The 66,899-nt window shown below is 44.6% G+C and overlaps 1 protein-coding gene across 1 annotated transcript; it reads left to right on the plus strand.

Moving 5' to 3' along the window:
- The first annotated feature begins 22,194 nt into the window (after positions 1 to 22,194).
- Positions 22,195 to 60,708, plus strand: LOC126298751 (uncharacterized). Its single transcript, XM_049990196.1, has 3 exons — positions 22,195 to 22,364; positions 43,679 to 44,275; positions 60,418 to 60,708. The coding sequence occupies exons 2-3, from the start codon at positions 43,688 to 43,690 to the stop codon at positions 60,472 to 60,474; spliced, it is 645 nt and encodes a 214-aa protein (XP_049846153.1). The 5' UTR covers positions 22,195 to 22,364; positions 43,679 to 43,687; the 3' UTR covers positions 60,475 to 60,708.
- Positions 60,709 to 66,899: the final 6,191 nt, after the last annotated feature.

Genomic DNA, 66,899 nt, shown 5'->3' on the forward strand with positions numbered 1-66,899 from the left:
TATGTCTGTAGCTGCCGTTTGTCCTGCACAATCGTCCAAGCTGGGGCATGTACCTCTCAACTGGATTTCCAGCCAGGTGGTAAACTGAGGTCCTCATATGTTTCACAGCTCTCTCCTCCATGAAGTTCTCCCATGCCTTGAAGGCGAATTGGGGCCCATTGACAGAGAGCACTGCTTTCGGCTTACCAATTTCATTGCAGTAGGACTCCAGTTTTTTAATTATGGTCCCACCAGTGGCCTTTTTATCCCATACATCTTTACGTGTTTGAAGAATACATCAACTGCCAGCAGAATGTACTTTTGCCCACCCCTACTAGTTGGCAACGGGCCGAACACGTCAACTGCTAGGAGCTCTTTAGCGTTTTTGGGCGAGATGTTTTGCATCTCCCCTTGACCGGTAATGGTGTTGTGTTTTACTCGCTGGCACCTGTCACAAGCGTCTAGCTGCTTTCTCACCCTACAGTCCATGTTATTGAACACCACATTGTCTTCCAGTACCCCTATACATTTTTATGCCCCATAGTGCCCAAGGCTCAGATGCACATAATTTATTAGTGACTGGACATGTTCCTCAGTCCAGCACAGTCGCCAGTTCTCTTTACTTTCCCTTCTTCTCTTCACTGTTCCCCTCACTTTCAATTGGCAAGCGTGAGAGAGCATTGGCAATCACATTTTCAATGCCCCTGACTTACTCTTTCTGGTACTACAACCTTTCTAAGAACATTGTTTAGTCAGCATCCTACTTGCAAACGATATACTGCAGTGTTCCATCTTTCTGTCAACCAACTTCTTATGAAACAGAGCAGCACCTACCCCATAGTGTGAGCTGCCAGTGGCAAGGTAAAATGGGAGTGACATTTCTGGGTAGTAGAGTAGACTGCTGTTACTTAAACTATCCTTGATTTTATTAAAGTCCCTATCACAGTCAGCTGTCCACACCCATGATGCATTTTTCTTTAACAATCGTGATACGTTCGGTGAATTAAGGCTTAAATCATCTACAAACTTTCAGTAGAACCCTACCATTCAGAGGTATGATTTTAATTGCTTGTGATTTATTGGGTTGGCACACTGCACCATTGCCTTTATCTTTTCTTCACCCTCTATAGGCAATACAAGTCCTAAAAAATTTATTTGTGCCTTCACAAACTCACACCTTTTCAATTTTAGAGTCATCCCTCCATTTATCAAAGCTGTAAACACATCTTGCAACAAACCATAGTGTTCTCTCCAAGTTGATGTAGCAATCTACATCTACATCCATACTCCGCAAGCCAACTGACGGTGTGTGGCGCAGGTTACCTTGAGTACCTCTATCGGTTCTCCCTTCTATTTCAGTCTCGTATTGTTCGTGGAAAGAAGGATTCTCGGTATGCCTCTGTGTGGGCTCTAATCTCTCTGATTTTATCCTCATGATCTCTTCGCAGAGATATACGTGGGAGCTAGCAATATACTGCTTGACTCATCGGTCCGTGCGGTTCTAGGTGCTTCAGTCTGGAACCGCGTGACCGCTACAGTCGCAAGTTCGAATCCTGCCTAGGGCATGGATGTGTGTGATGTCCTTAGGTTAGTTAGGTATAAGTAGTTATAAGTTCTAGGGGACTGATGGCCACAGATGTTAAGTCCCATAGTGATCAGAGCCATTTTTGAGTCCTCGGTGAAGGCATGTTCTCGAAACTTCAACGAAAGCCCGTGCCGATCTACTGAGCGTCTCTTCTGCAGAGTCTTCCACTGGAGTTCATCTATCGTCTCCCTAACGCTTTCGCGATTACTAAATGATCCTGCAACGAAGCGCGCTGCTCTCCGTTGAATCTTCTCTATCTCTTCTATCAACCCTATCTAGTACGGATCCCACACTGCTGAGCAGTATTCAAGCAGTGGGCGAACAAGCGTACTGTAACCTACTTCCTTTGTTTTCGGATTGCATTTTCTCAGGATTCTTCCAATGAATCTCAGTTTGGCATCTGCTTTACCGACTATCAACTTTATATGATCATTCCATTTTAAATCACTAATAATGTGTACTCCCAGATAATTTATGGAATTAACTGCTTCCAGTTGCTGACCTGCTATATTGTAGCTAAATGATAAGGGACCTTTCTTTCTGTGTATTCGCAGCACATTGCACTTGTCTACATTAAGATTCAATTGTCATTCCATGCACCATGCGTCAATTCGCTGCAGATCCTCCTGCATTTCAGTACAATTTTCCATTGTTACAGCCTCTCGATACACCACAGCATCATCTGCAAAAAGCCTCAGTGAACTTCCGATGTCATCCACCAGGTTATTTATGTATATTGTGAATAGCAACGGTCCTACGATACTCCCCTGCGGCACACCTGAAATCACTCTTACTTCGGAAGACTTCTCTCATTGAGAATGACGTGCTGCGTTCTGTTATCTAGGAACTCTTCAATCCAATCACACAATAGGTCTGATAGTCCATATGCTCTTACTTTGGTCATTAAACGACTGTGGGGAACCGTATCTAACGCTTTGCGGAAGTCAAGAAACACGGCATCTACCTGTGAACCCGTGTCTATGGCCCTCTGAGTCTCGTGGACAAATAGCGCGAGCTGGGTTTCACACGATCGTCTTTTTCGAAACCCATGCTGATTCCTGCAGAGGAGATTTCTAGTTTCCAGAAAAGTCATTACACTCGAACATAATACGTGTTCCAAAATTCTACAACTGACGTTAGAGATGTAGGTCTATAGTTCTGCACATCTGTTCGACGTCCCTTTTTAAAAACGGGGATGACCTGTGCCCTTTTCCAATCCATTGGAACGCTACGCTCTTCTAGAGACCTACGGTACACCTCTGCAAGAAGGGGGGACAACGTCAGTGTAAACTGTCAGTCTTCTCATGAGCTCACTTTCCAGCATGTAACTGAGAGTTCTTACAAATACAGCTACAGACAAGCGTAGTCGAAAAGGGACTACTTTGTATTGATAGGCCCTGTCTTCAAACAGGAAGGAGGTATGCTTTCTGCTTTCCACTGTTAAAGGCACCTGCCAAAACCCATCCGTAAAATCCATAGTTGTTAATAGTTTTACATTTTTGAACCTTAAAATCAATTCATCCTTGTTCTCAAGGTGGTCAGTTTTAATTACAATTATTTTGTTCAACGTCCTATCATCGAGAACCAAGTACACTGATTTGTCCTTCTTCTTGACAACTACTACTGGGTTGCAGTCTTCACTTCTGCGCTGTTACACAATTCCCCATTGTAACATACGTTGTAGTTCTCTAATTGCCTCCCTCTCTGCCAGTGATATAGAGTGTGGCCTGACCTTAGTGGGTTCATATGGATTTACCCTGAGTGAATACCCAAAATCAGTAACCTTCCCTGGTTTCTCAGGAAACACATCTTTGCTTTTACTCAATAATTGATATAATTCTCCCATCTCATCCTCAGAAATCACCTTTGTATCATTTACTTTACTCCTTATCTCTTTCTCAACCTCCATCTTATCTATTAAGCACTGTGCTACATGCAAACTAGCCACCAGTTCCTCATCATTGAGTGAATTTTTGAATTTAACCCAGTTTTTGCCCCTCAAGAGTATTCAGTTCCACCATCTAGTCCTAACGACCTACATATGCCTCATATTTACTCAGGAAATCAATCCCCAACACCAGATTTATTCCTTAAATTTGGGACCACCAAAAATTAGTGACTAAATACTTCACCTCCAATGTTTATATCTATAACTACCTCCTTTCTCACTGGTTTACTGAAAATTCCTGTAGCATTTTTAATTCTCACCCTGAGACTTGAAATTCCAGTGTTTCCTTGTTCTTAATATGATCGCAAAAGCTCTCTGCCACCCCAGATACACAACTTCCAGTATCCACCAAACCAATTTCACTGATTCCTCCCACACCAACTGTTATTATCGCGTGCACCTTTTCAGTAACATCATGCTTCAATTCTGTTTTGGTCAACAAGTCCTCCTCTGTCTCACGTATGCAATCTTTAGTCATGGTGCACCACACCTGCTCTTCACTAAAAGATTCAATATCCTTATCCCCTGAAGATATTAAATCAGACGCCTCTATAATTCCAGAGTTTCCTACACTCACACCCCCTCTCCCCCAGCTTTCTAGTAACTCTCTATTTTTCTTCCTGTCATATCTCTGGTATCAAGTATTGTTACAACTATGCAAAATTAACCCAGTATTAAGCATCATTGTCACGCTCATCTTTCCCCAGTCATTTAGTATTTAGCTTATCATGTAGGGCTTTCTGTTGTTCACCTCAACTTCCTCACTAATTGTACCACTATTCACAGTATTATTATCACCTATACCACCTTTTTCCATCATAAGTACACATTCTCAATCCAATGATTTAACATCTTTATCCCCACTATTTATTTCCTTGTAAGCGTGTTTGAACACCTCACTTTCCCTACATAAATCCCTGATTTGCCTGACATAATCAGGCTTGCTAATCTGCCAATCCTCAGGTACCCACTTCTCAAACCATTTTCCCCTATCTATCCAATCATCAGAATCAAAATCACTCTCTGCCTTATTCTCCCATGCTTCCTTGAAAAAGTGTGTCTGCCCAGGTTCTTCACTCATACCATTAGCAACAGACACAATCTTACTTGAATTAAGAGAATCCCTCACAGTTTCATCCACAATATCAACTCCTGCAGCTCCATTCTACATTAAAAACTACACCCACAACTACTGCTCTTTCATAGGAATATAGCCTGCTCACTGGTACATTCCATATCATTTCCGGAGTGAGTGCCTCCATATACATTAACAACACATTCTGCAGCCTTGTGCCACATATCAACATCATTACCCATGATAACAGGATCTAGTGCGTGCTCACCATTTAATACATTCACATTGCTGGTGCACATACCTTCCTGTATATCTCCAACAACTTTTAATCAGGCACGTGGCCTCCACATAATTTATACCTCTTACCACCTGTGAAAGTTCCATTGCAGTCAACACATTGCCATTTCTGCCGTCATTCACATACACATTCTCAGCATCACAGCACATATTTTCTCCCACAGGTTCCACAGCTGATACATGCTCATTCGTTAACATAATTGCCAAGCCAATACTATTTGAACCATTATCCCCCACATTTGATCCCCTTTATTTAACAGACCCCAAACATTTATGTCTCCCTCCTGATTCCTACATTACCTATTATTTTTACTTCTAAAGGCCCTCCTCTTATGCTGATTAAACTGGACTCCAAAAATTTCATCATTACTCATAATTGCTTCCATTCCACAAATCCTTTCTTCCATCACTTGTTTATTTTTATCACGATCAACAAACCCCCTCTTAGTTTGCCCATAATTCTAATTTCATGCTTTCTCTTTCCTTGTTCCACTGTTTTTGCTTTCATTAAAATTTCTCCCATTATTTTGCGTAAAACTATTACAAGATCCACCATTATTTCTCCCACAATTATTTTCCCATCTCATGGACCTATTTCCTGCATGGTTTATTGTCCCAAATTGGACAATGTTTGGAACAGATCTCAGTTTAAAGAATTTTGTCCCTGTGGTCCCCTTGTATTAATATCTCCTCTCCCATCTATCTGTACCCGCATTGGCCTTTGATCACTCCTGTTTCCATTTCCCCATGCACCTCTCTTACCTGACATTATCATTAAATCTTTCCCTATTATCCTTCCAACTTTCATTTTGAATTCTATCTCTGTTTTCTCTCCAGTTACTATTCTGATTTCCTTCCCTGCTTGAATTATGGTGGTTATTACTCCAACTCACATTACTGCTCCTCTCTCCATTATTCCTCTGATTATTCCCTGAATTATTACCCCCTGAGTTTGGCTTATAGCACATTGCCTAGTCCATCCTCTCAATAAACTCCAAGAAATTATTTTATAGAATCTATTGGACAATGTATCAGTTCCCACTGTTCATTTTCAGGTAACCTTCTCATTAGAGTAGAAATCTCAGTCAGAATTCCCAATGGCCTATCCAAATGTACCAACCTTCTTAATTCCACCTGACAAAATTCTCTCACAGTTTGTCTACCTCCTCTGTAAACAGGACCATTCAAAAAATCATTCTGTAATCTGTGTTGTTTTGCTTGGCTCCAGTACCTATTTAGAAACACCTGTTCAAATGTACTATATGATTTAAATTGTTCACTACATTGACTTGCCCATGTCCGAGCAGAACAACCTTTTTACCAGTTTAATTTTGCTGTTGTCACTCATACCATCAATAAAACAATCTTTGCATGCTGTCAGAAAATCCACAAAATGGTATGCTTTCCCCTGAAAATGTCTTACTACTGGATACTTGTACCAAAGGCCACCCCATACTCCCATTAGCCCCATATAATTCTACATTACTTAATCTACTGTTAACTTTGTCAATTTCTGCATTACTCTTTATAGTAACAGCAGCCACATTTAGAATTTCCTTTCTTAAGTCGCTAGTTGTCCCTGCTAGTTGACCTAATAATAAAGTCGTGGTTTTATCACAATAAGCCACAATCTTCTCATTCACATCAGTCAGAGCTTGCCTCGTCATGTCATTCTTTGTGTCACAGAACTGCCTGCCTGAATTAATTCTACCCCTTAATTCAACAGCAATTTCATCAATCTTAGCATTCAAATTTCCTACTACCTCCTCAAATTTTCTGGTAAATCTCCCAATTAATCATTTAATTCTCTGATTTTTGCCCCTAAAGAACATTCCATACCCCCCCCCCCCCCCCCATATCAGTTTTTAATTTAGTCTTGGAATCTCCCATATCAGTTTTTAATTCAGTTCTGAATTCCTCCATTTCGCTCATTAATGATCTAAGCTTAGCCACTACACTAGCTTCTGCTTCTTCTCCCCGTCCGTGTGGGCTCTGAGGCTCGCTCCTCCTCCCTGTAGACTAAACATCACTAGCTGACTTCTTTATCACCATCTCGCTAAATTAATAGCTAAACTTGCTGTGAGATAGAAATCTGAGAAATTAATTAGCCTGCTGCCAGCACTTAGTTTTGTTGAGATTGCTCCTGCGTGACGACTGCTGCCTGATGCTGTCGGCTACCGTGCGGTAAGGTGAAGTGCGGTGTGGCGTGGAACGGCTTGCAGGTTGGCAGCGGAAGCGTCCCGAGCTCCAGAGTGCGGCGGCGAAGTCGGCCCGACAATGTTCTGGCGGCCAGCGCCGCTTCAACTCCGGTTTTGGTGGTCGACGTCAGACTCAACTTACTACACGGCGATCGGCAACGCGTTTCTCCCAATCTCCTTCACTTTCAAACACAATCTTGCACTGCCTACCGAGCCTGTTCAGTTAAGACAACCCCGGACGACGAACCCCATATTACGACGGTACTGGGCACTACACACTGTAAAAATTCGCTAAAAATAATTATATGATTGGTGTTGGCGTTGTTCACCGATTTTTGATAAAAACGTTAGCTTAGACTGAATAGCTAGCTCGGAACCCCACGTGTTTGGCTCGAAAATATATAGATTTGTTACACTCAACAAAGCTTAATGGAGCGGCCCTAGAGAGGTGTGTGGTCTCAGTGTTTCGCCACGTTTTTCGTCATAGGATGCCAGCTCACACCTGTCGTAAACTCAATTTCCAATTGGAAATGAAATATTAAAAAAAAACAATGCAGGCAGGTATTGTGGTGAAATTTAAAATAATGAGACACGTTGATTTATAATTTGAACAAATAGTTTATTTCTATTTTTCCACAAATAGTCTTCAATATATTGACTAAAATGCAGTCGGAGGGGCTTTTACATAAGCGCAGCCATTAATAACTGATGCTACAACACTTCACTATAAAATTCATATGTCGCGATCACAGCTGCCGCTAGTTTCGTCCATTAAATTTATTTATTATCAAAAACACAATTTCTCTCAGCCGAATCCCATAGTCCGACCTCCATTCAAAAATGGTACATATTCTGCTAAATCGGCTGTGATTTGTCGATGCCCCGGCCGGTGTGGCCGAGCGGTTCTAGGCGCTTCAGTCTGGAAGCGCGCGACCGCTACGGTCGTAGGTTCGAATCCTGCCTCGGGCACGGATGTGTGTGACGTCCTTAGGTTAGTTAGGTATAAGTAGATCTGAGTCTAGGGGACTGATGACCTCAGATGGTAAGTACCATAGCTCTTAGAGCCATTTGAACCATTTAAAATGTAGAGTTAACAATGTGAGCTTTGTTACTTATATGTAACTGCCAGCTGTTGGCGGTAGTAGATTCGATAAATGTATCACAGGATGTGTTCACTCATAAATATAACTAATGCTAGACACATACACACATACACAAGTTCTAGGCGATTGATGACCTCAGCTGTGAAGCCCCATAGTGCTCAGGGCCATTTGAACCATTTGAACCAGTTGTCGATGCAGCTCTAATAGTCGCATCTGTAAACACTGTTCATAATAATCGCCCAAAGCATTGCTGAGATCATAGCTTTTGAACTGTCATAAATTTACAATTTTTAAGACAATAATAACTTTTAAACTATTATATATATTTGTGGCTCGCCTAGATAATTTAGCTTTACATATTTTTCTGTCCATGAATGTCAAATCGCAGCTCCGTGTCACTCTTAGTTACGTTTTTATCAATTCTTCTCTGGCGTATAAATTCCTCCAAGCGCGCAAACACGTCCATACATTCTACTGCCAAGCTTCCGTTCGGGTTTTTCCAAGGCCGCGTAATCGCAAACCACTCGCCACGGCCCCGTGGCAGCCGCCATCCACGCACTCTGCGGCGCAAAACTGCCACTCGAATCTCGCCCCACTGCTTGTATGCTCACACAGTCTTTCTCTTTGACTGTGTGAAGTAAGTCTAGGTGGCACAAAGGGCACAAAGAAGTATGATTGTACTGGTGACGAGGAGGTGAGACTGTCGGTGTGAATGGAATAACAAGGTTTTCGATGTGAAGAAATAGCACATTAGCTGCGTTAAAAACACTTTATAACGCAACTAGTGTGCTATCTCTTCACATCGGCATTCTTCAAAAACAGTGGCTGAAAATGATAAACAAAAATCTAAATGTAAGATTGGTCTTTGCGGTGGGCAGGGACGTGTGAGGGACAATGCTGATTTAATCGGTGCTCGGCGCTACAGCAACGTTTGACTTCACCACGCAATTTTGACATTACAACTGCTTGGCTTCTGGCGTTTACAGAAATGAAGGAACAGATAAGTCGACATGAAATGTTTCGAACAAATCCGGTATGTCCCAGGACCGAACGACGGATCTTTTGGACACCTTTTATTGTGCCACTTACATGCAGTTACCATAGTTCAGCCGGCCGTGGTGGCCGTGCGGTTCTAGGCGCTACAGTCTGGAACCGCGCGACCGCTACGGTACTACGGTACCCACCGACAGGTACTGTATTTCCAGCACATCTCACAACTGCTTCTTGTGTCATGGGAGACTGGATAGACATTTTAGAAATGGATACAACTCCAGCAAATGCTACGTGTTGTGTTGGCAGACCCAATCATATAATGCAACTTATTGATATTCTGTTGTATTGCCATTATTTGTTGAACAATATTCTTCTTGTCTGCTGTCATACACTCCTCCATTATCATGCCTTTCCCTCTTTCATACAAAAAGCTGTTAATTAATTTCTCTAGTGGATGTTTACAACAAGTATACTTGTCAAAGTCCTCTGTGCTCAAGGCAATCGTCTCATCAGTTGAGTACATGAGACCTAGACACAAAGAAAGTGGACGAATGATGATGCTCATGCAATCGAATTATAAAAAGTAAAACTGCTCGAAGGATGGAGGTCTGAGCTTGCAAGCTATTGGTCGAAATCAGTGCCCCACTGCGATTAGCAGTCAGCAACGATATTTAGTTAAGGGAAGTCTTGAGGAATAAGAAACGAGCTAGAGTACATCGTAACTATTATAAAATGTAACCGGAATTTATTTTTGTAAGTTACAGAGAATTCTGTAGAGATGTAAAGCATTGTTTTTAATGAACATTTCAACTAAAGCAAAATATGTGTTCAACGGAGATCACAATTAGTTTTTCTGTTGTTAGTTTTTAAAGGAAGTATTAGTATAGCAGAGAATCCTAAAAGTCATGAACTTAATGGTTTTAATAGTAATACAGGTAAGAACAAAATAATGTATAAATAAATAAAACACATGATTTTATATCTTTATCTGAATTAGAAGATATCAAAAGATTTGTGACAAGTATCAGTTTTGAATTGCATATGGAATGGAATAAAACAGAGAGCTTGAGAACTTCGAGGAAGTGTATGGTGAAAGAACTTAATCGAAAGAAACGAATGGAATTAGGACATAGAAATATATTTTTTCACCCAAATGACTGAGTGAATGTGAAACCAAGTGGAGCTAAGTAAAGTGAATGTGTTATTCTGCAGAATGTACATTATCAGAATGACTTTGCCATGGATACCACGAAAAAGTGAGGTAACCATGGCCACAGTGTCTAACTGCACATCCTCCATAAGATAATGATGAGTCTTCAGTGGCTTGAAAACTAATTAATGATACAGAAAATAAACCACACCAAAAAATCAAAAAAATGCATTTGGTTGCATATCATGTCCCAATAAATCACCAAAGTAATGAGTAATAGAAGACACTATATACCACGGAAGGAAGTCAGTGGGTGGAAACTGACGCCCAATGTCTGGAATGGAGGTCCTTGGAGATTTTTAGAACATAAATTGTTTACACATTAACAGCCGCTGACAACTCTGTGGCAAAAATGTTTGTGGGCTGAACTGTTACTTTTGGTGCGCAAGAAAACGAAGTTAATCATGATTGATTTCTTATACACACTTTTTTCCCTAAAGACAAAATTAACATTGAAAGAAGGTAGAAAATGAGTAGCATGAAACACTCGACATATGGTTTTATATTGCATGCCTTTTACTACAGACCACTAGCACACGCAGTTATAGAATACACAGCCAACACAGAATTTCCTTGTCACACTGTCATGGCCTTCAGTGTTGGCAGCTTATGCAGACTATGGATCTTGGAACTCGGAGAGAAGTCATGTTTATTGTCTCCTTATCGACTGGCTCAGATGAGCAGCTGTGACAGCCGGGTAGTTTGTCAAAAACTACACTGCTTATTTCTTACAGCCGATTCGACGTTGTACTGGATAAACTTTGGGTGGTAGGGACGATAACCTTATAACAACGTCGATACTGGGTTGTAGTATCTTGTGCAATTAGCCCACTGATGCAGGAAATCTCTAATCGGACAGTCCCATCATCTGGAAAAGATAGGGAGAATAACAATCGATGACTTAAGCACTCTCCACGGTAGTTTTAGACAGTTGTTTAAGAAGAGAATGGCAGTCAGTATGGGCCAGCGAGAAGTATGGGTCATCTGATTTATCTCAGTTTTGCCGTTAGACGGCGACCGCGTGCAGAGCTGAGCTTTGAATAAAGAATAGATATCACTCCACTACTTGCTAGACCTTGATTGATTTAGCTGTTGAGTCTATGTCACAAATAAATGTTGTTTGTCTTTTAATGCCAAACATGGTGGATGGTGTACTTTTCAGCATCAGTTTATATTGTTGAAGGTACGAAGTAATATTATTACACTAGTAGACTATTAATATCTAAGTAGCCTAATGTAGATTATATTGCAATAACGAAATCCAGCTCACTCAAGCCCGTTTGTGTTTCCGCCATTTTTTGGTCTAAAGTGTCAGTCGGGTAGTACGGGCCATACCACCAAAGTCAGGTTGTGCAAGCCACCCAGGCAAATCTTTTCTTCTCCTTATTTGTAGGGGGGAGGGGGGAGGGGGTCACAAGGCCAAAGTTCAAGAAGAAACGTGCTCGTGAGGGTCGACGGGAGTGGTCTGAGACTGCAATGAAGCAATCAGTCTCAAATGTTTTGGAGGGCGAAATGACGGAAAGGTCTGCTGCTGATCATATTCTGATCCTAGAACTACACCGCAAAGGAGATTAAAACCATTATAGGAAATATGCAGACATCTATGACACCTGATATGGGGTTTTTCAAGTCAAGAATGATTGCGGGGGCTTTTTCGAACAAAACTTGATATAGTGTGAAAGATCTGAGGACTGGGCACATGAACCTTTTGGCTGTCATTGAGGATTCATTGTATCACAACGAAAACAATTTTTTTCACTTTTAACATTGAAAATTAGTCAGGTATTGTTTAGCTAACTTGCATCACGTGAAAAAAACCGAAGTATTATTTTCTACAGTAAAATTTACGTTTCTGCTGCAAGTTTTACTTCAGTTTTTTTATTATATTATACTTCTAATGCACCCGACTTTGGTATGGCCCGTACTACCTGACTGACACTTCATACCAAAAAATGGCGAAACACAAACTGGCTTGAGAGAGTTGGATTTCGTTATTACAATACAATTAACATTAGGCTACTTAGATATTAATAGTCTACTAGTGTAATAATATTGCTTCGTACCTTCAACAGTATAAACCAATGCTGAAAATTACACTGTCCACCACGTTCGTCATTAAAAGACAAATAACATTTATTTGTGACACAGACTAGAGGGGCGGCTTCTGAGGTAGTGCTGTTGTGCCGTGCCATCACTTGTATAAAAAAGAAAAAAAGAGAAATCTATGTTAACTGTGCAGAAAACATTGTTTCGGAGAATGTATTTTCTGATTTGAAGAAGCGTGATTCGCCGTGCGTGCTCTTGCGTTAGTTTCCTGAAGCTTGGAGCCAACTGCAGATTGACACCGTATATCCTCGTAAGCGCTGTGTGAAAGGTTCGGCCATTGGTTTCTACATGCTTCTTATGGCAGAGGTGGAGCCACAACTAGTCTGACTCAAAGCTCTACGTTCCTTCAGCCAAAGAGCAGTAAAGCGCGGGGCCTAGAGAAGCACTATCTGCCATCTAGCGATCATATTAGAATACATCAGGGCGCAGGTTTCTTGTAATTCAGTTTTAAAGTGTTTCTGCAAGTTAATGCTAGTGCATTCCTAAACGCTAATTAATGCTTAATTAAATCGAATAAAGAAATAATACGCTTAAGTAGCATGAGTAATAGCTACATTTAATTTGAATACAATTATGCCCTTAGATCTTGAAACTAAGACGCATTATTTCAATTCTGTTATATCTCACAGCAGCAGGGCTATTGTTACAGAAAAAAAGACCTTAAGTATTCACCACATATCGAGCATCTGTTTTCCAAACAAAGGTGTAGGTAGTATTTCTCTTTACACTCGTGTCGTTCGTGTCATACAGTTCTGTACAAACATGTTGCGGTTATTGCGAGGTCAGGTAATTGACTGTAAAAAGCTGTCTGCACAATGTTATCTATAAGGGAAAATTCAGTTGACTGTGAAAACAGAAAACGTGAAGAAATTAAATGAGTTATTAAAAACGCTATTTAGCGACAGGACTCTCAGATAAAAAACACTAGGTAGTGCACTCCCAAATCTGATTCTGTAGCAGCAAACAAAAAATCGATGCCGTAAGTTCAATCTAGAAATTTACCAAAAGAAGAAATGGATTTGTGGTTGCGAAGGAAGCAATGCTTTTTTTTTGTTTCTTGGTGTGTTATTTGGGAGACATGTTCATTGGTGTAAGACAGGAATAACTGATTTTGGGCATATATGGTCTACAATGAAAGTACATGAAATGTCAAAGTGGTACATGAATTAAGTGCTTGGTCTTTAATTTGTAGGAAAAACCAACATTCAACAGAAGTTAGATTCGCAGTATAGACAAACAAGTAACAGCCACAACAAACGTGTAAGAAGGAATAGATATGTATTGAACTTAACTGTACACTGTATTAGGTTCTGTGGTGCTTTGCAACTGGCTCTCAGGGGCCACGATGAATCTGATGCCTCTCAAAATAAGGGGGTTTTTCGCTACCTAATTCAGTTCAGCGCGGAACTGGATTAAGATCTTCAAATTCATTTCATCCAAGCATTTTTATGACTGTTCAGAACGAACTGCTGCAATGCACATTACAAGTATACCATGATAAAGTTCGTAAAGAAATAAAACGTGCCCATTATGTTGCAATAATCGCGGATGAAAAGCACAGATGTGTTTTGCGATTTTCAGTTGGTTCTTTTCTTGCGTTATACTGTTGAGGGAAAACCTGTGAAAGATTTTGGAACTTGCTCAATACAGATAGTAAGAATGCTCACACTATAGCTGAGAGTGTTCTAAAAGAAATTGAACCATAAATTGGCGATGACTGAGCAAAACTAATAGCTCAGAGTTGCGATGGTGCAAACGTTAAGAGTGGCAAGTCGAACGGGGTTCAGAAATCAACTAAAGACAAATATCCAAATGCAAACTGCATCCCTTGTTATGTGCATCAGTTCAGCCTTAAGTCTAAGGCAACCTCTGTTAATTACAAAGCCCGCATCTTTTTTGCATACCATTCAGGTAATTCTTCTTTCTTTTCTAACTCGCCACAGAGGTCAAAAGTGTTGCATAGCATTATTCAAAAAAGCTTGCCCCGCGTGTGTGACTGGATGGAATTACCATTCGCGAGTAGTAAAAGATGTTTTTGAAACCAGGGAAAAATCTTATTACTGTTATAGCAGTCACTGAAACAAGTGAGAGCGTAAAACTACCTTCTACTATTGAAAAAGCTGGTTCATACAAACAAAGACTGCAAGATACCGAATTCATTTTCTGGCTATCATTTTTCTGTAAGATAATACCTCATGCAGACGTACTTTTAATCGGCTTCAGAAGAAGATAACTGAACCGACCACGGCAACGCAAGACAACGAGAACGTTAAAGCGGTATTGCCAAACATCAGGGATGACATTGACTCCATCCTTAACGAGATTATTTTCGAAAATGACTAAACGATGCCTGCCAAGAAGCCATGGATTCTTGATGGGCATAAAAAAAAGAGATGCTTTGGAAGAGTACGATGCCGTCCCTTCAGAAATAAAATTACATTTTCAGTTCACTGGACACCTCATTGCTGCCAACTTATTTGATGTAAATCAGTTTGACAAATACATCACAGATTTTCCAGACAAATACCTTGAAATTAAAGACACATATACATTTCTGGAAAAAAGAAAGTTGGGGTGAGTTTCAAGTCTTCTATACTAGATCTGAGTTGAGAGTAGTTTCTGGAGCAATTCTGTTTCTTTCGCTGATTGTAGAGGATGCAGTTTGTGACACATTCGACGAGACTATTAAAGTTTTGAAACTGCTAATCACGACGCCTATCTCGACATCAGGAGCTGAGTGGTGCTTTTCAATGCTCAAGAGAATTAAAACATTCCTACCAAACACCAAGAAAGAGGAATAACTGAGTGCCCTGTGAAAAGTCATTCGTGTGCAAAATAGGAACATTTAAATCCGAGATGACGGATTTATTTGCCAACAACAAGGAGCGAGGAATCGATTTACAATACCATTCACACTAATTATTTTTTAATTATTATTTATTTCCCAAAGTCATGGAGTTGCTGCTTTTGGTGAGTACAATGCTTTTAGTTTTAAATGTTGATAATTTGATTAAATTTGCTTCGCAAAATCCTGATTACAAGTTCGAACAATTTATATGTGCTCTATTATTTCGCTTAGGGGCACTCATGTTATAAGGGACACTTTTCTGGCAGTCGGCCGCGATCGTAAAACAAACGAGGAATTCTGGCTGTCGTGGGGAGAACAGCAGAGTGGGGGGACAAGTCACGTCTCACAGGGCTGGCAGCCTAAGTCTGTGTTCTGTGCTCCTGGGAAGACAGAGCAGATGTAATAATGAGCATATGGATCCCTGAATATTGTGAATGCCATATTCGAACCCTGTGACTGAACAAGATTGCTCTATTCACTAATTTCAAAATAGGAAAAAGAAACAACTAGCAACCATAGCTCAAAGTAAAGGGGAGCACATAAATCATTTAGTAACGGCTAGAGCCAGGGTTGCCAAACGTACGAGGTTCCTCGTACAAATAGAGATTTGTGGTCTTCTGTACGAGGTACGAGGACACGGTCAGGCTTGTACAGTTATGTACGATATTCTGACATAGGAAATTTTATAACACGATTTTTAATTGGGGTTAACAATTTATGGCGTAAATCGGTCTTTACGCTTTGGTTACATTGGGTGTGCTATACGAAAAGTAGACGCACTGGGTACGCTCGCGAATTTTTTTTCACTTTAATGTACCTTTTAAAGTTTTCCTAGCTCCCTTAGTTTTCCCCAGTGCTCCTCAGTAGAGTTCGGAACGTTTCGTGGTTTTATGCACTGCTGCACCTTCAAATAAAAGTTTCATGCTGTTATACTTAATTTACAAACAACGACAAAAGTGTTGTACTAATTTTGGCTTAAGGGGCCCGTACTAGCCGCTCTTCTCTATTAATAGTAACGAAAAATGCTAATGTATTTGTAATGAAATACCATAACAGGCTTCTGTAACTGAAACAACTTTTCGTTAGCAGACGGAGAACGTTGAATATCGCAATCCTACGTTCTGTGTTCACGTGTAGGTCTGTTTGGACGCAGTTACATGTACAGTACTAAACTGCATATCTTCCATACTGAAGTAGAACGTCATAACGTTATATGGTGGTGGTTGCAGCTGTACAGACCGACAGTCTAATATGGCCTACCATTCGTCCAGTAATAGCCTATCACAGAACACAGTCCAAGGTCAGACACCTCCATCACCTCTCTTTGAGTAAAGCCACATTATTCATGAGTCGTGATTCATCGTCAAGAGGCTACTCGCGAACTTGTCATTGCTGTTGTGTCATATGGGAGTTCGACGTCATCTAAGAGTGAGTCACAATACGGGGTTGTTGAGCACTTTGCACGACGATGAATAAGAGGCCCAGGAGAACCCGACAGGCGTGAGGAAAGTGGACTTTGATGTGCAACAATACTAGTCACGCCAATAAACTCATAAAGAAACAGCTGAGAAATTACTTGTTAATCGTGATTTAGTTGAGTTTCACGGTTTAGGGTATGTGGTTCAGGATCGGCTTCTGGAAGCCAGACAAAAAGAAAAACATGAATAGCCAGTACTCTCTCCCCTACTTCCGTCTTCCATCTATTGTCCACGTGAAACAACGCCCAGTCCAAGTAATTAATAAGCAAAGTCTTATGTAGATTTGAGAAGAGCGAAAATGAGAATAAACTTTCAAGTTTACTTAGCTTGTCATACTGAGATGGCTCCAGTTCTTCTTGTCTAGGGGTCTGATTCTTGAAGCTGAAAATCTAACATCAGGTCCTCACGGTTGGTTTGAAGTAAATAAATTGGAAGGTGGTTGTTGGAGAATTTTTTACGTAAATGCAGGGTGAGTCAGGAGGAAAGGTACATGCTTTGAGAGGTGATAGTATTACTGATTCTGAACAAAAAACTTCATTTGGACGTCTGCCCTATTCCGAATGGTTTCCGAGATATAACGCATTTAATAGCACTTTTGTACGTTTTTCGTGAATAACTCGAAAACCGCACCCTCCAGCGAAAACGTGTTGCAGTACAAAATTAAACTATATTAAATTTACTACAAAAAAGGCCTTATTCATTTTTTTCTCTAGAACTAAGAGTTTGAGCGAAGAGAGCGCGAGAAGTTGAAAAACTCGCTCGACGCGCTTGCGCTGTAGCTTACGTAGTTTTTGTTGGCCAATTTGAGGTAGTTTCCCAACTTGATGGACCACAAGTGTCCCGTGTCAAACTGTTCGTCTCAAGTTGCTACCTCAATATGTTATCTCAAATTGGCCTACAAAAACTACGTAAGCTACACCGCACGCGCGTCGAGCGACTTTTTCACTTCTTGCGCTCTCTTCGCACGAACCATTAGTTCTAGAAAAAAAAATGAAGAGGAAATTTTTTGTAGGAAATTTAATATAGTTTAATTTTGTACTGCGACACGTTTCCGTTTGAGAGTGCGGTTTTCTAGTTATTCAAGAAAAACGTACAAAAGTGATACTAAATGTATTCTATCTCGGAAAACATTAGGAATAGGTCATACGTCCATATGGAGTTTTCTGTTCAGAATCACTAATACGAGCATCCCTCAAAGCATGTACCTCTCCTCCTGACTCACCCTGTATATTTTCCACTGATTTTCTCGCATTTTAGTAAATCATACAGTACTTCGATTTTTCACATTAACAAAGCCGAAATTACATTGTTTGCACCTATCATACAACAATAAGTCCGATCACATCAGAGGCAAGCTTACGACTCTCACACTCTGCAGAAATATCAATATTCCAAAGGGTTTACAATTTTTCTCAATAAATGAATTCCTGCTAGTTTTTTTTACATTATTCATTTAGATTATTATTTCATAAATGAATCCAGAAATAAACATAGTAAACAGTACAGGATTGCGTAATTAATAATAGAAATTTTAAGTGTGCAAATAATTCGTAATTTCAAATGTTTCTAAAAAAATAATTTTAACTGTACATTCAGAACTGGTGCTTATCTATTATAACATCGAAACTAAAATATTTTGTAAAGTAATTCATTTTCATATGTTGTAGCTTGAAATATAGCGTACTGTGTGTGAAATTATATGAAAGTTTTCAGAAAAGCAACTGAGATGATATTCACCTGTCCAAAATTCCAAAAATAATACTGGTATCGACAAGTACTGTTGAGGAAAAGAAATGCCACAGGAGGATGTCCCGTTACAAGCCATCAAGGAGAGGCCCGGGATGATAATTTACTCTGTCTATTAGCGTTTGCTGAGAATGGTATATTCCTGAGCAAATAATGGTGAAGTATAAATATAAAGGCAACAACTCTCCCATTTAGACCCGTAATATACCTGCAAGTCATCCCGCGCAGGCCGCATGTCTCTGGTAGTTTGGGGCTGGGTGTGTACCCGTAGACCTGGAATGCCTCATTTGATAGATGGACGACCTTATGTACCCGTATTAAGGGTAATATTATGATCCAGTCTGTGTGTCAACTGTATCCCAAGGAACTGATGTGTTTCCATCAGAATTAGTCGCCAGTAAACATGTCAGCAATAGAGGTGGCTTGCAGAACAGGATGAGATCTTGGCTAGCTTCTTGCACCAGACCTCTGCCTTACTGAATAAGTGTGGGCAGACACGAAATGAACTATATAACAAAACTGATCCGGCCGTGCTTCAAGAAATCCTTTGGAATGTCACCCAACGTGCATGGGAGAGAGTAGCAGACAAGTGAGACAGACGTTTATTACCTAAGGCACAGGCACACCCCTGCCCCCTCCACCTTGAACCATGTACCTTGCCGAGGTGGGGTGGCTTGCATGCCCCAGCGATATAGATAGACGTACTACAGCTGTAATCACAACGGAGGGATGTCTATCTAGAGATCACACTAGCCTGTGGTAGCTCAAGAGAGACAGCCGCCCTTGTAGTAGTTGCATGGGGAACAGTCTGCATGACTGGCTGATGTAGCCTTGTAAAATTAGCAGACATGGCCGCTGCTGGTACAGTGAACGGCTGAAAGCATGGGAAAACTAAAGTCGTTTTTTTCTCTGAAGGCATGCAGTTCTTCTGTATGGGTTAGTGATGACGGAATCCTCCTCGGTAAAATATTCCGGGGGTAAAATAGTCCCCCACTAGGGAACTACTCAGGAGAGTGTCGTTATCAAGAAAAGCAAAACTGTCAGTCTACTGGTAGGAGCGAAGGAGATTATATCCAATATTCGGGTGGGTAGATCAGTGGATTTAAAAAAGGAAATGGACAAGTTGAAGTTACATATAGTGGGAATTATTAAATTGCGGTACCAGGAAGAAAAGGACTTCTGGTCAGGTCAGTACAGGGTTACCAACACAAAAAATAGGTTCAATGCTGGATACGGCGTAAGAAAGTATAATAGGAACAGCATAGTGAATACATGATCGTAGCCAAGACTGCACGGAGGATAGTTTAATCATTGCTAACACTTGGTTTAAGAATCGCGAAAGAACTTTTTTTTTTTTTTTTTTTTTTTTTACGTGGAACAGACCTAGGGACACTGGAAGATTTTAGATTGATGATATAATTGTAAGACAGATATTTGGAAATCAGATTCTGAACTGTAAAACATTTCCAGGGACAGATGTGCACTCTGACCATAATTTATGGGTTATAAACTATAGATTAAAATCGAAAAAATTATGAAGAAGGGACCAGGATAAGTTGAAAGAACCACGCACGGAGGCTTTCCGGTAGTCGTTCTTCCCGCGAACCATACGCGACTGGAACAGGAAATGGAGGTAAGGACAGTGGCACGAAAAGTGCCCTCCGCCACACGCCGTTGGGTGGCTTGCGGAGTATAAATGTAGATGTAGATGTAGAAAGAACCAGAGGTTCTTCAGAGTTACAAGAGGAAGCAATAGGCAACGTTGGACTGACACAGGAGAAAGAAATGTAATAGAAGATAATGGGTAGGTTTGTGAGATAAAATAATGAAGTCAGCAGAAGATCACATCTGCCACTGAAATACAATGTCTTGTGGAAACTTTCGATAACATAGAAGATATTGAATTTAATTGACGAAAGGATTAAATATTAAAAACGCAGCAAATGAAGGGAATGAAAGGGAATACAGACGTATAAAAGATGAGATTGAAGGAAAGTGCAAAATAGCTAAGCAGGAATTGCTCGAGGACTAATGCAAGGCTGTAGAAGCATGCATAACTAGGGAAAGGATGATGGTGCCTTAGAAAAATTTAGGAGATCTTTGAACATAAGAGAATTTTATGACTATTACGAGCTCATTTGGGAAAGTAGGAAAGCTCAAAGGTAGAAGGAATGTATAGAAAGACTATACAAGTGAAATGAGCTCGAAGGCAGCAAAAGAAGAGGAAGCAGATGAAGATGAGATCAGAGATAGGATACTATGAGAAGAATTTAACAGAGGACTGAAAGTCCTAAGTAGACACAAGGCCCCTGAATTAAATGGTATTCCATCAGAATTACTGAGATCCTTGAGACAGTCAGCCATGACAACTTACTTCCACATGGTGTGCTAGATATGTGACACAGCCGAAATCCATTCAGATTTCTGGAAAAATGTAACAGTTCCAATTCCAGTTAAGAAAAGTGCTGACAAGGGTTAATACTACCGAACTGTCAGTTTAATAAGTACTACTTGCAAAATACTGAGACAAATTGCTTTCAGAACAATTAAAAAACTAAGATGGTGGTGGTGGTTAGTGTTTAACGTCCCGTCGACAACGAGGTCATTAGAGACGGAGCGCAAGCTCGGGTTAGGGAAGGAAACCGGCAGTGCCCTTTAAAAGGAACCATCCCGGCATTTGCCTGAAACGATTTAGGGAAATCACGAAAAACCTAAATCAGGATGGCCGGAGACGGGATTGAACCGTCGTCCTCCCGAATGCGAGTCCAGTGTGCTAACCACTGTGCCACCTCGCTCAGTGAAAAAAAAAAAAAAAAAAAAAAAAAAAAAAAAAAAAAAAAAAAAAAAAAAGAGAGAGAGAGAGAGAGAGAGAGAGAGAGAGAGAGAGAGAGAGAGAGAGAGAGAGAGAGAGAGAGAAGCCGACACCGGAGAATATCATTCTGCGTTTCGGAGAAATGTAGGAACAAGCGAGGCAATACTGTCCCTACGACGTACCCTAGAATATAAGTTAAGAAAAAGGCAGATCTGTGTTTATATCATCTGTAGATTTAGAGAAAGCTTTTGAAAACATTGACTGGAATATACTCTTTGACATTTTGGAAAGAACGTTGTTGGAGCCAACGTCTGCTCAGCGTGTTGACCAGGCCTAAATTATTTATTTCCAATTAGGAACCCCATAAAACGCAACAACGTCTGAAAATTATTGCCAATTATTATCATCATCAGCATAAAAATAGGAAAGTTTATAAGTTTTTGTTATTTAGAATGACAACACGTTATAAAGAAGAAGAGAGATGTATCGAAAATTCACTGTGAACGTAACACCTGAATATGTAATTGTAAACATATTAAATAACAATGTAATTGGTTAAATATCTGGGCTGCTAGAGGCCATATAAATTCAATAAATAAATATCACGTAGCACAATATGAAAAATGGTATGCTCAAAAGTCCACGAAGCCTAACAGGAATTACCTTCCGCGTAAGTTTTCGGAAACTAAAACGTGTATTTACACCTTTCTGCAAACATATATTCATGTCGAGTCGCCGAAGGTGCTAAAACTGTTCACAGAAATTAGGCGAAAAAGGAAGTCTTCACCGTCGGACACACTTTTCGCTTGGTCGAGCTATACAACCGTTGGATCAGCGACAACATTTATCGATACGCAAACACGGCCCAAGCCGTCGGAGCTTGTCGGAACAGTCGCTTCTTGCACGCGCTGCCCAGACGTCGGCAGGCATTGCCGGAGAGGGGGTTACACTGCAGTTTGCTGGTTTTTCGCGGATTAGGACCGTAGGTAAGTGCGGCTGTCAATTGGGTAGCAGTTATCATTGTTGATCTGATTTGTCTTTGTATTTCGATCGTTTAATGTGCTCCTTAACTTCAGTGGCTAAGTATTATGAAGCAGTTCGTAGAGCGAAAAGAATTCTTACTTTCAACTGTACGCATTCCGTTGATGCTACGGGGTTCGTGGCTTATTTTTGTTAATGTTCTCAAGAAAGTAATATCCTTGAGACAGTGGTTGTAGTAAAGAATGTAAGCGTGTAAAATTGTTTTCATTTGGGTAGTTTTGATCTAGTGCATTGGGTATATATTTTCCGAACATGTAGACACCAGTAAGACCTCAAATGAAATGTAATGTGTTAAAACTAGCTAGTTAACTGTTTACAACAAAAAAATTTATGCGTGACATGTTTCTAGATTTCGAAGGTTGAAGGAAAAATTTCCTTAACATTTGCGGAGGAAGCTTCCACACGTTTACTACCCTTTCAGGGATTTGATGCATTGGCTTGTTTATTACTTGAGTTCGAATTACGCTGAAATATTTAGTACTTAAAAATAATTTGCCTTTAAACGATTTAAATATTCAGTTCATATTTAAACGAGTCCTTGATACTGTACCAGGCATGCAAGAGGTATTCAAATGTTTGAAAATTGTTTTGCATATGCTGAAATACCTTGTTCCAACTGGTTACAGTATTTAAGTGAAAAGATCTTAGCGCAGCTATTTTACATAATCATAGCAAAACTAAAGCAACTTGCGAAATTTTGTGTGTGTGAAAGGAATATTTTCATAGTTAAATTAGACTGGCATTTTGTTACGGTGTTTCCATATCAAGAGAAAAGCATAGTTGGTTGCAAAGCGTTTAACTTGAAACGGAGTATGTAAGTGATCGTGAAGACAGTCAGCAGGTCAAGGTATTTTGGTTTCAGAATACTTTCTGCACCCAGGCAATAACTAGAAATAAGCTTCCGTGCTTTAGTGAAGATTTCTCTTTGTACAAGCTCTTACGTCTGCTCATCTGCAAATTTTTACTCTCGGCAGTTGAACATTTTGTAGGCTCCACTGGGCGAGGCTGTCCATTACCAGCGCATGCCGTTTAGCTTTCCAAATGCTTTTTAAAATTTGTTGGATCACTGCGTATCAGACGAAAAGTCGTGTAGCTTTACTTTTCCTGTGCAATAATTTTTAAAACGACTGAAATCTCTTGTACGCCTTGCTTGAAACAGTGGAATGACTAACAACGTATACCTGACTTCTCCTGAAATTTTGTAGCGTGGAAGTAAAACTAGTTATCAAACTATTAATATTGCAGGAATAGAAACCCTAATTTGGCTTCACAAAGCTACAAGTGTTTGATCGTTGAGTGAAGATAGTCTTCCCACTTGCAACACATGCGCATGATTTGAGGCGAAGCTAAACTTCACACTATTCGCGGCGCAAGGCTGTAGTGGAATGTGAAACGTTAATTGCCGATGTGTGCGTAAAGCTATCCGAATTTTATCGGAAGTATGGTCTCAGAGTTCGTTTTGTGCGATTTAGAGTAGTTACAGTAACTGTCACTCACTAGACTAACCTGTGACAACCGTGAATAGATTTGTATCCTTACACCGGTGTTTTCCGTAAGTTAAAGTTGCAGCTATTCGGTAGTTGGAGAAAGGTATGGCTTTGTATAAATGCATGGAAGAGCACTTCCTTGATGTCTAAATTTGTAGATTGTCTCGTGACGCCACAAGTCTTGTGGCACGAGAATGTTCCAGCATTCCAAAAAATGGATAATGCTCAAATTTTTCCGTACAGTTTGTTAAAAATACTTAGCACATAGTATTAACATCGAAAAAGCCATCCCGTCTACTTTACGGAATCAAAGCACTACAATCCCATCTTAAAGGTTCACGCTTACCGACCGCCAAATTTCACATGGGTAGGCGTTTCGGCGGACTAACATGCCCGCAGTTGCCATCTCCCGACAAGTCTGTCACTGCGCACAGATTAAATGTTCAGATATACAAGACACGGTGCGAAGCAGAAGAAACTGCGTTTGTGGAGAAATGTAAAAACTGCAAATATTCGTGGGACACGTGGAGTACTGCAATAATGTACTTTAGTTTCTTTAAACGAATCCCTAAGGGTTTAGTGTGGCATACAGAATAAATTCGTTGACCTTCTGTATTTGTTTGAAAGTTTTATTACAAATACCGGTACTTAATGAAAATAAAAACATACATTCAATGAAATCATGTTAATAATTATGGGATACGGCAGCACTGACGCTTACTGTCAGCTGCTAGAAAGTTAAGTCGGTAATGGCCTCTCCTCGCAGCTGACACTCAAAATTTACAGTATTTTTCGTTAAGAATAATTCAATGATCAGTAGCTTCGAAATGCTGGATTCATCCATTCTTATTTGCGGAAATCGGATCGAACTGCGTGAGTGAATTTTTCGTCAGTCATTGCTTTCCCACGGCTCTGATTTTTTGGTCTTACCTGTAAAACAGCCTAGGCAAACCTCTGCTTTTGTGTAAAGCCAATGTGACCTCGTAGAACACAATGAACTTTTGTTAAATAAACAGGGCGGCGCTGTAATCGCTCAGTGCAGTCGGCCGGGACGTGTGTAAGCTGCCACGAAATTCGTCGGTTTGTCTGTCGATAAATTGGTGCGCGTGAGGAGTTTTAAAATTTTTTCGTGGATGCGTAGAATGTAGCTAGGCTATATGTAGGAAAGTTCTAGAATGGGAAATAGCATTTGTAGCTTTGTAGTTTGCACCATTGTTTACGTAGAAGCAAAATCCTCTAGTCGTGTTTCGCACTCTGGTAGCCAAGGTCTTTTCCAAAAACCTTGGCTGCTGATGGCGTAGTCAGATCCCAATGTTAACGTAGCCAATTTGAATGCAGTTAGGATTGTCGCATCTGCACAAGATGGCAACACAGGATGCGGTTTTGCGGAGAAAGGGTTATCTACTAGTATTAAGACGCAAGCTCCATTGGCCAGTTGCTAAGCGACAGGCATTGTGAAGTTGAAATCTCGTTTTGAGTCAGTTTCTTCTATGCATTTGGTCTAAGAGCTGAACGTATACTGATTCGAAGCAACTTTCTGCATTCCCAGTAACGGATTAGACCAAATATATTTTCACGGCCAAATTCTCAGCTGCCTGGTTCTGAACACATAGTGCACGTGTTTGTCTTCGGTGCAGTGACAGCACACTAAAGGCAGCCCCTCCTGGGGGTTTCTCCATCTCACCTGTAATCGGAAACCTTGCCCGTCTCTCTGGCGAGATACTCATTGCAAGTCTCCAATGACAATATGACTGAATAGCTTGCAGTGCGCGTTAAATCGATAAAACTGGCAATCGGTTTTAGCTTCCATAAATTATCATCTAGAGCTGAAGCTAATAGTGATGAAAGAATTGTTTCATCACAAACTCCCTGGTTCTAAGCAACCTAGTGAAGTGGTGCAAGACCTCGACAGCTGCTAAACTCAGTGACAGATTTTCTAGTAATAACTACTGTTCTAGCATACGGCGTGAGAAAACTGTATCTAGTCCAAATATGTTCATCTGCAAATACAGATGTTTAATTATAAAGTTGAGCTTAAGACGGCGTTTGAGCAAACGAGAGCGAAATATTATAAATGGACTTCCCCCAAGTTAGAAAAAATAATTTCCTGCTTTGACACTGCAAGTGACTGTGCTGTCTTGTCAGATTAAATTAGTTTAAAACTACCAACGAAAGGTCAGTATGGTGGTGGGAATGCTCTTGAAGATACTGAATTATAGTTATTACTTATGAAATAAAGCTTGGGGGCTGATGCACAAGCAAGAGTGCAGATGTAGAAAATGCCGCCTTGAAAGTGTTTTAAATCTTCTTATGTGAGAAAATACTAATCATAGGTTCTTTACCTTTAAAATTATCTCCTTTGTAGATTTGTGCCCTAAATGTCTTCGGCCTCTTCGAATTTGACATCAGGTAGCTTGTTAGTCCCAAAACTAGCGACTAATAATACTAATATTGACTCGAAGTTCCGACTTGCAGCGGAGGTTTCGATATTGTGTATTCGTAGTTCAGGTATGGGGCAAACTTGTCATGCTTACTATTGTATAACAACTGCTGCATGCTTTGCGAACTTGAACTATTTAACTGTTGCTCCTAGGCTGAATGCAGATACGCACTGCATTATATTGACTCTGTTGATCGGTGAAGTATCTCAAATAACTGGCTTATCGTAAGTCTTAATTTCTGAGAACGCATGCGTGAAAGCTGAAAAGCTTTGAGAAGTAGGTTGTCTGAGTTTACGTTAACAACCTCCTGTTAACAGGTACAACCCTAAAATGAATTTTCTCAATTCATCATATACATTGAGTAGGTAGATCAATTATTCTTGGCAAACTATTGTCCACAAATGACTAGACTGCCACTTAGTTTTTCAGCTCACTTGCTGCTTTTGTGAAAGTTTTTGCCAGGTGATACTATTCTGGAACAGGCTAAGACAGGTGTATCTTCAATACCTTGGGGCTATGGCGAGACCGATAACGAACTTGCTTAAATATTGACTTTTTTGGTGTAATCTAAAACTCTAAAGAAATTGCTCCTTTTTTAAACTGACAGGCTTTCGTCTGCAGAGACACACCTTCATCGGTTTTGGCAACAGCGTGTTAATAGCAGATGCTTTCTTCCTATGAGTTGTGAACCCTCTTTCCTGGTGTCCTAGAATACGTACTTCAGGTTGTATATTGGACAGCGTAGTTGCCAGATTGTGCTGAACGGCAAATCACACTGCTAGCATTGACAGGCCTGTGTTTAGAACGTGTTGCCAAAGTTGAACAGAAAGAAGTGGTCAGGTCTTTAAAATTGTTAAGCATGCCTTAATTTGCCAATTGTTGTAAATTCCGGCTGGTGAGATTCTAAGATACCATTTGGTCAAATTAACTTGGTAGTTGTCTCTTGCTCAACACTAAATGCTTTCCTTCTCAGATATGAAAGTTACATCAGGCCTCGTTATTCTGCATGTGCTTTGGCAGAACCCTGACGTGGTATCGTGGTAGTTACTTTGTAGATTTTTCTTAATGTGTGGAAACAGCGTTACTGAATTTCTAGCCAGTTCCTAACAGTCGCTTGGGCATATTGTAGTTACTCACTGCATTGCATAACAATAGCTCGATCCCTTTCCTTGCACGCTGAAGTCCACAAAAATCGAAGACGATACAGCTGAACCTCCTGTTAGAACAGTGACGCGGTAATCCTCGTAGTGTTTCATTCCAAAAGCTACACGCGCTTCTTGGATTGTCCCAAGCGACGAGCACCGTGGGGAGCTTCAACATTGATTCAGCTCTTGTTTAGCGAACTTGGTCGTCAGCTGCGGGATAGAGAGTCACTAGCCCGGTGACTGTAGGCTTAAATGTCACTAAAGTGCAAGGGTGTAGCGCGTGGGAGCGATAACACCCTCTCAGTGAAGAGAGCTTAAGGTAGCACACATAGTATCGGCCCGAAATGTTACGCTGACCTGTCAACAGGTAAGTTGATGCCTAACATGCTAAGAAAAAAATTGACATTACCAATAACTATTATTTCGATAAATATTGCCATGTTTGAACAAAACCAAATTAATTTTGTTAATGAATCTGCTGGTTATAATTGTTAAATTAAATTTTCTATCGCAGACCTCTTACGTGGATTTTATTCCATGATCTTCAATCATGGATTGTCAACAAATAGGTTTCACAGATAATGACCTTACTGGGTAGCAGAAAACAGCTGTATGATATAATGCTATACCCGTTATAGCTGGGGCTAACTCATTTGATAGTCTGGTATTGTGATCATAAATTTAATAACTTCCCAGCTTTTGTAGTAATCGTTTCGGTCTTCTAAATCACTAGTACTAAAACAGCTCTTTCTAATCATGTGCTAGATAACCTAGCTAAATAGTTAGTGTAAACAACTTTGCACAAACTAGAAGGAACTGATCACTACTGTTACCTTCGCACTCATTTAGTAGATAAACCCAGCTCCAGAATACATTCGCCCTTTTCCACTGTTAATCACTGGTAAATTCATAGGAGTATGAGACGTTATAGACAAATTAGCCAAATAAGCTGTGACACCAGGGGACCTGCTGGTCTAAAGTTGCACAATGTTTCATTGCCTGTTCGCTAGTCTTACAGATTGTAAGGTGGCTGGAAGTGGAAAATTAGACGACACATCTTTACATATACTTCTCATTACTCTGACAGGACGTCATGTCCTAAGTCCTCCTTTCCACTTCGTAAGAACCGAAGTGTCAACACCAGACTTATGTTGCCATCTCCATCAGCGACGTTGGTCATAGCTAGAAACTCTATTCTTGGCTGAGTTTTTGAACCCCTCCCATGTCGCTTTCGTTGTATACAGGTCTTAAATTTACGAACATCGCAATCAGTTACACCTCGAATAATTGCGAAGTACTGTTTCAGTACACGAGGCAATTTTTCTGAAACTGTTACCGTATATTTCTTTGGCTACGTCGTCTGCGAGTAGAGCAATATTAAATCTGTTAATGCCGTAGACTTTCCTTTATTGCATCATAGATGATGCACTCGGTTTAACTTAAGGCATTAGGTGTAAACTTAATTTTTCCTTCTTACATAAGGTTTTAATTATTGGTCCGTAGGCCCATAGTTAAATCAATTTTCGACGTCATATAAAAATATTTTTAAAAATTGCAATATACCCTAAACAAAACTCACGGTCTTGAAATGAATAAAAATCTTGCAAAAATCATTAGAGTAATCTCTACACAAGACAGCTAAGTATAAAATACAAAGAAAAGCCTAAGGATTTACTTAGCCACCAATAAATCGTTTAGGTTGTTCTTGAGCGGACAGTTGGCTAAGAGATATAGAAAACTTAATGGTTGCTGGCAAATTATTGAAACTTTGTGCGTAACTGAAATCTTTCTGGAGCAACATGACTTTAAATTTCCGTGTGAATTTCTGGTATTGTCGCCATGAACAGTCGTTTGGAAAATTTGACAAATTTCATTAAGGAAAAAATATATGAATATCTGGGAAAGCGATGAATCTCAATTTTAATATTAGTGAGATACCTGAATTCTAAAGTTTGGAACGCTTTATTACCTAAGACTTACATAATAGGGCGACATCAGTGAACATACTGGTCCTAACAATGTAGTGAAGTTCATGAATGTCTGGCACAACAAAGGACAAAATTCAAAAATGTCAATAGACGAAAGCGGGAAGAACGATAAATGCATTCCAAATAGTTGACACGCAACTTCAAATTTTAATAGTAGCTTCTAGATCTGTGACATAACGCGTGGCCGGTTATAATCTACCTTCACGGCAGCCTCCTTTTGTACAGTCAGATAAAAGGAATTTCCACTGTAGAAACATTGATTGCATTCCACAACTGGAAATGGATATTGTATCGAGCGACTGTGCCCTTCGGCGTCAGACCACTCCTTAAGTACCTCCGCGTGAGCAGTTAGTGATATTAATCCCATATTCTTGTCACTAGTTAAGTGCCCGTACTGGAAATGTCATTCTAACCTTTTCAAGGCGCTGACATTAGATTATAATGTAATCTATTTAAAGTACATTTCATCCAGTAAATGAATCGCAAAAATGTACAGTTTTACTTCAGGTGACAGAACGTGAAATATAAAATTAAGCATCATCTGCACTAGTCTAACAAAATATTGAATCCCGATGCGAAAACAGGGATATTAAATATACCGCCCTCCGACGTTGTTAGTAAACAATGTTCTTTGCTGTATTTGGGACAGGTACAGTCCTTTGAAAATACATGTCAATTTCTTCTTAATTTCGAGCACTGTTGGCTGCAGAGACGTTTATCATTACACGTTTGGGCTCTCCTAAAGTCCTAGTCTGCTTTGATTTTCCAGTTTTAGTTAAAGCAAAGAGCATTCATTTTTCTGAACAAGCTAGTTCTTGTATTTAAACTTCTCGTGCATTCATGGTATCACATTGACTATTTGTATCTGATCTAGGATACCCAAATGAAACCCTCTGCAGGTCTGGGGGTTGGAATAGGCCTGTGGTATTCCTGCCTGTCATAAGAGGCTACTAAAGTCTCACCTTTCAGCCTTTGTAATGGTCCCCTGCAGGTTTTGACCTCCATTATTCAAAATTTTCCCGAAGAGCGAGCCAATACGGGAAGGGCGCCTTACATGATGCAGTGTTCATCATGCACTGAGACCTGCCCATTCTCCAGCTGCTGGGAGAGGTCACCCTCCTGGGTGCGTTTTCCTCCGTCCTCTGAGCACTATCGCTTTCTGCACTGTCGACGACAATAGACTTCAGCACGTTTGCGTCTGATATCCAGCATAATAGCCAGTCTGTTGTGGTGGGGCTGCCATGTACGCTGTTGGTTGTAGCCCCATGTCTACACGGGGATCGCTCTGCTGCTGCCTGCGCCATAACTCTCCACGTATGCCAAGGAGTAGATGACCATCACCTTTTGGCATCGGTACTCCTGGCATTGCCATCCTGCCAGATGGCTTTTGCTGCAGCTGGGTGGTGCCTGTGGGGAGGGCCTCTGGTCGGAGTGGGTGGCATCAGACCGGATGAGACGCCATGAAGCGTAGTAAGTCATCTCTTGCTGGTGGTCACACAAGCAGTCTCTCAGCGGTAAATTTCTAACTTCAGTGCTAAGAAATATGACCCAAAATCGTTCCCCCCTGGCCATACCGTGGGAGGAGCGCCAGGCTAAGGATGGCAGTGAAGCTTATTCACCCCAGTACCTTGTTGGTGAGAATCTTCATATCCATAAAGCTCAGTTTTTTGTGGAACATTTGGAGGAAAAGTTTGGGGAGGTGGAGGGCTTGTCCTAAATGCAGTCAGGGTAGGTCTTGATCAGAACAGCATCCTCTGCCCAGTCATGGGCAATACTCGCCTGTGACAAGCTGGGGTATGTTTGTCACGCCCCACAAGAGCTTAAATGTGATCCAGGGTATTATATTTCATAGGTACCTTCTTTCGCAGGCTGACAAACGGCTGAGCGCCAATTTACTGGCGAGGTGTCAATTTCGTCCGGGTCGTGCAACAGGATCTGAGGGATATCAAGTTTCCACCGGTGCCTTCACCTTTGCCTTAAATAGTAGCACTTCCCGAGGAGATCGAAATGGTCTACTGCTGTGGTGTAAAGCCATATATCCCTCCCCCAATGAAGTACTTCGTGCTAAAAGTTCAGCCATCTTTGTGCTGTACTTTGTCACATGTCGAGATTGTGGACGTCCTTCACATTCCAGAACTCCCTGTGCCCCGCCTCCCATCTGCATCAACTGCAGAGAGCACAATTCGCCCTGTTAGCCAGACAGAATTTTCCAGAAAGAAACAATGGAATAGGAGACTGGACCGACTGACATACATTGAGATTAAGATGAAATTTTAGAGCCTACATTATGTGGCTATGGCCATATCTTACGCCGCCGTTATGAGAACAGTTGTCACCCCATCAGTTCGTCGCATTCCTGTCGGCTCTCAGAACCCGAAGACTATACCTGCCCACTTGATGGTGAGGCACTTAACTCGCTGTTGCTGGTGACCTGGAGGTGAAAACTGCCTCATTGAACGTTCCATGCCGTTCCAGTCTCTTGGTGTTATCCTCCAGTGGAATTGCGGCAGTTTTTTCCACCGCCTGGCTGAGTTACAGCAAATGTTTAGCTTTACACCTGCTTTCTGTATTGCCCTCCAGGCAACCTGTTTCCCGGCAGTGCTGACCCCTGCCCTCCACGGCCATAAGGGATGCTGCAGGAACTGTAGACTATTATAGTGTCAGGTGTCTGCGTCTGTTATGAACTTAGTATGTAGTGAACCTGTGCCCCTTCAAACCCCTCTTGAAGCTGTGGCTGTCAGAATGACACAGGAAATAACTATCTGCAATGTATATCTTTCTCCAGACGGTGCAGTACCCTTGAATGTTTTAGCTGCACTGATTAGTAAACTCCCTAAACTTTTCTGGGATATTTCAACTCCCATAACGCCTTGTGTGGAGGCAGCATGCTTTCTGGCCGAGGCAGAGATGTTAACACATCACTCTGTTCGACCTCTGCCTCTTAAATACTGGGGCTGCCACACATTTCAGTGTGGCTCATGGTACTCATTGATTTATCAATATGCAGCCAGGACTTCTCCCATCTATACACTGTAGAGCACATGACCTGTGTGGTAGCGACTGCTGTCCCACCTTCCTGTCGCTGTCCCAATGGGCTTTAAACAGGTCGGACTGGGAAACTGTGAACTGTCAGCGTTGAATCTCCGCCATATGGCAACATCTATGTGATGGTTAAGTGAGTGACTACAAAAAATCGGTTGTGGGGCAGGGTGCCCCGTGGCGAAAGGTAGCCCCTCGGTGGTCGCTGGAAGGCGCTGAAGCAATTAAGGAGTGTCGCAGAGATCTACAGCTGCATAAGCGGCACCCTTCCCTGAAGGACCTCATAGCCTTTAAACGGCTCCGTGCTCGATTTTGCGAACTTACAAACGACATAAGCCGGAGTGTAGGGAGAGATATCTGTACTATTTGGTGCCATACGACACCTTCCAAAGTCTGGGCAAAGATCAAACGTGTTTTTGGGTACCAGACCCCAACAGGCGTTCAGGTGTCAACGTAAATCGCGTGTTACCTACCGACGCAGGCGTGATTACCGAGCACTTTGCTGAGCACTATGCTCAAGCATCTGTCGCAGAATTAGCCCCAGCCTTTCGCACTCTAAAAGGGCGGCTGGAAGGGAAAGTCCTCCCATTCACTACATGCCACATCGAATCTTATAACACTCCATTTAGAGTGTGGGAGCTCCTAAGTGCCCTTGCACATTGCCCTGAGAGATTCTGGGCGAGATCGGATCCAGTCAGACGATTAAACATCTCTCATCTGACTACAAGCGGCATCTCATCTTCAACCGGATCTGGGCGATGACGGTTTTCCATTGCAATGGCAAGAGAGCACCATCAGTCCAGTGCTAAAACCCGGCAGAAACCCGCTCACCAACGTTCTTTGTAAGTTGCTGGAAATTATGGTGTCAGCGGTTGGGTGAAGTCCTTGTCACCTGGCGTACTGGCTCCCTGTCAGGGTGGCTTCCGGCAGGTTCGCTCTACCACTGATAATCTTGTGTACCTAGAGTCTGATATCCAAACAGCCTTTTCCAGACGCCGACACCTTGTTGCCATCTTTGTATCCACGCAAAGCATGTGACACGACCTGGCGACATTTCCTGGCCAGATTATACGACTGGGGTCTGTGGCCCATCCCCATTTTTATCCTAAACTTCCTGTCGCTCTGTATTTCGTGTCAAAGTTGGTGACTTCCATAGTTCCATGTCCAGAGGAATGGGGTCCCACAGGGTTCTATATAGTCTCTCTTTTTAGTGGTAATAAATGGTCTAGAAGCAGCTGTAGGGCTGTCAGTATCACCCACTCTATATGCAAACTTCATTTTGTACTGCTCAACAAGTACTGGTGTTGCTGAGTGGCGCCTACAGCGAGCCACCCACAAAGTGCAGTCATGGGTTCCAGTTTTCGGCCGCAAAGTCGTATGTTATGCACTTATGTTGGTGTCGTACCATTCATCCAGAACCAGAAATTTACCTTCATGACGATCCACTCCCTGTAGTGGAGACACATCGATTTTTAGGACTAGTTTTAGACACCCGATTGACTTCCAGACCTTCATCAGCTTAAGCGGAAGTGCTGGCAGCACCTCAATGCCCTTTGCTGCCTGAGCAACACCAACTGGGGTGCAGATCCCTCTACGCTGCTGCAGCTCTACAAAGCCTTTGTTCAATTCTGCCTTGAATATGGGGGTCTGGTTTATGGCTTGGCAGTGCCCTCAGTGTAGCGTTTACTCGACGCTGTGCACAACTGTGATGTTCGCCAAGTGACAGGAGCTTTTAGGACGAGTTTGGTGGCAGTGTCCCTGAGGAGGCTGCAGTCCATTCATTGCAGGTTAGGCATGCGTAACTGCTGGCCAGTTAAGTTGCATACGTTTGTAGTTATCCTGCATATCCGAATCAGTCTGCTTTTCCCACCCATGGCAGTTCTCCCAAATTGGCGGCCCAGGTCAGGGCTTCCAATTGCAGTTCATGCTGGATCCCTTCTTTCCGAAGTGGAGTCCTTGCCTTTACTACCTATACTTACGGACCATTCACGTACACCTACATGGTGTACACCTCGGCCGCGGCTTCGTCTGGACATTTCACATGGCCCTAAGGACTGTTAACCCCATGGCTCTCCGCTACCACTTCCTCTAGATTCTTGACATCTACTGAGGCCATGAAGTGGTTTACACCGATGGCTCGATGGCTGATCACGTCGGATTCGCGTATGTCCAAGGAGGATATATTGAACAGCATTCTTTGCCCCATGGCTGAAGTGTATTCACTGCTGAGCTGGTGGCTATATCTCGTGCACTTGAGCACATCCGTTCATGCCCTTGGGAGTCATTTCTTCTGTGTATACTCCTTCAGCAGTCTACAAGCTACCGACCAGTGCTACCCTTTGGTATTGATGAGTCCATGTAGACCCTGGAATGGTCCAGTCATAGTGTTTGTCTGGACCCCCCCCCCCCCCCCAGGTCACGTCGGAAGCCCAGGCAACAAAATTGCCCACAGGCTATGCGGAAACCGCTTCTGGAGAAAAGCAACTCCTAAACTGACCTGCGTTCGTCTTACGACGCAGGGTTTTTCAGTTTTGGGAGAGGAAATGACAACATTACACACAACAAACTGCGTGTCATTAAGGTGACTACGAATGTGTGGAAGTCTTCCATGCAGTCCTCTCACAGGGAATTAGTTGTCCTCTGCTGGCTCAGCATTGGCCATACATGGCTAACACCTCCTCCAGCGCGAGGACTGACCTCGGTGTGCCTGTGGCTCAAATGACATTCGTCCACCTCTTGCTGGACTGCCCACTTTTAGTTGCTCTGCGGCGGGCTTCAAACTTTCCCAGTACCCTACCTACGGTTTTGGGCGACAATGCCTGAACAGTAGCTTTAGTTTTACGTTTTATTGGTGAGGGTGGGTTTTATCATTTGATCTAAATATTAGCTCATGTTATTTGTTCCTCCATGTCCTCTACCCTAGTCCTTTTAGGGCAGAGATTGTGTTGCAGAGTGGCTGGCTTCTCATTTTTGTTCTCGTGGTCAGCCAGCCATGGTAATCTCTTGCTTTGATCTCTTCATGTTTCTTGCATCTCTGTGGTTTTGTCAGGTTTTGTACATTTCAATGTTACTTTTGTCATTCTTGTGGCTTTCTCCTTTTTGTAGCTGTTTTGCATGTATCGATTATTTTACTCCTACCCTTGTGGAATTACTTTAATTGGATAGGGGGACCGATGATCTAGCAGTCTGGTCCCTCCCCGTCTTTCAAACAAACCAACCCAAATGAAATACTGTTTCCCCCTGTGGGTTCGGGGGTTCGAATAGGCCCGCGTTATTCCTGCCTGTCGTAAGAGGCGACTAAAAGGAGTCTCAAACTTTTCGGCCTTCTATGACGATCCCCTGTTGGGTTTGACCTCCATCTCTCAATTTTCCAAAGAGCGAGCCGATTGGGGAAGGGCGTCTTCCTTGGTGCATTGTGTCCATCTTACGATCAGACTTTTCGCCAGCTTATACACCATTGAATTGCAGTCCTGTCTGCTCTCCATCTCTTGGGCATGACTTTGTTTCTGCGTGCAGATTATACCTTGCACTGTGCAGTGCCTCTTTCTGCACCGACGGCGACTATGGGCCACATGTTACCTAACATCCAGCACGATAGCCAGTCCGTTGTGGTGGGGACGCCATGTACCCTGTTGGTTGTAGCCCCCTGACAACACAGGGATCGCTCTATTGATGCCTGCCCCGTTAACTCGCCATGATGCCTATCCTCCTGGGGTATCGGGACTCCCGGCAACGGCCATCCTGCCAGGTGGCTCTTGCCGTGGCTGGGTGGCGCCCGTGGGGAGGGCCCTTGGTCGGAGTAGGTGGCATCAGGGCGGATGACCCGCAATGGAGCGTGGTACATCGTCTCGCTGGTGGCCAGCCGCCAGCAGTCTCTAAGCGTTCTCGTGCTCAGTTTAACGCTCAGAAGTACGATCCGAAAACGTTCCCCTCCCTGGCCACACCGTGGGAGGAACGTAAGTCTCAGGATGGCAGTAGCTGTTATTCGCCCCGCTTCTTAGTATGTACAAGGGCTGATGGGGAGTATTTTCTCTCCACAAAGCCTCAGTTCTTCGTCGAGCATTTAGAGGACAAGTTTGGGGAGGTGGAGGGCTTGTCAAAAGTGCGCTCTGGGTCAGTCCTGATACAAACGGCATCCTCTGCCCAGTCACGACGGTTACTCGCTTGTGACAAGTTGGGGGATGTTGCTGTTACGATCACACCCCATAAGAGTTTAAATATGGTCCAGGGACTTATTTACCATAGGGATCTTCTTTTGCAGTCTGAAGAGCTGCGCGCCAATTTAGAGCGTCGAGGTGTACATTTCGTCTGGCGCGTTCATCGGGGTCCGAAGGAAAATCAGATTGCTACTGGTGCCTTCATCTTGGCCTTCGAAGGGGATACCTTACCGGAAAAGGTCAAGGTGATGGTCTACTGATGTGACGTTAAGCCCTATATCTCTCCCCCGATGCGATGCTTTAAGTGCTGGAAGTTCGGCCATATGTCTTCTCGCTGCACTTCCAGTCTCACATGTCGAGATTGCGGACGCCCATCACATCCCAATACTCCATGTGCCCTGACTCCCATCTGTGTCAACTGCGGGAGCACCATTCACCTTGCTCGCCAGACTGCCGAATTTTCCAGAAAGAGCGTAAAATCATGGAATAAAAGACCCTGGACCGACTAACCTACCCTGAGGCCAAAAGGAAATACGACCGACTCCATCCTGTAAGACTGACATCTTCCTACACTGCTGCTACAACACCTGTGCTAGCCCCGTCTGTTTCTCCAATTGTGGCCGGATTGACGAGTAGTAAAACTCCTCCTGCCCCATCGCCAGTGGGGATCTACCCACCGGGTTGCTCCTGCGCCACCTAGCTCAGGAGCAACACCATCCCACCCATCGGGGACGGCCGTCCCCACTTCTAAGCCGGAGAAGTCTCCAACTTCTTCGGCTTCTCACGCTCGCAAGGGGTCCCTTGGGTCCCTCCCTTCCCAGGTTTCCGCCAGCGAGAAGGCTGACGACACAGTGCCTTAAGTGCCCGCAATCAGCTGGTCGTAGGGCTTCACGATCCTCCTCCATCCCAAAGACTGAATCGGTGAAGCCCTCCCAGTCGGTGCGACCCAAGGAACGGCGTGAGAAACCCAAGAAGAGCTCTCAGCCCAAGGAACTCGCGGTGGCAGCCATCCCACTGCAACCTTCCAGATCTGCGTCTGAGGAGGCGGTGCAGATTCTGGCGTCTGCTGAGGACCTCGATCTCGCCGGTCCATCAGACGCCATGGAAAGCACTATCACAGGTGCTAAATCGGAGGCAGCAGGTGAGCCAGCGGCGTAATGTCCCTTCCCAGTCCCATCACGCCTTTCTGAGCCATGGACAACACCATCCTCCAGTGGAACTGCAGCGGTTTCTTCCACCATCTAGCTGAGCTCCGCCAACTGATCAGCCTACACCCTTTCCTCTGCATTGCTCTGCAGGAAACTTGGTTTCCGGCAATGCGAACCCGCGCCTCCCGTGGCTACTGGGGTTATTATAAGAACTGGGCAGCTTATGAAAGGGCGTCTGGTGGCGTCTGCATATATGTCCTGAAATCTCTTCACAGCGAGTCTGTACCTCTCCAAACACCTTTAGAGGCTGTCGCTGTTCGTGTGTGGACAGCCACAGGCTGTTACCGTCTGCAGTCTTTACCTTCCACCGGATGATGTCGCACAGCATGTCCTGGCTGCTCTTATAGCTCAATTGCCGCCACCTTTCTTGTTACTGGGCGACTTTAACGCCCATAACCATCTGTGGGGTGGGTCGGTGGCAACAGGTCGAGGCGCCATCGTTAAGCATTTATTGGCGCAGCTCGATCTCTCAATATTAAATGATGGTGCCTTCACACACTTCAGTGTGGCGCATGGCACATACTCCGCCATTGACCTTTCGACCTGTAGCCCTAGCCTCTTACCGTCTGTCCAATGGAGAGTGCATGACGACCTTTGTGGTAGTGACCACTTTCCGATCTTTGTCACTACCACAGCGTCAGTCTTCTGGGCGCCCTAGCAGATGGGCTCTGAATAAGGCTGACTGGGACTTGTTCTCCTCCACTGCCGCTATTGAGCCTCTCTCTAACGATGACATTGATGCAGTGGTTCAATCGGTCACCACCGGCATCGTTACTGCCGCCGAATCTGCCATTCCCCGTTCTGGATCCCCTCGGCGGCGGACTGTGCCTTGGTGGTCGCCGGAGATCGCTGAAGCGATTAAAGCTCGCCGGCGGGCGCTCCAGCGTTACAAGCGACATCCCTCAATCGAACACCTTATCGCCTTCAAACGGCTGCGTTCGCGAGCCCGCCGCATTATCCGCCAACGCAAGCAGGAGTGCTGGGAGCGGTATGTGTACACCATTGGCCTCCATGTCACTCCATCGCAGGTCTGGGCCAAGATTCGCCGCCTCTATGGCTATCGGACCCCTGTCAGCGTCCCTGCGCTCTCACTGAATGGAGCAGTTTGTACTGACTCAGACGTCATTGCAAACCGCTTGGCAGAGCACTTTGCTCTGAATTCCGCTTCTGCCAACTACCCCTTGGGCTTTTGCTCCATTAAAGAGCGTATAGAACGTCGGAGTCTTTCTTTTCGCACCCACCATCCTGAATTGTACAATGTTCCATTCAGTGAGTGGGAATTCCGCAGTGCCCTCGCCGCTTGTCCTGATACCGCTCCTGGCCCAGATAGCATCCACTCTCAGATGCTGAAACACCTTTCAGTGGACTGCCAGCGACGCCTCCTCGACCTTTACAACCGCATTTGGGTCGAGGGTGAGTTTTCGTCGCAATGGCGGGAAAGTCTTGTTGTCCCCATTCTGAAACCGGGGAAGAACCCTTTGGAAATGGACAGCTACCGTCCCATTAGCCTCACCAACGTTCTTTGCAAGTTGCTTGAACGGATGGTGAGCCGGCGCTTGAATTGGGTACTGGAGTCTCGAGGCTTTCTGGCTTCGTCTCAGGGTGGGTTCCGTAAAGGCCGCTCCGCCGCCGACAGTCTGGTGAGCCTGGAGTCGGCCATCCGTACTGCCTTTGCCCGCCGTCAGCATCTGGTCGCTGTCTTTTTCGACATGCGGAAGGCGTATGATACGACATGGCGTCATCTCATCCTTTCTACGCTTCACGGATGGGGCCTTCGGAGCCCTCTGCCGATCTATATCCGCAATTTTCTGTCGTATCGTACCTTCCGCGTGCACGTCGCGGCCTCATATAGTTCCTCCCAAGTCCAGGAGAACGGTGTGCCACAGGGTTCTGTTCTAAGTGTCTGTCTGTTTTTAATAGCCATTAACGGGCTCGCTGCGGCCGTGGGAAATTCTGTCTCCGCTTCACTGTATGCTGACGACTTCTGCCTTTACTAGAGCTCTATTGGCATTGCAGCTGCTGAACGTCAGCTACAGGGCGCAATCTGCAAGGCGCAGTCTTAGGCTGTAGCCCATGGTTTTCAGTTTTCGGCAGCCAAGACCTGCGTTATGCATTTCTGCCGGCGACGCACTGTTCACCCGGAGCCGCGGCTTTATCTTGACGGCGAGCTTCTTTCAGTGGTGGAGTCACATAGGTTTTTGGGGGTGGTTTTGATGCCCGGTTGACTTGGCTGCCTCATATTCGGCAGCTTAAACAGACGTGTTGGCGGCATCTAAACGCTATGCGATGCCTGAGCCACACTGGGTGGGGCGCCGACCGATCTACTCTACTACGGCTTTACCAGGCGTTGATCCAGTCCCGTCTAGACTATGGGAGTCTGGCTTATGGCTGAGCATCCCATCTGCGTTGCGGCTGCTGGACCCAATCCTCCAGTGGGATACGCCTTGCCACTGGTGCCTTCCGGACCAGCCCTGTGGACAGCATACTTGTGGAGGCAGGTGTCCCTCCACTGCAGTTACGACGCCAACAGTTACTGGCTGCTTATTGTGCCCATGTTTTTAGCTCTCCTGGGCATCCAAATTATCGTGTCCTGTTCCCGCAGTCAGTCGTCCGTCTGCCAGAACGTCTGCCCCGGTCGGGTTGTCCGATCGCCGTATGCGTCAAACAGCTTCTCTACGGGCTTGAGTGTTTCCCTGTACCACCTCATTTCCGGGCCCCTCTGCGTACACCCCCATGGTGTGTGCCTCGCCCTTGCCTTTGGCTCGACTTGGCACAGGGCCCGAAGGACTCAGTCCCTCCGGTGGCCTTCCGACGCCGCTTTTATTCCATCCTGGCTACGTATCAGGGCTCTAGCGTTGTCTATACCGACGGTTCGATGGTTGCTGGTCGTGTCGGTTATGCACTAACTCTAAAGGACCATTCTGAACAACGTTCGTTGCCGGCTGGCTACAGTGTTTACACTGCTGAGCTGGTCGCCATCTTTCGTGCCCCAGAGTATATCCGCTCCTGCTCAGGTGAGTCCTTAGTTATCTGTAGCGATTCGCTGAGCGATTTACGAGCTCTCGACCAGTGTTTCTCTCGTTATCTTCTGGTGATGGCTATCCAGGAGTCCCTGCATACTCTTGCCCGTTGTGGCAGATTTGTGGTCTTCGTTTGGACCCCGGGCCATGTTGGGATACCGGGAAATGAAACTGTTGACCACCTGGCGAAAGAGGCTACTAGTGCACCATCTCTGGAGATTGGCCTCCCGGCGACTGATTTGTGGGCACTATTACGCCGCAGTTTTCGATTTATGGGACACTGATTGGCGCAACCTGCCCGTGCCAAACTAACTCCGCCGTATCAAGGAGACAACTACTGTGTGGCGGTCATCCATGCGAGCCAACCGCAGGGAATCAGTCGTCCTTTGTCGGCTCCGCATTGGCCACACCCGACTCACGCACAGTTATTTACTGTGTCGTGAGGATCCCCCTCTTTGTCGTTGTGGGGCGTCCTTGACTGTGGTCCATATTCTGTTGGAGTGCGCCCTTTTAACTGTGTTCAGGCAGACTTTTGCGCTGCCTGATACACTCTCTGCGCTTTTATCTGACGACTCTTCCATAGCGGACATAGTTCTGCGTTTTATTTGGGCAGGGGGATTTTATCGGTTAATGTGTGTGTTTTTGTGTTGATTCTGGCCTATGGCCTAAGATTTGTCTGATTTTTTCATGTTTCTCGGTGGTTGGCTTTTCCCCTTTTGTTTGTATGGTCGGTCAACCACCGTCACACTGTGTGATTTTAGTTCGTCTTGTCTGGTCTTTGTCTACGTTTCTCTTGTTCTGTGTCGTCTGTCTTATCGTCTGTTGATCGTTTTTATCCTCTGTGGATGTTTTTAGTATTTGGAAAAACGGACCGATGACCGTAGAAGTGTGGTCCCTTTAACCCCCACAAACCAACCAAACAAATACTGTATTCCGCATTAAAAATTCGCAAACTTGAGTCATAAGACTGGATTGTTTTTATCGGTGTACATTTAATTCAGCGTCTTTCCATTGAAGTCTTCTGGAAGGTAAGTTTCAGATGCCTTAGTCAGAAAACGTGACTGGCGGCTGTGAAGTGACTATCCTCATGAATTGCATTCCTTGTCATCGCTCGCAGCATGACGCGATTTTTAACTTGTTCCTTCCGTCTGATAACGCTGCTACATTCTCTTAACTGTTCCTGGATAGTATGTTTCGCTAAGACTTTGAGGATGCCTTCTCCAAAAGTTTCACAACTAAACCACTTAAATATGTCCTCCGTGCATCGCGATCAGGTAAGACATCGAACTGTTTAATAACGCATAAAATTCACTCACTTTCCAAACATTTTAATCTGGCGCACCTACAGTCCTCATCTTCGATGTGTTTGTACCATAATGTTTACAGAATTTTATCTACCGTGTTTTCGTCCCTCCTTAGCATTCTGAATGGTCGTGGACTTCGATCTTCATCCTATTTTACAGCAACCTTCACACACTGACTAAAAACAGTAACACAGCTTCACTAGCAATGATCAAATCAACAGGCCTTCCACTGAATTCAATAACCAAAGGAGTCACCAACCACTCACACAAAGCCACAGGCTAAAAGAAATCTAAGGGAAGCAGAATGGTCCATTTTTCATAAGACCAGAAGACTCTCGTCGGTTTTCAGTCTTCCCAGGTATTTTTATTCGCGGTTAATACAGGACATTTAGTATTTTTAACACTGTCCTCTAAAACATGCACCATAATCCCAAAATTACAAAAATGGACATTCGTTATCTTTAAAGTCTTCGTATTTGAAAAGAGTGATTACTCTAGTGCCTTGAAAACTCTTCTACAGGACGTTACACTTAAAGCAATTCCTATTCTATACTTCTGAAATTCGAAAAATTTTGCTTGACTTTGAGTTAATGATTCTGTATGACGTCTGTTCACATTAGATAGGTTTGTTTGAGCACTTAGTTCTGTGCATCGTGCCTTTCAACTGACTGAGGTGTAATACCAATGAATTAAATGTGGGTCGAGCTGTACTTCAGTTGGCTAGGTCGGTCATACAGGAGGTGAAGGGCTATTCGTCAAAGTACACATGACGCGTTTCTGAATTTTCCATCTTCAGAAATCCAAATGCAAAGTTTGCACAAGGACTGTCTGTAAACTTGTGCTGGTAACGCCTTCTCCTACTTTCGCATTTCTGGAGACGGAAATAATTCCGAAACGCGTGAAGCACACTTCGTTGCCTTTGTCCAGCTGATAGGACTTTATACAACCTAGCTAGATAAATTTCAGATATAAGCATATTACTACAATGGTCGATAGCCTCCTATGCCACTCAGACCTTAATGACAGCCTTTTCTGGTTGCCATTCTTCATACTGTGAGTAAAGAAAAAGTTCGGACAGGCATTTAGTGTATTTAGAAAGTTTGGTGACAGCTGACTAAGAACCATGTATGTGTGAAACTCTTCGTAACTGAACTTCTTAAAATATTACTTGATCTGCTATTGACTTTTTTGTATCACCCACAAACAAAAAAACTTGGCATCTGGTAACGTAAATTACGTTTAATGTACACAGGAAAAGAGAAGCCTGAGGGAACCTCGTGGGAGAAACGTAATTAGTTCCTATTTGCATGACGGATAACTCAATCCAAAACTACTTCCTACAGTCCTTCTTGCCAACTGGAAAGATTGAAACATGGTTAAACTTTTTAGTGTTATTGAAAGGATGTATTTAGTCAAATCCAGTTTTTTGTCTCTCCTGAGATACGTAAAGAAAGTACGCTTTGTTCGCAGGACGCAGTGATGAGACGTTCGATGACACCAGAAGAGCTCCGACAGCGAAGCGAAACGTGCCGTCGGGAGCGGCAGCATCTCCTTCGTTACGCCATCTGGAACAGCAGGCGAATACGGGAAGAGCGTGAGAAAGAGGACGAAAGGCAGGCTGTCGCGGCTGGCAGCGCCGCAAATTCATCAAAGCATGATGATAAAGAAAAGCCTAAGCGGTTGGCGCTGCAGACGATCCAAAACACTTCCGAAAATTCGCGATTAGCAGGCTCTTGTGGTAACGCAAACTGCAGAACCGACGAAGACGCCGACGACACTTCGAGCGAATCCAGTGACACCAGCGCATCAGACCCGGACAGCGACAATTCGGAGAACCTGTCGGATAGGGTCTCCAAACTCGACCGCTCGGAGTACCGCCCCCTATTGAAGAAATTGTACACAGAAAGGTTGTCAGAAGCCGAAATGGATAGCGATTCCAGCAGCGACGAGTCCGACGACAGCTGGTCGGACTGTGAAGATTTGGACGAGGGTGATTGTTCATGTTGCGTCATAACAACTCGGCGTGCTTCTGGAGACTCCAGCGAAGATCTAACAGCATGTTTCCAGGTAAGCTGTAAACTAGTTTGAAACTGTTGCATAATTTATCTACATCGACAATACCCAATCATGGAGTGGGAAAGAATAACTCATTCAGCATCGTGTAATAGTCCCAGGGGGCTAGCCACTCCCTGGTGGGTTTGTGCTTGGCTACCATGGGGCCCCAGCCTTTGCAGCATTTCCCCCATTCCGAGCTGCATGTCTTTCGCCTTGCTATTTTCCCCCCTCCCTTGGGAAACATATCCGGCGTGTTACTGGGAATGTTCTTCATTCTGTCGCTGACATAAGTCTCACCTTCTGCCCCTTTGTTTTTTTTTGTTCCCTTCTCTCATACGTTCGCTTTGGTGTTGGAGGTTCGTGTTTTTCTTCCTCCCTATGCGATCCTGAAAGCGTAACAGGTGACGGGGTAACGTAATTCCCAGCCCCACATAGACAGGTAGGGTTCACACGTACCCTTGGTACAGGCCAGGCGCAGGGAGAGGGGGGTGATGGCCGGAGCTGCAGCTTGCCCAAACTGCCTATTGGTCCCTCTGTCAGTTGTTAGGTGACTGGCGATGTCAACACTCACCTAACGAGGGTGTGCCCCCTTGTGAAGGGGGCCTTCAGTTGGAAGAAGTGATCCATGAAAGATGCTGGTTGTCAAGTGGGGTTATTCTCGTACTGAGTCTCTTCTCAATCAACGTCTACAAAACGTAAATTTAATGAGGCTGATTCAAAGACCCTTCCCACTTCACCACAGATGTTCGTGGTATCACATACTAGTCAGTCCTTCATTGTGGTAAATAATTTTATTATTCAGAAAGGTGTTGATAAAATTCCTAGCCCTGTGAAATCCTGATCTCGTTTACAGAATGTCACTTTGCTTTTGGATACTACTTCGGATTCTCAAGCCCAACTGCTTGCTGCCTCGCTTCTCCATGGCTACCCTGAAAGTGTAGAGGCCCATAGAACTTTGAATTCTTCCTGTGGTGAAATTTACACCTGGCTCCTCTACATCTGAGGTTGTAATCCAATCTTGTCTCTTATCAGGGTATCATTGCTGGGTAATGAAAAACATAGATCCCTCCTACATGCCCACCTGCACTCTTATCACGTCTGACAGTGGTGCTTCCATCCAAGATAAAAGCAGGTTATGAAATTATCACAGTCTGGCTGTACATTCTGAACCCAATGCGCTGCTACCAGTGTCATTTTCAACTACATAAGAATGTCTTGTCAAAACACAGCCAAATGTGTAACATGTGGTAGGGATGCACATGACGGCGATTGTCTACCTCTTTCTCCCTGCTGTGTAAACAGCAGTGGTGGCCATAAAGCCTCTCAAGATTGTCCTGTGTATCATGACGAGTGGGCTGTCTAAGGTACAGGTAAAAGTGCCTCACCCTGTCACTCAAAATTTACTGGCTAGCCGCAAACCCTGCATTCTCCATTCTGGCATCTACAGTTCCGTTCCTGTTACCCTCGCTCCATGAAGGACATTTCCATGCACACAAGCAACCTCAAATTAAGCTAAGACGTTGTGAAATCGCTCAGTGACAAAGTAATATCACCATCCCCCGTCCAGCTGTGCAAACAGCAAACGCTCGCCTCAAGGGACGAAGCCACCAGCCACACAACCAGTAGGCCAGAAAGGACAGTGGAAGTGCTAAAGTGAAGATCTCCTTCACCCCTCTAGCCAGAGAGAAGAGTCGTCTTCTGACCAGAAAGGCCGAAAAGTCCACCAAAAGCAAAAGGTCTTACCCTTCGCCTACTCGAATATCCTCTTAGTGTCGCCACATGTCTTAGCCCAGCCAGACTCTGTGTCGCTCGTGCACTTCACCAACCGTTTTTCAGCGATGGACTTCAGATCGACATGCACAGGCATGCTGATGCTTCTGTGGAACCCATGGAGCAGGATCCTCCTGTTTCAGTGCCCTGTAGTAGCAACTCTTCACTGGGTGTCACCTCAGCAGCTGCCGAAGTGACAACTACAAATCTGTCTCTCCTTCAATGTAATTTTTGTGGCTTTTGGTCCCACAAAGGATTCACTGCATCCCTTTGTACTCTGTCTTCAGGAAACGAAATTGCGCTCCTCACAACCACTTTGAGCTTTCACATTTTTTAACAATTGGTTTTGACCTTCCCCCTGAGGTCGGTATTCCATGTCAAGGGGCTGTCATGCTGAGCATATGGGATGACATTGACAATCCATCTCCCTAACTACCCATCTTAAAGCTGTTGCAGTTGATTTTCCTTCCGCACCTGACTGTTACCCTGTCATTTGATTTCTTCATGGCAGACTTTGTTCAGCTTATTAGGGAGCTCTCTCTCCCATTTTTGCTACTTGGTGACTTCAATGTGCATCATCTCCTTTAAGGTTCTCCCAGGACCTGTCAGAGTTGTGCTCTTCGCTGACCTTCTTAACCGACTTAGTCTTAAGCCTTAATGCTGGGGCACCAATTATCCTTTCGAACTCTTTGTACAGTCTCATTTGGGCCTATGATTCTGCGCTGCCCAACTCGCCCTTAGTCTTAAATGGTACATGCCTCCTGACACCTACCTGAGTGACAACTTCCTGTGTCCCCACTGCAGGTTTGGGGGTGAGAGTAGGCCCATGGTATTCCCACCTCTCATAAGGGGCGACTAAAAGGATTCTGAAACATTTTGGTCTATATGTGATGGTTCCCTCCCAGGTTTGACCTCCACATTTCCAAATTCTTCCTAAGAGCGAGGCAATTGGGGAAGGGTGCCTTACATGGTGCATTGTCAATCGTGCATTGAGACCTTTATCCAGCTTTCTCGCCGTCTCATTGCCATCTCGCTCGTTCTCCATCTCTTTAGCGTATACATTCCTGGGTGCGATTTCCGCTGTGCAGTGTTGCTTTTTTCGGAGACGACGACCATGGACTTAGTTGCATCTAATATCCAGCACGCTAGCCAGTCTTCTGTGGTGGGGCCACCATGTACCCTGTTGGTTGTAGCCCCCTGACAACACAGGGATCACTCTGCTGATGGCTGCGCCATTAACTCCCCACATATGCCAAGGAGTAGATGTCTATCTGCCTGGGTCATAGTGACTCCCAGCAATTGCCATTGTGCCATGTGGCTGTTGCTGAGGCTGGGTGATGCCCATGCAGAGGGCCCTTGGTTCGAGTGGGTGGCATGAGGGCCGATGACCAGCAGTGAAGTGTGGTACATTCTCTCGCTGATGGCCAGTGGCCAGCAGTCTCTAAACGTTATTTGCCTCAATTCAACACTAAGAAATGATTTCAAATTGTTCCCCTTTTTGGCCACACTGTGGGAGGATCGAAAGGCTCAGGATGGCAGTGACGCTTGTTCACCCCGGTTCCTAGTTCATACAAGAGCTGACAGGAAGTCTTTCATGTCAATGAAGCCTCAATTCATCGTAGAGCATTTAGAGGACAAGTTTGGGGAGGTGGAGGGCTTGTCCGAAATGCACTCTGGTTCAGTATTGATAAAACGACATCCTCTGCCCAGTCACGAAGTTTAATTGCTTGTGACAAGTTGGATGTTTAAATATGGTCCAGGGTATTAGTTTCCATAGGGACCGTCCTTTGCAGTCTGATGAGTTGTGCGCCAATTCAGAGCGTCGATGTTCATTTCATATGGCGCATTCATCAGGGTCCAAAGGATAATCAGATTGCTATTGGCCTCAGAGGGTGATAAATTATCAGAGAAGATCAAGGTGATTGTCTACCACTATATCCCTCCCTTGATGCTACGTTTAAAGTGCTGGAAGTGCAGCCATATGTCTTGCTGCTGTAATTACAGCCTTACATGTCGATGTTGTGGACACCCATCTCATCCCAGTACTCCGTGCCCCGCTTCCCATCTGTGTCAACCATGGAGAGCATCACACTTCACTTGCCAGACTGCAGGATCTTACAGAAAGAGCAGTAAATCATGATATGACCTTCGACCAACTGACCTACATTGAGGCTAAGAGGATATGTGAAAGACTCCATCCAGTGCAAATGACTTCCTCATATGCCGACACTATGGTAACCGTGGTAGCCCCATCAGTTCAGCAAATTCCAGTCGGCTCACTGAGCCACACAACTCCACATGCCCCCTTGCCCATGGGGCACTACCCACCCTGTTGCTCCTGCACCACCTACCTCGGGAGCAACACCCCCTGCACCCATTGGGGACATCCAACCCTACTTCTAAGCTGGAGAAGTGTAGAACTTCTTCGGCTCCTCTCTCTCTCGCAAGGTGTCCCTTGGGTGGCTCCCTTCCCAGGTTTCCCCAGATGGGAAGGATACCCCTAGCAGTGGCAAGTGCCCACAAGCAGCTGGTCGTAGACTTTAGTGAGCCTCCTCTGTCTTGCAGACTGAATCAGTGAAGCCCTCCCAGCCAGCGAAACTCGAGGAGAACCGATTCAAGTCCAAGAAGACCTCTAAGCTGACGGAACTTCCGATGGCACTCACCTCACCCCACCCTATCGCAGCCTACAAGCTCTACATCTGAGAGCGATGTGGAGGTTCTGGTGTCTGCTGAGGACCTAGATCTCGCTGGACTCTCAGATGAAATAGATGTCACTAGCACAGTTGCTCAATCGGTGGCAGCAGGTTACCCAGTGGCGTAATCTGCCTCCTCAGTCACTCCACTCCTTTCTCGGCCATGGACAATATTTTCCTCCACTGGAACTGCAGCGGTTTTCTCCGCCATCTTGCTGAGCTCCAGCTTCTCAGCCTTCACCCTTTCCTCTGCATTGCTCTTCAGGAAACTTGGTTTCTGGTGATGCGAACCTCCCCCATCCTCTGTGGCTACTGGGGTTGTTATAAGAACCAGGCAGATTGATATGGTTTCTGGTTGCGTCTACATCTACATTTACATCCTTGACACTCTTTACAGTGTGTCTGTCCCTCTACAAACACCTTTAGAGTTTGTTGCTGTTCAGGTGTGGACGCCTCAGGCTGTTGCAGTCTGCAGTCTTTCTCTTCCACTGGATAGTGATGTCCTGGAGCATGTCCTGGCTGCGCTGATAGCCCAATTTCCGCCACCTTCTCTGTTACTGGGCGACTTCAACGCCCATAACCCTCTGTGGGGTGGATCGGCGGCAACAGGCTGAGGCAGCATCACTGAGAAAGTATTTAAATACTGGTGCCTTAGTACTTCAGTGTGGCGCATGGCACGTACTCGGCCATCGACCTTCCGATCTGCAGCCCTAGCCTATTACCATGTGTCCAATGGAGTGTGCATGACGACTTGCATGGTAGTTGCAACTTCCCGATCTTTGTCACTCCTGCAGTCTTCTGGGCGCCCCAGCAGATAGGCTATGAATAAGGCTGACAAGGAAATGTTCACCTCCATTGCCACTGCTGAGCCTCTTTCCAACGACGCCATTGATGCGATGATTCACTCGGTCACCACTGGCATCCTCCCCAGGGGGTCCACAACTCTTGTGGATACGTGCGTGGCAAACATGAGGCCCTGAGCTAGTGCAGCCTTCTTTCTCTCCAGGGCTGCATTTCTTTCCCATTCCCCTTCCCCTCCTTGCTCCTTTCCCCTCGCCCTCTCCCCTCTCCTCTCTCCTCTCCCTCTCTTGGTGTCCTTGCTTATATTCGCCCCTGCTATCCTCCTGGTTGTGTTGGTTTTAAAATTCGGCTTCGTTGTGTAATCATCTCCTCCTTTTGGCATTCCTTGGTCCCTTCTGGGGTTCGACATCCATTACAAAATTCCTCCTCTGTAGTGTGAGCCATTTGGGGAAGAGCACCTTACCTAGTGTCTCCGACGTGCCCCTTCCTAGTACATTCCACCTTCTCTTTCACATTGTTGTCTGATGCTAGTGCATAGCCAGCACAGTAGCCAGCCCATGTGGTGGGGTCGCTATGTACCCTTTTGGTTGAGCCCCCTGAACACACAGGGATCACACTTCTGATACCTGTGGTGTGACCACCTCATGCATGCCTTGGAGTGGTTGCTCGTCATCCTGGAGCATCGGAACTTCCAGAAATGGCCGCCGTGCCAGATGGCCCTTGCTGTGGCTGGGTGGCACCCGTGAGGAGAGCCCCTGATTGGAGTGGGTGGTATCGGGGTGGACGCTATGCAAATAAAACGCATAAAGGTCCAGAACTCTGGCCGTTCTGCGGCTGTGTCTCTGCATGGAACTGATTCCTAAAGTGCTGCTTCTCTTGCCCTTCGGCCTTCCCTTCCATGGCTACCCCTTGGGGAGAAGGTCAGGCCCGTTGGCTAGGGGCGAAACCATTCCCCCATTATCTAGTTTGCACCAGGACTGATGGAGATACTTTCACCAATACCAAACCTTTATTCTTTGTTCAACACATTGATACAAGTTTGACGAAGTGGACCCCCTGAGCAAGATGCGGTCGGGTTCGTTCCTGATCAAAACTGCTTCAGCTGCCCAATCTGCGGCCCTTCGTGCCTGTACCCATCTTGGCACAATTCCTGTGTCCATTACACCCCACCAGTCTCTAAATATTGTACAAGGGGTGATTTTTTTTTCACAGGGACCTCATCCTTCGAACTGATGAACTTCTGGACAGTCTGACGGCGGGGTATTCACTTTGTTTGATGTTTTCAGAAGGGTCCTAAGGACAATCGCATAGATACTGGTGCCTTTATCCTGGCCTTTGAAGGGTATACCCTCCCTGGGAAAGCAAATATTATGGTCTATCGATGTGATGTGAAGCTGTACATCCCACCTCCTATGAGGTGTTTTAAGTGCTTGCGTTTTGGACACATCTTCCTGCTGTTCACAGGCCCCTCTGTCGTGACTGTGGACGTCCACTCCATGAGGGAGTCCCTGTGTTCCCCCTCCTATGTGTGTAAATTGTCATAGTAGTCATTCTCCACGTTCACCAGGTAGCCCAGTATAAGAAGGAAAAAAGATAAAGGAGTATAAGTCCCTTGATCGTTTAACCTACAGAGGCCCATAAGAAATATACACGTCTTAACTCTGTGTCCATGACATCTAGTTACGCCTTGGTTACATCTTTACCCCTTCCTCCCCTTCCTTAACCCCATCTCCTGCCCCCTCCCCTGCGGCTCCCACACCTTCTCCTCTGGGCGCTGCTCCTCCCCCTCCCCAGCCAGAGTAGTGTCCCACTCCTTCGGCGTCTGCCAGTCAAAGGCACCTCTCCTGTGATGCCCCTTCCAGGTCAAAGGTCTACTGCCGCACGACGACCACGAGAGCCGCGATCTGTCGGCCCCCAGGTCGCCTGGTCTTTTTGTTCCTGATCTTGTTGCAGCTGGCTCCTTTATACCACACAGCCTTTGTCCCGGGACAAAAAGCCTCTGGTGTCACTGGAGGTCCCTTCCCAGACTTAACAACCGGATTCTGACCTGTCGTTCATGGATGTCGCCCCCTCCTTGTCAGTGACTTATGGGGACCCGGTGGTATGACTGACCTTTGTGTGTTCAGCCCCCATTTAAATCATCGTTCTATGGTTCTCCAATGGAATAATGGCTACTATCGTCACCTTCCGGAATTGAAATCCCTTCTTTCGTCCTACTCTGCACCTTGTGTGGTTCTCCAGTAATCTCATTTTACTGATGCTCACTCACCAACCCTCCGTGGGTTCTGTGGAAATCGGGTCGGACCCCTGTGGGCTTCTGGTGGCGTTTGTACTTTGGTCTGTACAGACATTGCTAGCATGTGGATTCCTCTTCAAACTACATTGGAAGCGGTTGCTGTTAGGGTCCACATAGACTCTGTGGTCAAAGTTTGCAATCTTTACCTCCCTCCTGACAGGACTCTTTACACCTGCTCCCTTAACTGCCCTTCTTCAGGACCTTCCTCCTCCCTTCCTCCTCCTTGGGGATTTTAATGCTCATCATCCCTTGTGGGGCAGTGCCTTTCTGTCTAGACGAGGTCTTCCTATAGACCAGTTTATTGCAAACGACGACTTGTGCCTCCTTAATGATGGCTCCCCTACTCATTTCAGTTCCAGTCATGGTACCTTTTCTGCCATTGATCTTCATCTTTCTTCTCCCTCTCTCCTCCCTTCATTACACTGATCGCCACACGACGTACTTTGTGATAGCGACCATTTCCCGTTGATTATCTCGCTCCCTTCCCGCTCCCCGATGGACAAGTTACCTCGTTGGTCTTTCCAAAGCGCCGACTGGCCTCTACGCGGCACAGGTCGTGTTTTCTCCCTCTTTGTCAGGTTGTATTGATGACGTCCTACGTGACGTGTCTGACGCGATTGTTCGCGCTGCTAACCTTGCTGTGCCGCGCTCATATGGACCATTTTGTCGCTGGCAAGTCCCATGGTGGAGTACGGCCATTGCCATCTGTGATCGCTGTCGAGCTTTGCAACACCTTAAGAGGCACCCATCTGTAGCCAGCCTTACTACCTTTAAACGCCTCTGCGCTAAAGCCTGTTAGCTAATCAAACAGAGCAAGTGGATATGTTAGGAAAGATTCGTTTCTTCCCTTGGTTCTACTGTCCCTCTCATGGGTATGGGTTGCACTTCGTTCGCTCCAAAGTTGCCATCGGCAGTCCACCCTCCCAGGCCTTCACCTCCCAGATGGCCTTTGTATGGACCCATTAGTTCTTGAACATCTTGTGACCGATTTTGCAGTGGCATCAGCCTCCTATCCAGCTGCTTTCCTTCACCAGAAACAGTGGGCTGAAGCTTCCACCTTATGTTTTACCCCTTGTAAGAATCTTACCACGAACCTTCTACTGAATGGGAATTTCTTTATGCTCTATCTTCTCATGATACGGCTCCTGGCCTAGATTCCATTCATAACCAACTGCTTCAACATCTCAGTGTTCGACAATGGCATCTTCAGGTGTTTAACCGTATCTGGCTCTAGGGTGACTTCCCTTCTCAGTGGAGGGATAGCATGGTGGTTCCTGTCCTTAAGCCTATTAAGGACCCCTATCTGTGGACAGCTATTGGCCAATTAGTTTGGCCAATATTGTTTGTAATTTACTTGAACGGATGGTAGCCTGTCGACTCAGTAGGGTCCTCGAATCTCGGGGTCTATTGTCCCCTTACCAGTGTGGCTTTCGAGAGGGAGAGTCTCCAATCAATCATTTACTTAGCTTGGAATCTGCAGTTCGGCAGGCTTTTTCCCAGCGCCGCCGTTTGGTTGCAGTGTTTTTTGACCTTCCAAGGCCTATGACATGGCCTGGCGCCATCACATCTTACTTAACCTTCATCAGTGGGGTCTTCGGGGCCCACTCTCGATTTTTATCCGCCAGTTCCTGTTCCATTGGTCATTCAGAGTTAGTACTGTTTTTAGTTCTCCACGAACCCAGGAGATGGGCATCCCACAGGGTTCTGTCTTGAGTGTCCTTTTCCTCATTGCTATCGGTGGACTTGTGGCCTCTGTCGGTCCTTTGGTCGCCCCTGCCCTGTATGTGGAAGATTTCTGCATTTCGGTTAGTTCCTTTTCGATGGCATCTGCAGAGCGGCAGCTCCATGGAGCTATATGGCGTGCCTCTGCATGGACCCTCCCACATGGGTTTCAATTCTCTCCTCTAAAATTGCAGGTGGTCCACTTCTGTCGCCGTACTATGATCCACCCTGATCCAGACCTCTGTCTCGATGCCCAACGATTGCCTGTCTTCTTTTTGACAACAAGCTCACTTGGCTGCCCCGTATCAGATATCTGAAGGTATGTTTCTGTAAACTCAATGTCCTTCGCTTCCTTGCGCACTCCTCTTGGGGTGTGGACTGTTCCCTCCTCCTCTGTCTTTATCATGCTCTAGTTCTGTCTCGCTTTGACTATGGTTGTCAAGTTTATGGTTCAGCTACTCCTTAAGCACTGCACGTGCTGGATCCAGAACACCATCGTGGTATCTGTTTGGCCACCACTGCCTTCTGTACTAGCCCTGTTGAGCGTCTCCTGGTTGAAGCTGGGATCCCCCCCCCCCCCCCCCCCGCTTCTGTTCGGCGGTCCCAGCTTCTGGTGTCTTATGCACTCGCTATCTGTTCCTCTCACACTCGTCCTTCCTATTCTATCCTGTTCCCAGTCCATGGACGTCACCCACCCGACTCCCGCACTCGGGTGGGTTTACCGGTTGGGCTCCGCCTTGCGTCTGTTTGCCTTGATGTTCAGCTTCCTTCTTTGTCCTGTCTTCCTCGCTCCCTCACCTCCACCCGCCCCCCCCCCCCCCCCCGCCCCCTTGGTTAGTTCCTCGGCCTCGAATTCGAATGGATCTCTGCTGAGCTCCGAAAGATTCCATCCCCTCCAGTGGTGTTTCATTCCTTTTTCCGCCAAATTTTATGGGAGTTTCGGGATGCTGTTTTTTACACTGATAGTTCTAAATCTGCTGATCATGTGGGGTATGCCTTCACGTCCTCTGTCGGAACGGAAAATCTGCCACCTACATGTGGGGTGTTTACTGCGGAACTGATGGCAATTTCCCAGGCCCTTACCTTTATTAAACAGTCCCAACACAATTGCGTTTTGTTATGTACAGACTCGATGAGTGGCCTTCTTGCTATTGACCGGTGTTTTTTCGCGCCATCCTTTGGTCTCTGCCACCCATGATCATTTTGCTGCTATTCACCGTCCTGCCTGTTCCATTGACTTCCTTTGGGTCCCTGACCATGTGGGTATGCCAGGTAATGAGCTTGCTGATCGTTTGGCTGAGAGCAGTCACTTACCCCCGTTTTCTGTAACCCCTCCTGCAGCGGATTTACAGCTGCATATCAAACTCCACTTCGCACAGTCATGGGCCAATTCTTGGGAGGCTACTTCCCTGTCTAACAAACTTCGTCCGATTAAGGTGACACTAGGCCCGTGGCATTCTTCCTTTCGCCTCTCCCAAAAGGACTGTACCACACTGTCGTCTCCACATTCGCCATACCAGGCTGACCCATGGTTTTCTTTTGCGTGATGAGCCACCCCCACTTTGTGGTTGTGAAGCCTTCCAGTCAGTAGACATTTTGGTTGAATGCCCCCCCTTCTTTTGGTTCTGTGTGCTAAGTACAGACTCCTCGACACTTTACATTTGATGTTGGCTGACGATTTCGGGATGGTCTCTCTGGTTCTCGGTCTCCTCCAGGAAAGTGGTTTTTATTCTCAGTTTTAAGATTTTTAATATCTCTTGTGTTGGGGCAGGGTGGTGAGTGTTTGGGCGTCTCCCACTGTAAGCCGTGTTGAGAGATGCCCGACTCACCTCGCTAAGAGATCCTCTTTTCTACCCCTTTTACTGTTTTTACCCTTTTTTTAAGGATTGGTTAGTCTCCTTTTCCCATATATACTTATACATTCCAGCAGTTGCACCTTTAAGTCAGAGGTGGTCTCGCCTATGCTGCTTCAGCATAGCGTTGGGTTCGTTCTCTTGCTGACTTACCTTGTTTTGTTTTTACCATTGACAACATGACTGCCCCTTTACGTTTTTAGCCTGTTCCCTTTTATTTTTCTGACTTTCTGAGAGGTCACACTAGCGGAATGGGCCACATATGAAACAAGGGACTGATGACCTTGCTGATTGGTCCCTTAAACCTCAAACAACAAACTGTCGGCTATTCATACAGCTTTTACTCGGCGAACATCTAGTTGTTTTCTTCGATCTTCGGAAGGTATACAATACCACCTGGTGCCATCATATCCTTGCTATGCTGCACGAATTGGGCTTACAGGGTCCACTTCCGATTTTTCTACGCAATTTTCTCTCCAATCGCTCCTTTCGGGTTAGTTTGCACTTATTTAAGCTCTTCTCATATTCAGAACAGTGTCCCGCAGGGCTCACTTCTGTACCCCTCTTTTTGGTGGAGATTAATGGTCTTGCAGCTGCAGTGCACTCATTGGTCTGTTCCTCTCTCTATGCTGATGATTTTTGTCTTTATTACAGTTCCCCATGCATCAGTGTCGCTGAACGTCGGCTGCAAGGAGCTATCCATAAGGCACATTTCTGGGCATACAACCATGGTTAGTTCTCAGCCTCTAAGAACTGAGTGATGCATTTCGGTCGTCGAACTGTCCACCTCCTTCCAGCGCTCTACCTTGCCAATGAACACCTTCATATTGAGGAGACACATAGCTTCCTTGGCATGCTGCTTGATGCTCAGCTCACTTGGACACATCTTCGCGAGCTTAATTAACAGTGCTGGTGGCACCTCAACATCCTTCACTGCCTAAGCCACACCATTTGGGGGCTGCACGAACAACCCTCCTACAGCTTTATAAGGCCTTAGTCAAGTCCTGTCTCGATTACAGGAGCGTGGTGTACGACTCAGCAGCACCTTCAACGTTGCAAATCCTCGACCCAATTCTCCATTCTGGCGACAGGTGCCTTCTGCACTAGTCCAGTGACCAGCCTTCTTGTAGAAGCTGGAATCCCTCCCCTAAGATTCTGCTGACAAGTTGCTTGCGTCATACAACGCCCGCGTCCATGCCTCGCCTGACCATCCAAACCACAGGCTCATTTTTCCATCTTTTGCGCTCCCCTCCCCACGACGGCGGCCTTGGTTTGGTCTCCTGATCGCGGCCCGCGTCCTTTCCCTTCTCTCGTCACGGGAGTCCTTTCACCTCTCTCCATCTTTATGGCCCTCTTCTTCTACCTCTCCTTGGTCTCTCCTTGGTCCCTCCCTCGCTTGTGGCTTTGCTTGGATTTGTCCTGTGACTGTCCTCTGTTCCGCCTGCCAGTCATCCTCAATTCCTGGCTCCTCTTGCCTCATTTCGTGATGCAGATATAGTTTACACCGATAGTTCTGTGGTAGATGGACGCACTAGATTTGCTTTCATCCATGGCAATTACATTGAGCAGCATTCCCTGCCTTGTGGGAGCAGTATTTTCACTGTGGAGCTGGTTGCTCTTTATCATGCACTCGCTCACCTTTCCTCCTGCCCTTGGGAGTCATTTGTCATATGCAGTGGCTCCCTGAGTGGATTGCAAGCACTCGACCAGTGTTTTTCTCGGGACCCTTTGGTGCGCGGTATTAAAGATACTGTTTTTGTTGTCGCAGTGTGGTCGTTCAGCGACGTTTGTGTTGACCCCGGGTCATATCGGCATTCCAGGAAACGAACGTGTCGATCGGTTGGCCAAGCAGGCCACCACTTCGCCACCCCTGCAGCTTGGTCTTGTGGAAAGAGACCTCCGGTCAGCCCTACATAACAAGGTCCGCAATGTCTGGAGCTCTGAATGGTCTGTCTTGAACACGGCAAATAAGCTCTGCATGGTCAAGTCGTTCACAGCCATATGGAACTCATACTTTAGGGGCACGTGTAGGGACTCAGTTATTCTCTGCCGTCTCTGAATTGGACATATGCAGTTGACCCAGAGCTATCTCGTTCGTTGAGAACCTGTCCAAGTGTCGCTGTGATGCAGGGCTGACAGTGGTCCATCTTCTGATGGACTGCCCCCTTTTTAGCCGCCTTGTGGCAGTCCTTTAATTTACCAGCTGCACTTTCTTTAATTCTCGGTGACGATGACTCTATAGCTGATTCAGTTTTACGTTTTACCTGTGCAGCTGGGTTTTATCACTCGCTCTAGTGTGGGCATTCTAGCATGACTTCTCAGGCTACACCCACTCCAGCGACTTTTGTGATGTGGATACCAAAATAGTGTCTTTATTGTAAAAAGTTGTCGATACATATATCAACGCTTTCCAGCTGGAGGTTCTTAATTTGTAGTTGAGTGGTTGACATTTCACTTGATACATCAACCACTGTAGTCCGTTTTACTCTAGTCAACTATTTGCTTTGTTCCTTTTAAGTGTTCTCTATTTTGTGTTGCTGTGGTGTTCATTTTAGCTCTGTACCCCTTGGTGTTCCCTCCCTCTGGGTGCAGAGGTTACGCTTTTACTGTATAGGCCTTTTACAAGCATGTCTGTCTGGAACTGGGGACTGATGACCTCGATGTTTAGCCCCCATCAAACCCCAAAACCAACAAACCATCTTCTGGAACGGTGGCCCTGGTCAGGGTGTACGATCGCAGTTCGTCAGAGCTCTTCTCTGGGCTTGAGGTTTTCCCCTCTTCCCCTCTTCCACCTCTTCCACCTCTTCCACCTCTTCCCTGGGCTCCTCTGCGTATACCCCTGTGGTGTGTGCTCCACCCATGCCTTCAGCTGGATTTGGCACAGGACCTGAAAGACTGTCCCTCCTGAGGCCCTCCGCCGCCGCTTTCTTTCAATCCTTGTCGCGTTTCAAGGCTCTGACGTCTATACTGACGGTTTGATGGTTGCTGGTCGTGTTGGTTATGCTCTTACTCTTCGGGATCATTATGAACAACTCATTGGCAGCTGGCGGCAGTGTTTTCACTGCCGAGCTGGTCGCAATCTCTCTACCTAGAGTATATCTGCCCCTGCTCAGGTGAATCCTTAGTTACCTTTACTCACTGAGCAGTTTAAGAGCTATCGACCAGTGTTTCCCTCGCTCTCGTCTGGTGATGGCGCTATCCTGGAGTCCCTCCATACTCTTGCCCATTGTGGCCTCTCTGTGGTCTTTGTGTGGACTCTGGTTCATGTCGGCATCCCAGAAAATGTTGACACGCTGGCCAAACAGGCTGTCAGTGCACCAGAGTTGGATATTGGCCGGACTGACCTCAGGTCAGTTTTGTGGCAGAAGGTACTTTTCACCTGGGGTGAAGAATGGCGCACCCTTCCTTCACCCAACTAACTTTAGGCAATAAAGGAGGCTACCAGTGCGTGGCGCTCCTCCTTGTGGATCTCTCGCAAGGGCTCTGTTGTCCTTTGCCGGCTGCACATTAGCCACACCTCGATGACGCACAGCTATTTATTGCGCCGCGAGGACCCACCTGTATGTCACTGCGGGTCAGCTTTGACGGCGGACCACATCTTGTTGGTCTGATGGCTTTTAACTCCGCTCAGGCAGACGTTTGCGGTGCCTGATACTTCCTGCACACTTATCAGATGACGTTGAGGTGGCAGATAGTTTTGAGTTTTATTCTTGCAGGGGTTTTATCGCCTGGTTTAAGTGTTTGTCCTCTTGTGTTAAGTCTGGCCTTTGGCCTACGATGTTAGACTGGGTTTTTTAGTGTTTCTAGTTGATAGGCTTTTGCTTTTTTCGTATGGTTGGCCAACCACTGACATACTTGGTGTGATTTTAATTCCTCTGTCTGTGTCGTCTATCATTTCCATTGTTTGTTATTCTTTGTGGGTGTTTAAAGTTCGTGGAAAACGGGACCAATGGCCCTAATAGTCTCGTCCCTTCAATCGCACAAACCAACCAACCTCTTTGTAGAGCTCGCTTCTGGTCTTAATGGCATATTCATGATTTCCACTATTAAGAAAAGAAATGGTTACTGAAAATTGTTATAGATATTGAGTTACTGAACACAAACTGAAAATGTACAGTATTTTAGTCTAATAGCTTGCTTGGGCAACTGTTACCGTTAACGAAGTTTCACTGTGTTCTGTCTGTTGCCTGCGCGCTTGTTTCCTCCCCCCCCCACCCGCCCACCACCACCCCATTCTAGAATCTGCAATCTAAGGCTCGGCTTATGCAGTCCTTGCCTACGTCTCTCCATATGCCCACCCAACCACACCTGTCTGAGATACGCTTCAGTATTTTGTCGTTGCATCGGTTGGATGGCTGCTCACTGCCCAAGCTTGCAGTCGTTCACTGCTTCAACCAACAAACTCAACTAATACTGATTAAATTTTTCTTTACTTAACAGCTATGATGCATACCAAATCATAGCCACCATTAACGTGTGAAAACTATCTCAGTTAGTTCCCCAGTTCCCCCAGTTAGCTCTTCAGTTTCGATTTGATCCATTCGTTCGGTAACCACACGTTGCCTCTGCGTGATGGTCATATCTTCAGTGTATTTTTGCAGTTTTCCAGGTCAATCTGCTTTAGAGATTAAAATACTAAAAAAATCATTGTTTTGTATTACCGTAAACTGTAGATTACACTTCTGGGCAGCACCTCCTTTATAGCAAAATATACCTCTCGTATCGGGTTTCCTGTAGCCATCCTGGTTCCAGGATACTGAATGTTCGAATGTTGGTAATGTTTTTAGCGAATGACATTTCCTCTTCAGTTTTTTACTTTCTTTCAAACACATATAGTTTACACAGTAGTTTTCTTAGTTGAATCTTTCCATACAGTTAATGCTGTACTGAAATAGATCCGTCAATCTAGCAAGTAACTTGTGCTCAAAACTGTCCTGGTGTAAGCAGAGGTGAACCACATTCGTGTATGCTACAATAAGACAGTTCTCAACAAATTTGTAATAAGTTCCTTTTTTCCAGAGGATGTCGAAACGGTTTAATGCGATGATAACGTCAGTTAACCAGACAAGAATTTGACGAAGGACCGAAGAGAAGACGAGAGTGCTACGTGCAAACATATGTTAATTTTAGTGTGTATTTTATATATAAATATTTCAGTGAAAGTATCTTAAATTTGTATGTACTGTTTACTTTCCTAAATGTAGGAATTTTAATGTTTTCGGTACTGATATGTAAGTAAATGTACCCCACGTCCGAAATTGACATTTAAGACAGGTTGTAAGAAATAAATGCTGCGTTGCGTACATGAAACTCCTTGGTTTTTATCTTCCGGCACTAAGCATCGAACACCAAACCCAATTTGTATATTCTTAGATATTATGGATGCACGATTTTCTTCAGATTTTGTGGATTCTCCTGAAGACTTGGCTAACATTAGTTCGCTTCAGCCATTACACTAACACCCACGCAATGTAGAGGGAGAGACAGGGTAATCTTGTGGGAGCTTTTGAGGTAGATAAAAATAAATTCCAGCAACAGAGCACAGTACTTACGGATGTAGCAGTAGGAGATGACCGTCTGAAAGTGTACCATTGCTACATTCATAAATAGAGAAAACAGAATCCGAATAAGTGGACAGAACATAGTGAAAGCTGTCACTTGAGTTGTAACATTTAAATAAGTCCGTCGCTGTAACAGTGCTAGATTTCAAAGATAAAGTAAAACGTTCTTCATGAAATGGTCGCCTGAGAATCTGATAGGCGCTTCTACCAACCCCATTGTGACGCTATAAATACGTTAATTTCACAGATGGCACGTGCAGCAAAATTCAAAAACCGTTAAGCACTCGCGAACGTCCCCCTCTCTCTCGAATCCAGAAATAGATAAAATAGCTTGAATATGCAAGGGAGCATGGAAAGGGGCATTTGGCATATGGGCTCGATCAAACGGTCTGTACTGCCCGCTGCGCCAACCACTGCCTGGTGACTAAGCTAATGTTAAGCTACCTAAAACAAGAGTTCAGTGCTGCACCAACAGGACAGCGTTTATCGTTGGCAGGGACGCAATACTAGATTACGTCGTGCATTCCTTTTCCCAGAAAATGAAACAGTAAGCGCAATAACTATTCAGTCCACAGCTTGTCTGAGAAGTTCTCAATTTTAACTGGATGAAAGTACTAATTTAATCTATTGAAGGATCGCGTGGCTGGAATGGAAAGCACACTCCTGGATTTGCCGATAGCAGAACATACGGTGTATGACGTGCTCCTGACATGCGCGAAGCGCAAGTCACCAACGTCTTTGAACCGAGGAATAAGGATACATAAACATATTGACCACATGAGACGCTCAAGAATCGAAGAATATTTGATTTACTCGCCAGATTGTTCGTTCATTAACAGTTAAGCTTCCTCGGCACTAAAACGCATTGTTTTACGCGCAGCAAAATTCCTGCCAAGAGCTTGAGGTAAAAACTTCATGCGCCTCCTGACCCGCGCTACAATTGAAATTCTTTTGTAAACGCTTGGCCATCTGGAACTCCTACTTCCGTAACTTCAATTTCTGGCCAAGCTCCACATATACCATAAATGTGGACGAAATCGGGATGAGTAGACGCCGTACCCTTGTAAGTGCAAAGTCGTATTTGTTCGGTATATTAGGTACTAAAACAGAAATTTAGTTGGAAGAATCATATGTTAGGGGACCCAGGTAACCGATAATTGGCTTCCTATGAGAGCAGGTATGAAGTCAATTTTCTGTAGATGAAAGCTTTCTAGATGCATACTACAGATAAAACCTTTGTCGCCGTAAATATGTACATAAGTCAGCTTTCTTTGTGGTAGTCTTAATTCCCTGCTTGGCCACCTCTTTTCGGTCTTAATGTAAAATATAAAAGATTGGTACACTTACATAATTCGGTTTCTGAGCTCGTCTGGAAGTCTGCGTTAACAAAAACGCGCGATGCTAATTTTAGCTGCTGCAGGATTTTACACATGCAGCAGAAATTAAGCACTGTGGTAATTACTTCATGATGCCATGAAAGTTAGAAATGCAACAATTAATCACACTTCTAACAAATCGTGGTAAAATTATCCAACATGGATTGAATGAGAGAACGTGCCCAAAAGTCATGCCTCCGTATTTTTATATGGTAACTTAGATTTTGAATAAACTAAACGGTAGTAGCATCAATCAAATTTAGAAATATGTAGAGATTAAGAATAAAGTCCCCAAAGCGACGAACAAATTTCTTCCAACGACAGATCAATTTGTTGATAACGTCACTGTGGAACGTCAGGCTTTAACGAAGCCATCTCAACTTGCACCGCTCCTTCACAATCAAAATGAAGTCATCGAAGGTGTCTGCTTCGGAAACAGATGAAAATAGGATGAGGCAAGTCAGGACTGTACCAAAAATGATAGGACAGTGAACCCAAGGCGTTGGATTGTAAGAGATCGCAGCTCTCGTTTGTGGTCTGACATCTCATGCTGAAGGAGCGGATGCTCCATGTGTGGGCGAACTCTTCGAAACTCGATTACAGCACTGGTTCTCACTCTCGCATATTTATTACACCCCGCCATCTTACGATATAATTAGAAGCCCTCTTGCGGCATAGAGCTTTTGTAAATACCTTGAAATCAAAGGTTGGAACGTTAATAACGTTGGTTTTATTTAAAGCCTTTTCGGAGGTATTACTTCTCAGCATCCTTTCGTAACTGGTAATTGTGCGCTCAGGAAGAAAATTTGACCTTAAAGGTTGTATGGGGACAAGCTGTCAATCGGAATTGATGTAGAAGACTCGAAATCACAAATTTTGAAATCACTGTCCTAATTGAAGATAAAATTGTATTAATTTACATCAAAACTCAGCAAGCTACTGTACAGTGTGCGCAGAGGGTACTCCATGCATAGTCTTACACAGAACGTGGCCACTGGCCGCCGCAGAGAACAATCGGTAACTTAGTGATAGTCTTCGTCATCCCTCGGAACCCGAAGTTCCGCCAACTGCACGTTCTTACAATAGTGCAGAATGTGGAAGATTTGAGACGCATTCCTCATTCTGCACATCTGCTGACAATGTTCAATCACTCGATCTGGCAGGAATATAATGCGGTAATTATTTCCATAGGAGTGTTAAGAATTTTTGTTGTCTACAGTCCTGAGATTGGTTTGATGCGGCTCTCCATGCTACTCTATCCTGTGCAAGCCTCTTCCTCTCCCAGTTTTCTGTTTCCTTTATTGCTTGCTCAATATACAGATTGAATAACATCGGGGAGAGGCTACAACCCTGTCTCACTCCCTTCCCAACCACTGCTTCCCTTTCATGCCTCTCAACTCTTGAGACTGCAGTCTGGTTTCTCTACAAATTGTAAATAGCCTTTCGCTCCCTGTACTTTATCCTTGCCATATTTACAATTTTAAAGAGTATTACAGTCAACATTGTCAAATGCTTTGTCTACAAATGCTAGCAACGTAGGTTTGCCTTTCCTTTATCTTTCCTCTAAGATACGTCGTAAGGTCAGTATTGCCTCACGTGTTCCAATATTTCTACGGAATCCAAACTGATCTTCCCCGAGGTCGGCTTCTACCAGTTTTTCCATTAGTCTGTAAATAATGCGCGTTGGTATTTTGCAGCCATTGTTTATTAAACTGATTATTCAGTAATTTTTACATCTGTCAACACGTGGTTTCTTTGGGATTGGAATTACTATATTCTTCTTGAAGTCGGAGGGTATTTCGCCTGTTCCATACATCTTGCTCACCAGATGGTACAGTTTTGTCACGACTGGTTCTCCCAAGGCCGTCAGTAGTTGCAATGGAATGTTGTCTACTCCCGGGATCTTGTTTCGACTCAGGTCTTTCATTGCTCTGTCAAACTCTTCACGCAGTATCGTATCTCCCATTTCATCTACATCTTCTTCCATTTCCATAAAGTGTCCTCAAGTACATCACCCTTGTATACACCCTCTATATACAACTTCCACCATTCTGCTTTCCCCTCTTTGCTTGGAACTGGGTTTCCATCTGAGCTCTTGATATTCATGAGCCACTCTTTTCTCCAGAGGTCTCTTTAATTTTCCTGTAGGCTGTCCCTATATTACCCCCTAGTGAGATAAGCCTCTACATCCTTAAATTTGTCCTCTAGCCATGCCTGCTTAGCCATTTTGCACTTCCTGTCGATCTCATATTTGAGACGTTTATATTCCTTTTCGCATGCTTCGTTTACTGCATTTTTATATTTTCTCCTTTCATCAATAAAGTTCAATATTTCTTCTGTTACCCAAAGATTTCTACTCTTTTTACCTACTTGATCCTGTGCTGCCTTAACTACTTCATCCCACACAGCTACCCATTCAGCTTCTACTGTATTTCTTTCCCCCATTCCTGTTAATTGTTCCCTTATCCTCTCCCTGAAACTCTGTACAACCTCTGGTTTAGTCAGTTTATCCAGGTCCGATCTCCTTAAATTTCCACCTTTTTGCAATTTCTTCAGCTTTAATCTACAGTTCATAACCAATACATTGTGGCCAGAGTCCACATCTGCCCATATAAATGTCTTACAATTAAATACCTGGTTCCTAAATATCTTAACATTACATAATCTGATACCTCTTAGTATTTCCAGGATTCTTCCATGTATACAACCTTTTATGATTATTGATCCAAGTGTTAGCTATGATAAAGTTATGTTCTGTGCAAAATTCTACCAGGCGGCTTCCTCTTTCATTTCTTAGCCCCAATTGATATTCACCTACTATGTTTCCTTCTCTCTCTTTTCCTACTGTCGAATTCCAGTCACCCATGACTATTAAATTTTCGTCTCCCTTCACTACCTGAATAATTTGTTATCTCGTCATACATTTCATCAATTTCTTCATCTGCAGAGCTAGTTGGCATATAAACTTGTACTACTGTAGTAGGCATGGGCTTCGTGTCTATCTTGGCCAATATAATACTTTCACTATACTGTTTGTAGTAGCTTACCCACTCTTATTTTTTAATTCATTATTAAACCTACTCCTGCATTACCCCTATTTGATTTTGTATTTATAACCCTGTATTCACCTGACCAGTAGTCTTGTTCCTCCTGCCACCACCGATGACCATAGCAGTCTGGTCCGTTTAATCCCACAAACCAACCAACCTCCTGCCACCGAACTTCACTAATTCCCACTATATCTAACTTTAACATATCCATTTCCCTTTTTAAATTTTCTAACGTACCTGTTCGATTGAGGGATCTGACAGTCCACGCTCCGATCCGTAGAATGCCAGTTTAGCTTCTCCTGGTAACGACGTCCTTTTGTGTAGTCCCCGCCAGGAGATCCGAATGGGGGACTGTTTTACGTCAGGGATATTTTACTCAAGAGGACGCCATCGTCATTTAACCATACAGTAAAGCTGCATGCCCTCGGAAAAATTACGGTTGTAGTTTCCCCTTGCTTTCAGCCGTTCGCGGTACCAGCACAGCAAGGCTGTTTTGGTTAGTGTTAAAAGGCCATATCAGTTAATCATCCAGACTGTTGCCCCCTGCAACTACTGAAAAGGCTGCTGCCCCTCTTCAGGAAGCACGTTTGTGTGGCCTCTCAACAGATACCCCTCCGTTGTGGTTGTACATACGGTACGGCCATCTGTATCACTGAGGCACGCAAGCCTCCCCACCAACGGCAAGGTCCATGGTTCATGGGGGGAGGAGGGGAGAAGTGTTAAGTAAACTTTTTATTTCATTAACAGTACAGAATAACCCACCACCTGAAATTTAAGGTGCGTTTGATGGTTCTAAGTCTAAGAGCAAAGACTCACTGCAGTAGTATGGGTATACAGTTAATGAATTTTAACATGTAAAGAACGTAAGATGTAAAAAGTTTCTCTAAGGCTATGGAGAATTGAATACTCAACAATTGTTAAAGTGGTTCTCTATGTTTCGTTTCCGCCTAGTTTATGAGGATGTAATTTATACACTCCTGGAAATTGAAATAAGAACACCGTGAATTCATTGTCACAGGAAGGGGAAACGTTATTGACACATTCCTGGGGTCAGATACATCACATGATCACACTGACAGAACCACAGGCACATAGACACAGACAACAGAGCATGCACAATGTCGGCACTAGTACAGTGTATATCCACCTTTCGCAGCAATGCAGCCTGCTATTCTCCCATGGAGACGATCGTAGAGATGCTGGATGTAGTCCTGTGGAACGGCTTGCCCCATTTCCACCTGGCGCCTCAGTTGGACCAGCGTTCGTGCTGGACGTGCAGACCTCGTGAGACGACATTTCATCCAGTCCCAAACATGCTCAAAGGGGGACAGATCCGGAGATCTTGCTGACCAGGGTAGTTGACTTACACCTTCTAGAGCACGTTGGGTGGCACGGGATACATGCGGACGTGCATTTTCCTGTTGGAACAGCAAGTTCCCTTGCCGGTCTAGAAATGGTAGAACGATGGGTTCGATGACGGTTTGGATGTACCGTGCACTATTCAGTGTCCCCTC

Source organism: Schistocerca gregaria, chromosome X, assembly GCF_023897955.1.
Source record: "Schistocerca gregaria isolate iqSchGreg1 chromosome X, iqSchGreg1.2, whole genome shotgun sequence".
Lineage (NCBI taxonomy): Eukaryota > Metazoa > Arthropoda > Insecta > Orthoptera > Acrididae > Schistocerca > Schistocerca gregaria.

Bases quoted from the DNA above. Each gene is read 5' to 3' on its own strand.
- LOC126298751 (XM_049990196.1), top strand. From the start codon at position 43,688: ATGAGACGTTCGATGACACCAGAAGAGCTCCGACAGCGAAGCGAAACG. The intron at 44,276-60,417 runs GTAAGCTGTAAA...CCTTTTTTCCAG, and splicing joins ATCTAACAGCATGTTTCCAG to AGGATGTCGAAACGGTTTAA.